General features: G+C 32.9%; 2 protein-coding genes across 4 annotated transcripts; one reads left to right on the top strand and one right to left on the bottom strand.

Moving 5' to 3' along the window:
• Positions 1-24,451: 24,451 nt before the first annotated feature.
• Positions 24,452-34,012, bottom strand: LOC139485617 (uncharacterized). The gene is made up of 3 exons (XM_071270234.1): positions 33,469-34,012; positions 27,996-28,136; positions 24,452-25,268 (listed from the first exon to the last, which is right to left on the bottom strand). The coding sequence occupies exons 1-3, from the start codon at positions 33,698-33,700 to the stop codon at positions 24,925-24,927; spliced, it is 717 nt and encodes a 238-aa protein (XP_071126335.1). The 5' UTR covers positions 33,701-34,012; the 3' UTR covers positions 24,452-24,924.
• Positions 34,013-38,970: 4,958 nt separating this feature from the next.
• Positions 38,971-56,424, top strand: LOC139485616 (proton channel OtopLc-like). Of its 3 annotated transcripts, XM_071270230.1 has the most exons (8): positions 38,971-39,107; positions 40,554-40,594; positions 41,861-42,116; positions 49,922-50,042; positions 50,616-50,964; positions 52,785-52,945; positions 53,742-53,889; positions 54,592-56,424. In XM_071270230.1, the coding sequence occupies exons 3-8, from the start codon at positions 41,899-41,901 to the stop codon at positions 55,476-55,478; spliced, it is 1,884 nt and encodes a 627-aa protein (XP_071126331.1). In that variant the 5' UTR covers positions 38,971-39,107; positions 40,554-40,594; positions 41,861-41,898; the 3' UTR covers positions 55,479-56,424. The 3 variants fall into 3 exon arrangements, with proteins under 3 accessions (XP_071126331.1, XP_071126333.1, XP_071126334.1); XM_071270232.1 differs by lacking the exons at positions 38,971-39,107; positions 40,554-40,594 and having other exon boundaries at positions 41,140-42,116; XM_071270233.1 differs by lacking the exons at positions 38,971-39,107; positions 40,554-40,594; positions 41,861-42,116 and adding an exon at positions 47,799-47,960.
• The last annotated feature ends 15,665 nt before the right edge of the window (positions 56,425-72,089 follow it).

Below are 72,089 nucleotides of genomic sequence, written 5' to 3'. Positions count from 1 at the left end.
GACTTATAAAAATGAAGTACATACACGTGAATCTTAAACTGCAATATTATTTTTAATTAACAAAAAATCTATAAAATCCGTCAATAGAGATATGGAAAATTGCGTCAAGAAAGGAAGGAACAGATCAATGACAGTTAGCTTTGTCCTCTTTAAAACAGGTGACGCTCCTCTACACAGGTAGCACTTCCTGCTAACAGTTTAAAAGGAGAGAAAAACAATATTTACTTAAATATTTCACCGGTGTATGTTTGACTCATCATATCAAATTTTAAAATTGTAAAATCCAACTGGAACTTGAATATAAAAGATTTTATATCGTGTACTTAATAATATTATGTATAGTTGCTGTCGGTAAAAAATGCTAATTTTGCATGATTTGTCAAATTTTTGCATCGTTCAGCTTATTGTTTATATATTTATACGGTACTAGTTTGGTGATCTGTCATACCATTAGCCACACTACTTGGCATAGTATTGTAAGGACTTGACAAGGATGTGATTCTATAATTTTTTTTGAATAGGTCCAGTAAGACCCCTTTTTGGCCCCAAAATATAGCAGTTTTACAAAATTGTTTAAATGTAAACTTTTAGTAATTACTAGAAAGTAGAATACTTCTGCTACATAAATATATGCTGATTTGACAATACAATGCACATATATATCGGGTACTAGCATATATCATAAAGGCATGCTAAATTACTAAAATCTCCACAATGTTAGCATTTTACTTAAATTTTGTACGGTTTCCGTCTTAAATGAAAGTGGCCGCATGTGTGTTCATTTTTAATATTGAAATATAAGTTGAATTTGATGATAATACATAACATATATATATATAAAGGTTGAGGATGAACACGGATACGGCCACTTTTATTTTTGACAAAAACCATCCAAAGAGTGACATTTTTGGCATATTTGATAGATTTTTCATATTTAAGCTTGAATCGGAGCGTTTTTAATGACTGAATCAGTTAAAATCTTTCACATGAACGAATTTCATCAACTTATTAAGTGTCCAAAATCTTTCGTCAGATGAACCTGAAATTTGAGGCCAAAATCGGCCCTTACCGGACCTAAACTTGTACGCATATTGGGATGTAATACGTAAGTTTAGGTTAACATTGTAAGACTTCTTGGCAATGGCCCTTACCTGATATAAATTTATGGAACATTGGCACTACATCGTACCTCTTTATACCTTGGGGTATGCCAATTTGACGGGAAAATCAGTTGATATTAAATTTATGAGACAACGATGATAGCATTAACAAATTCATTAAAGTTACAGAACGGATAGGAAGTCGCGTAGAACAATATCATGAATATTGAAAGGAAAGGCTAGATATTGAACCGTTGAAGATTAGTTTCTGTAATCAACCCAATGTTGCTGTCTATTTTTAAATTCTTCAAACTCATTCGACACACACACTTTTGTGACAAAACTCTTTTCTACTGACCTGCTATGATGTACATTACGATAATACCAACCAACCCTCCATTTGTTCCTTCTTTCTTGTATCTAAAAGTCATTATGATTGATATTAAACATAAGACTATTCCCAGGATAACTTCTACCTGGTATTCAAGCAAACCAATTTCTACAAATAAACATAATTGTTATGTTTATGATAATATAAAGATTATTGTATATTTATATAAATCGGGAGTGCCTTTGGCTGCATGTTGCATATTTTGTAACAGACACAGTAACACGATTCTTTTACTCGTTATAACATATACACTTGTCACCATCTTATGGTGTGTATATATCTCAACTTGTACGATTCGCTCGTGTATGTAACAATGTATTAGATTTTAGCGAGAGAAATCTATGTATTACTGAAAAATTATTACACCAGGGTTTTCGATATCACAAACTGGTCAAAACATTTACTAAATTTTATCACCGGTATAAGGAAATAATTCGTAAATATAACTCAACATGCAGACATCTTATACGTTCAGGTATTTCACATCCAAAATTTTATGGAAATATTCTTTATAAAGCACAAAAATGTCAGTATTCTCCTCAGAAACTAACAAAACCTTTAAATAGACTTATAAAAAGGGGATATAGTTACGATACTGTTGTCAGGTCATTAAAGATTGCATATTTTGGCTTTAACATTGATTCACTGATAGGGTCTTTGCATCGGAACTAAACACATTTATTTCTAAAAAAACAGTTGTTGGCATGACACGGGTTATGTTCTTCTCATATATTTTATGATAGTATGATACTAAACCCCTAACGGGAGGGATTGTACCTGATATTCATATGATGAAGACATAATCTTTCAATCAGTTCAATTGAGGTCTGGAGCTGGCATGTCAGTTAACTGCTAGTAGTCTGTTGTTATTTATGTATTATTGTCATTTTATTTATTTTCTTTTGTTACATCTTTTGACATCGGACTCGGACTTCTCTTGAACTGAATTTTAATGTGCGTATTGTTATTCTTTTACTTTTCTACATTGGCTAGAGGTATAGGGGGAGGGTTGAGATCTCATAAACATGTTTAACCCCGCCGCAATTTTGCGCCTGTCCCAAGTCAGGAGCCTCTGGCCTTTGTTAGTCTTGTATGATTTTAAATTTTAGTTTCTTGTGTATAATTCGGAGTTTAGTATGACGTCCATTATCACTGTACTATTATGCATATTTTAGGGGCCAGCTGAAGGACACCTACGGGTGCGGGAATTCTCGCTACATTGAAGACCCATTGGTTGCCTTCGGCTGTTGTTTGCTCTATGGTCGGGTGGTTGTCGCTTTGACATATTCACCATTTCCTTTCTCAATTTTACTTAAACAAGAATATGTCCATTGTACACGGATGCCTCACTCGGATTTCATTTTCTATGTCTATGGACCGTGCAAGTGGAGTCAAAACTCTAATTAATATTAGAGAGATCAAAGCATAGGGAACATGCGTTGAACTTAAACTTTATTTTAAACAACTTTGACCAAAACACGTTAGCCAAAAACTTTAACCTAAAGCGGGACATCTTTGTAACATATTACTACGAACGCTTGGACCCTTGTTGTTGATAAAGTTAAACACACTTCTCCATGCATATACGTAAAGAAGCATACTAGAAAGCAAATCGGTTTATCCTTTTCGAAGTAAGAGGAAAAGGAGTCTGTGCACTTTAAAAACGATCATAAATATGTTGATATAAGCATATAGAACTATATATGCCTCAAAAGAATGGAACGGACGAGTTCATATCAATGGGCAAGAAAATGATGTACATGGTTTACATCTAATGTAAATAGGTGAAAATTATTTTGACCTTAAATGTTGTTTATCCCTTGGAAAAAAAAAAAGTTCTATTTACTACTTGTAATTTACACACTCAGGGATTATCAAGTCATTTGACGACATAGACTTATCAATCCTGTAATTGGACCCATGATGGTATATGTATTTTGGGACTTATCAGACTCTACCAAGTCAGGAATATGACATTTGTTATTCATTCGTTTTATGTGTTTGATTTTTTGGTTTTTGCCATTTGCTCAGGAACTTTCGTGAAGATTTTAACTCTGAGTTCAGTATTTTTAATATTTTACGTTTGACAAACATTGCTTGTTCCCCTTGTGACTTAACGGTAATGTTATATTCCATAGAATAAATAAAAACACGAGAGACATTTGGTCACATGGACTTATTTTGTAGAACACACGAATGTGCCATTAATAAGTATCAAAGGTACCTGGATTATAATTTAGCACGCCAGACGCGCGTTTCGACTTTGTACATAAGACTCATCAGTTACGCTCATATCAAAATATTTATAAAGCCAAACAAGTTATAAAGTTGAGAGCATCGAGGATCCAAAATTACCAAAAGTTGTGCCAAATACGGCTAAGGTAATCTATGCCTGAGATAAGAAAATCCTTAGTTTAACCTTACCAGTTAACCTCACTCTACATGTGATTTGTTTTAATATATATATAACTGCTGGTAAATAAACATTAGAACCCTTCATCTAATAAGTGTTATTCCTGAGCATAGGAAATCAATCTACCACATGTACAAATGTAAGCCAAAAAACATCGCTAGGGATTTATTAACTTGCACGAGAGGGACGAAAGATAACAGAGGGACAGTTAAACTCATTGATCGAAAACAAACTTTAACGCCATGTACAATAATAAAAAGACAAACAGACAAACAATAGAACAGAAGACACAACATAGACAACTAAAGACTAAGCAACAAAAACTGGGGGTGATCTCAGGTACACCGGAAGGGTAAGCAGATCCTGCTCCAAATGAGACACCAGTCGTGTTACAAGTGAATATTTTTGACCTTAATGAATCCTTACTCATGTGACCTTCTTTTTAAATAAAGGCAACAGTAGTATACCGCTGTGCAAAACTCAAATCTATGGACAAAATCAAAATCGGGGTAACAAACTATAACCGAGGAAAACGCATTAAATATTAGAGGAGAACAGCGACACAACATTAAAATGTAACACACACAGCAACGGACTAAGCATTAGACAAAATCCGATGAGAATAACCAATATAAAATCAAAACCAAATACATGAATTTGGGATAGAAAAGTACCATGACACGTCTTATAGTAATGTGAATTCACACTCAAATATAGGAGAAAACAAACGACACAACGGAAACACAACGTAAAAATATTACACAAACAGAAACGAACTATTATATAACAGTGATTACTATGGGAGACAACGAAAAAGTGATCCTAAACATAAATATACAGGTGATTCTGACACGTCATATGTTTCAGCATACCGTCAGACCAGAACAAAGCGAAGGTCAGAACCTGAGTACAACAGACCTCATGAGAATCAACAGCGTGATTTCTCACCTTTAAGAAGTGTAAGGAGTATTCCATTACACCGTAGTCGTTCTAGTCCTACAAGGTCTAGAGGATCTAGTGACTCCCAGTCAGAATCCAATTCAGATGTTCTACAAGCAGTCAGGAAAGTAGAAAAAAGAAGAAAATAGAGAACAGACAATTTCTGTCCTCGATACCAACAACGCTCCGCTATAGTGGGAAAAGCAACTGGAAAGCCTTTCATACCAAGTTTTCTGGTTATGCAAAAATCGCTGAGTGGACAGATGAACAAAAAAGGGAACAGCTCTGCTGGTGTCTAGATGATGCAGCCAGTGATTATTACACCTTACTCCTGGTACTTACTTACTGGTATCATATCTAATATGAACAAGAGATTTGGTCATCAAGAACTGCCAAAAACCTCACAGGTTCAGTTCCAGACAAGTGCCCAAGGAGAAAAGGAGACCTTGGAGGAGTGGTCGGAAAGAGTGTCGACTCTCGCCACTAGAGCATATAGCAGGTACATTGAACAACTAATGACTGAACAGGTAATCATGAGAATTTGTCAGGGTTGTAATTATACAGTTGCTGGAGCAGAAGCTTGTATCTCTAAACCAAAGTCCATGGATGCAGCCTTGGATATGATTAGATGGTGTCAGCACACTAGAAAGGCAGTCAGTGCCATCCAGAAAACTAGCAAGAAGGAAGAGAAATCTCTTACAAAGAAGTCAGTTAACTCACCAGTAGTTCTTGGTGTAGGTAGCACCAAGTCCAGTATGAGAAGTATATAGAGAAAATGATGTCAACAGTAACTAGTTTGGTTCAGGAACAATCAGCCAAACATGGAACCAGTCAGAGTTTCAGGTCACCTAACCAAGACAACAGGTATTCTGATTATTCGCCTAGACGTGATAATAGCAGAGGTCGTGGGCGGAGGAATATTTCAGGTCACATGAGATATACTAGACGTGGTTATTATGATAATGAATTCTTTAATTGTCACTAGCAAGGTCACTATATTAAAGACTGTCCAGACCTTTATTTTCAAGATACAGTAAGTAGACAGTCAGTACAGAAAGAGCAAACATCTAAACAAGTATCTTTTGATGAGAATAACAAAGATAATTTTCATGAATCTGAAGGAGTAGTATTAGGTATCGGTACAGTGAGATCGTAAGGAGAAGTTAAACTCTTTAGAGTTGAAGTAAATATTGTAGGAAAGAAAGTACTTGCACTAGTTGATTCTGGTTCTGAAGTAACTATTCTAAAGGACACAATTTTTTACACTTTGGAGCCTGATCACTATGTTATCAGGGAGACCACCATGTATGGTGCTGGTACCAACATGACAATGCCATGCAGACTTACTAGTCCTATAAAATTCAAGATTGTAGATATGCAGTTCAATCAACAACTGTATGTAGCTCCAGTTTCATGTGATATGATACTGGGATGTGACTTTATCTTACATAATAAAGTTGTCATGAATGTTAGAAAATTAACAATAACTGTACAGAATAGAAACATGCCACTAATACTAGGAGGTGAAAATACGTCTCATTAACCAAATGTCAACAATGTTCATGGACCTAACACTTCAGATTCATCATCTGATGAGAAACCCAGTACAAAAGGGTCAACACAGAGGTTCCAAGCCACACAACTCAGCAGGCAAAATGCTGAATTTCATATTGAAACAGTCGTTCCTCAAGTAGAATCCAACATAGGCATGATGGCCTCGACATCTACACAGGAATCTGAGCCTGATCAATGTAGGGACAGTAGGAATCAGTGATGTGTTAACAAAGTCGACACAAAAGAAAACCTTGGGTTTTATACTTGTCCCAAAAGTAGGAAAAGAGAGGACATGTGTTCAAAGTCGAACAGACCGTAAATGTCCTGTAAAGAATTGCCCAGTAGTGGTCGATATAAGAGACGTAAAACAACATTGTTTTGAGGAACATCTTTCTGAAATCTTTCAGACCTATCATTCCAAAAGACTCATGGAAGATAGTAAATTTCACCAACATAGAGCGTATATAGTTATGCTCATAGCAAAATTGTTAACCGGGGAGGAAACAGTGACTGCCAAAGATTTGGTGAACTTCCTTAATGAGGAGTCTTTTGTTCCCCGTTCGACACATGTTACAGGGATACAGATGCAAATCCATCGTACAGTGTGTTAAGGGATGGGGTGGACAGACTTTTTCAGGTATAGTTTGAGACCGGTAAACAGTCCTGCTTGTTTACTCAACTGGAGAGTCCTAACTTCAGTTCTTCACTTTTTAACGCCTGAACAACAAGAAATGGTAGCCGAAGGATTTAACTACAATCCTAGAAATCCTCCAGAATCTGAGGAACTTGCTCAGATAAATGCCAATTTCTGGTCAGTGTTTGTAAACAAAACTCAAATTGAGTCAGCAATCCTTCAAAAAGAAGGGGAGGAGGACAATTTTGTGTCTGAACAGGAAAAACGCACCAGAGTAATGGACTAAAAAAAAGAAATTTACTTTGAGAGTGAAAGGTTGAGCGTTAATTATACGGACACATCTAGCAAACAGAGAAAATTACATTGACACAGATGCGCACCATACTCCGGAGAATGAAAATGCAATTCTTCTGGGACACCAAGTTTCACAACTAGCTGAATCCCAGGTAGAGCCTTCTTCGCAGCTCAAGTCGAGACGGAGCCTTCAAGTTCCTACAACTGTGGTTATACAGTATGGAGGTTTGCAGTGTATGACAAGGGTTAGTTCTATGGCAGAACTGTACAACGTAGTTACAGTACGTTTCCCTAAAAGTGGGAATGTTTCACTGATCTGTGAAGGAACAGTCTTAGATGATAGTGTATGTTTTGACCTGTTAGGTCACCATCCTCACATTGAGGCCTAGGTGAGGCGCCTTCAGTAGTAAAACTGTCATAACAGAACAGTTTTCCAAGTTTGGGATTTAACGATTTTAGTATTGTGTTGAGTGTGAACCATAGTTGTATTGTAGGTGATTTTTATTTTTTATTTTTTTTGCTTCACACACTCACATATAAAGTGTAAAAAAATGTTCAATAGTTACAACAGATATTAAAGTGGTGTCATGACCTTGATATTATGTAAATTGTAGTTAAACTAACTATTACAGTAGTAGAATAGTTTAAACTAACTATTGCAGAAGTAGAATAGTTTAATGTATCCATATATAGAGGCACTATATAGGTGGAATATTTGACAAGAGTCAAATTATTTATGGGATTATCGACCTATAGTATTTAGTCGTTTGTAAATCATGTATGAAGATATACATGTTAGTTAGTTACATTTGGAAATTCAGGGCGGTATTAATGAACTTGTCATGTGGACATTGAGATAGTTTTATATTTTGAAGTATGATTTTCATCAGTTCAAGTCTGAACAGTTGATACATACATGTATACATGCATGTGAACATTAAACAGAGTCAGGGATTTTAGACGTGTTGAGCACACAGTTTATCGTATTGTAGTGAGACCCGTGTCCAGGACTTTGTCAGTTGGAATAGCATATGGCTATGGTCGACTTGGAGTTCGGCTGTTATTTGTCCTGAAAAACCTGTTGAGGGTGGCACCCTGTGGCACCTCTGGTGTGTAAATTGTTGGGAGTTTGGTACTCTAAAATTAAGATAGCTGTTTAGAGCTGGATTTTTATGTTTATTTTTTAACATGGGTATATGTAATTATTATTTTTTCTGTATGGGAAAGATTAAGTTTGGTCAACTTTCCCCTTATCCTGGATTTAGAGGGGGTGGATATTTTAGATACCCTGTGTCAGGGTTAAGCAAATAAAAGACGCTGTCAGTATTCCACTGGCATAGCTTGTATCAACCCCTCGGGTAACCATAAAGGTCAGCGAGACAGGCCAAATAACACTTTAGTAAGGTCGTTTCGATTAAGATATCGAGTTCATGCACGAGTGATCTCAGGTAGTTACCAGTCATTCGAGCCATGTAAATAATATTATTAATTATATAATTTATCTTAAGATTTGTAGACCATTAGTATGGGGAAACAAGAACCAGCTGCTCAATATTGGTGTATTTATACGAACTTTCACACTATTATACTCGTATTTATAATATAATGTGCGCTTGTCTCTGTAAGTTGCGTCTCACATGTGAGAGTTTGTGGTTATTTGATGAATACTTTATGTTCGTTTGAGTTTACGAGTTTAAAAAAATGCATTTAAATGAAGGCAATAACTATAAATAGAAAAAAAAGTATTTTGAGTTATATAACGGAAAAACAAAAGACATTAAAAATTTGACCAAATGTCTCTCGTGATGCAAATAGGGACCGTTAAATTTTGCTTGTTGGTGCGAAATTCTCTGTACGAAAAATTATCTTTGCAACAATATTATGAGACCGTTGGTGGTAGGTGACAAGGTCAAATCAAGTGGCAGTCAAAGCTTCCTAATTCCTTGGAAGAATCTATTTAAAAGACCTTTCTCCCAGTACTATTGCTAAGTAACGTTTTATTGAATATGTTTAAAAAAAAAAAAAGACTAAGCTGTTTGCATGATTTGCAGATAAGCGTGGGCATTTGACTGTGTTTGGCATAAAGGGGCCTGTTGTATAAATTGATTATACTGAAATGCAGTCTATAGCGTTTGATATTTCATTGATAACATATGGCGTATCACAAACAAACAACTTGTAACGTCTCATTTCATTGGCCGAACGATTCAAATACAACAACATTTGTAGTTTGCACGTGAATTGACACAAGTGACTGACTATGGAATGTACTTTGTTACTACGAACGTAAAAACAAGGATTTTACAATGTATACTTTATAAATCTTTGGTCAAAAGAATTAAATAAATGTTTTATGTATTTCAAATTGTTGTGTCGAAATATTATACTGCAGCAACATAATTATCGTGTACATAATGTACCGCATTATGAAACATATAAGGATAAAATAAAATACATGCGCCGCTTTTATACATGATTAAGTAACCACTTTTAATTTCTTTCAATGTCGTAGTTACTTATAATAAGGATCTTATAATGCTGATCCATTATAATAATTACAAAAAGTTATGAAGGGTTGAATATTCCTCTTTTAGTGTTTTCATGCATAAACATGAATAAAACGAAGATACAGAAAGTTACACAGAAACTAAGCGTTTGGTTTAAGAATTTACGTATCATAAACGGAGCAAATTGTCCACGAAATATAGAAACAAAGAAAAACAATAATTGTATCATTTGTGCACGTGAATAATTACATTAGATGTATGTTTCATTATAATATTTTATTCTGATTGGCTAACTGCACATCACGTGTTATTCCGTAAGCAGTTGCATTGCTCAATACAACTTTTCATTCATGATAACACGTGCTCCAACAATAAAGTCCACAAGTGAATTAAATAATAAAATATATAAAATTCGTGTTTTCATAATCATAGCTAAAATATTTAATTATAAGTATTGAATGCTTCTTTTTGTAACTTTATAGGGTTGTAAAAGCGTTGACCTTGCGTACAATTTTAGAATGAAGCGCTTTCGCGCCTCATACAAAATGTACTTCGGTCAACGCTTTTACACCCCAAAAAAGAAGCATTCAATTCTTAAATGAAGACGTAGTATGCAATGTACTATCATGATCACCACGAATTCAGTGAAGGCATTTTGGTGTAAAAAGGATTGAAATGTTACATCGGCGAAGATTTTTTCTTTTGTATGTGTGGAACTAAAAAAAATAACTTATCGTAGTTTATAAGGAACAATATAAATGCACTGTTTTCGATTTAAATTGGCTAAAAACCTCTCCTTTAATTTAATACCATAAGGCCACACCAATTTGATTCCTTGTTCGACGGACCCGCCCGCACCTATTTTTTTCAAAACAGATTTTGTTTATTTTTTTTATATTCCCGCTTCCCGCATCCGGAAATGTAATCATGTCTATTTTCCGCACCGTTTTTTTTTTGGTAAATATTAGCCTATAAAAAGATATCAACATTTGTTTTTAAGGTGGCACGGTAGTATTTCTTGGCCCATAAGGGATAATGATAGCCTTTTTAGAATTTTCACCACTTTCTAACACTGCAAAATATTCTACATTCACAGTTAACTGAAGTACTTTCATTTTACTATTCAGAAATGAATTTGAATATGTATCATGACCGTTTACTTTTTTTTGATATTTTTAAAAACCTAAGGTCACTACTACTTTTAGGTATTTTATGGTTGAATACAAAATTTTAAAAAATTCTCAAAAATACATTTTCATCTGTACATGTATGTAAAATTATTTCATATTTTTCTACACCTGATTCATCCCTCAGTTTGGGAAAATATGTTCAGTTGATACTGTATTTTTTGTCCAATCACACTGTTTAGATACATTTACCTTAGTAGGGTACACAAAAGAGCAACCTAAATTCTGGAATGCAAATACTACCGTGCCACCTTAACCAAGACATAACAAACTTGAAACAAGTCATGACACCTATGATTCATAGACTTCTTACTTTGGAACATATTAATTACAATAAAGAATACTAGTCTGCACTCATTTCTTACAAAAACAAATGAAACATTACATCCCTACCCCATCTGGCAGATATTCACTTTTTTTTCATTTTACCATTTTTACTTAAGGAGTGAACAAAACCCAAATATATTATGTTTCAAATCAAAACAGAAGTCAAACATGGTGATTCAGGAGGAATTATTGGATTGCCAACTAGTTTATGGTTAATCTGACTAAAAGAAACAGTTCAAGCACCAAATCATGAAAACTGATATTAAAGTCCCATTCCACATTTTACAGCATGCCTTATATTACTTTAAACATTTCCAGATTATGAGGACAATACAAGAGTCTTTAGATTGCAGTTAACTATTATTCCAAAATCTGTTTGACAATACATGTACTAGAATACATCTCTAAGTTGACTGTTTGTCCATTCATGTATGCATTAAGTTAAATTATGTTCCTTACATAATCAATTTGCCTTTATTTTCTTTTCACTGTCAGAAAATGTTAACAACTAATGGTATTTGTCTAACCTGTATATAACGATTTTAAACATAAAAGCACCCCACCACACTATATATATGTGAGAATATTTATTTCAGCATGACACCTATTTATCCAAAGTGGGAATGCTTCGATATAAATTTATAACAGCGGAAATACCTGTAAAGAACAAAACATTGTATTATATGTCTCTGTTAGAATAAAGTACAAAGAACTTCTGAAGGATTTGCCTTCAACTGCAATTATATTGTATGTTGGCGAAACAAAACTATCCATAGCCGCTGCATGTTTATATACCTGCCCTGATTGATTCAGGTGCCTGTCGTTCAGCAGTTATCGTTTGTTGATGTTGTTCATTGGTATTTTCCCGTTTGGATATATAAATTGAATCGTTGGTTTTCCTGTTCGATTTGTGTACGCTTATAATTTTGGGGTCCTTTATAGCTTGCTGTTTGGTCTGTATCAAAGCCCTGTGTTATAGACCGTACTTTGATCTGTGTTTGTTATTATCAGGTTGAGAACAACCCTCCCTCAGACAAGGGGTCATTTTACTGACGGAGAAAAGAAAATAGAAATACCAAGGAATTTGTATAGTTCTTCTATAAAAAAAAACTTTGAAAACTTAGAATTTTGTACTAAAAAAGAGGAGAGTTACATCATATTTTAAACAACTTTTTCTCAAAGAGGGGTCCACTTATTTTGTGTTAATTTAACATGGTTAAAGTCCAGGAATATTACAAAATTCTTGGACATGTTTTGACCATTTAATACCAGATAAATATATAGTTCTTTGAGAAAATATGAGCCCTTTTGTACAAACAAATATATTATAACTTATATTGATCCCTCATAAAACATGTAAAAGGGATATTTATAACATTAAGGAGTTGTCCCTAAACTTATTATGACTTGGATGGAGAATTGTCTCATTGTCAGTCACACATACATAGACCAGATTTAATTATTTCTTGGTGAACAGGGAAAAAATACTTCAGAAATTCAAGAAATGTCAAAGTACAAGTGATAAATCAAGTTTTAATATTGTCAAAACCTACTATTTATGTTTACAAAAAAAAAATTATAATCGCTCGCCTTTACTTTTCAAGCTTCTCCTTAAAAATTTGCAAATTAAATATTTTTTTATTAAAATTTTCAAATCGCTCACTCGCCCCAAATTTTGGAGTCCAAAAATTCGTAGAACAAGAAATTAAATTGGTCTGGCCTAAGAAAGTGAAATAAGCACTGTTAAAGTCAACGTTTTGTTCAAATTGTGACTGTTAAAGTCGAGTTCATGAGTCCAACAAACCTCCCTTGGAAATTCCTGGCTACGGGCCTGGATATGCATAACATTGTTGAACTATCCGCCAAAGTGACGTGAAGTATGCATGTTTATTTAAAATGAAATACAAAATCATACATGTAAGATAAACGAAATATTAAGAAATTATTAACAAGTATGACTGAATGCATGTACTAGAAGGGGTCAACCTTTTTATCAATTACATTTAAAGAATAAACACGCTTTTGAAAACTGATCGTTTTTCTCTGTAACTATTTAGATATTTACAAATATACAATCTACGTTCGAATTATATCGAGAATAGCAAAACAGTTAAGTATAAAATTCATTAAGTATATCGCTGGAGTTTATAAAGTATATTTTTCTCTAAACAAAGTATGGTTGGTTACATGTTCTGAATTTACTTAGAATTTCGAGATTTTTTTCTCAAAATTAACTAAACCGAATTACAAAAAAAAATCACATTATTCTTAGTCGAATACCTAAAACTTGGGAAAGATATAAAAAGGCTGGATGAGCAACTTGGCAAAAAGGCCGAATTACGATTTATGTAAAAAAAAAAAAACAACAAAAAACGGACAAACTAATAAAACTTAAACGGCAGGACCAAATAGACTAAAATAATAGAATAAAAAGACAGGACAGAGAATACAACTTAGAAAAAAGAACTAACTGTTTCATCAAAGTCCACCCTCCCATTAAAATAAAATGGTAGATCTCTTAATCCAGAAACAACTGAGAGGAAACAGTTGAATTAAATATTTAGATGTGAAACCTTAAGATTTTAAAGTTTAAAATTTTACTAGTGCACAAAATTATAAATTCAATGAATTTTACATGCACATACATGTATCATTGAAAAGTTAGAATTGCTATGGGATAATCAAGAACACAATAATTATATTTATCAAAGTTGTACAAATATCGATGCTAGTTTGTTTTGTTTGGTAAGGAACATGTGTTTATGCTATTTATAGAAAGGTCCGTTTGATTGGGTATATAAAGTATGCGGGAAGAATTTCATGCACGGGTGGTTTTATAGTAGTTAAAGTCATTCGAGTCATTGCATTCAAGTGCTCTAGATGCTTTTTTTCCAAATAAATAATTATGAAAATTATTTATTTACAGGTTGATAGTCCAAGAAGAGTCGCAAATATTGATGTTGCAGTGCTAGTTAGAGACAAGACATTTTCATAATTCCCATTGATATAAAATGAATTTCCAGTACTTATTACCTGAATAAAAATGCACTTGACTTTTGCAAGTGGCTACTCCCATGTGAGAGTTTTGTATTATATTGATAAATGTTTTATGTTCGTTTGAGGTCACGAATTAGAACATAATGTACGTGAATACTACGATGGAGGTTATAACAACTTTGACCGGCTACGTGAAAACTGATCAGTCCATTCAACTTATAGTACGCGTGTTCTATTTTCGCAGGTGTGAGGGCGAAGGTTTGAATTGGCCAATGAAAATGATCGTTCCTTTACGAGTTAATCTAATAAAGTTTGTTTGATTGATTACGTCGCACTACCTTTCGCTAAGCTTGGCCACATATAAGTGTAATGATGGTGTTGGTGTGAAATTTTATACTTCAATCAAAAATGTGTATATATCATATCAGTCAGTACTGAAGATTTGTAATGAATACTTTCTGTTTTTCCTCATTACTTGACGTGTAAGACAAGGCGACAGTTTGTGTCCTACTGCGTTCAACAATTATATTATTAATTAGATGTATACAAATACACGGGTGTCATTCTGTTTATCGAGAGAAATGATCGTGAATGAATATCTAACGGCGGTCAAGTATTGAGAGACGATCGTAAAAGTTCTGGTAACGGATCGTGAAAGACATTTAATCGAGAAGACATATGAAAGGTCAGTAAATATTATAATTTAATTAATTACACAGACACATTTACGACAAAATATAACTGTCTGTCAAAATGGTTCAACCTTATGATCAGTATGTCAGAATATCCAGTTTCAAATGTATATAGTTATTACAAAACGACTAAAGGTAGATTGCTTCTCGACATTTCAATGACATAAAAAATGTAAACAAACACGATTTTTTCACAAATTTGACAAGATAGACTACTTTTATCAGAATAAGGGCATTGTATTTGAATTATTTAAACGGTTCTCATAGTTATTTTGTATAAATATAATCTGAAACTTGGTAAATAAAGAACTATTTACACAAAATTGATTTTTTGGATCGGGAAAGATCACGTACCGCATTTTTGAAGATCGTGAAAGGGATCGTGAAAGATCTGATGCTACGAAGACGTTCAAATTATTCTTCAATTATATGACAATTGATATTTGTTATTGGTATTGAGAAAGGCTAGATAGGTCAACATCCTCCATAGGTTTAAGCATTTCGAAGTATTAATATTTTCAGAAAATGAAAAGAAAAAGAAATAACAACTACGGCAATAAGAAAAAACAATGGCTGACAAAACGCCGAAAAAAACAATCCAGTGAAGTTGAGCCAATGGAAGAGGTTGAAGATGCAGATAACGTTACAGAAGCAACACACTAATATTGTGAAGATGATGTGGAAATTAATGAGATAGTTAAGTTATTACCAATTCCTACAATATCTTTTAATGTTGTTCAATCTAATGGCAAATAAGAAATTCTACTTTTTTAATATTTGCTTTTTATTGTTTTGTGACATTTTAAGGTTTTGGAGTACACCCACAACAATATAAATGCGGTATCCGTTTAAAGAAACCAAGCAGTTCTGGTACATTGGTAAAATTCTATTTCATGGACGTTTTCAAATGTTTATGACTGGATATAAAAACACTGGCCAATCATGTCATACAAGCAAAGGATTTTATGATCCCGACAACGCTCTCATCAATTTTGCCGTTCCCAGCCATATTCATATTGAGACTTTCAACACAGATCTGAATCTACCCGATATTAAAGGACCCTTACCTTAACCTTAATTCTCTCCGCGCCAGAAGTCGCATAAGGCCTCCACGCTGTTTTTCCACCCTTTTCTATCTTTTGCCGCTGTTCTGGCTACGTTCCAACTTGTCCATCCTTGTTGGTTCCTTTCTTTCCCTGTTGTTCTTCTCCATGTAGTTTTTGGCCTTCCTCTAATTCTTTTCCCTTCAGGTGCCCATTGTAGAGCTACATAGCTGTCTCTTTCACGTCTTAATGTATGTCCTATCCATGTCCACCGTCTCCTTCTGATTTCGCAACTGATGTTTCTGGTGTTAGCTATTTCATTTACTGTTTTGTTCGATGTTTTACTTTACCATCTTATTAAAGGACCCGGTAAATTTGATTTCATGGTAAAGAAAGTTGTTTCAACGAATCCATCCAATTCTTTTGCACTAACATTTGATGGGAAGAAATTGGCACCAGGTTTGACAACTGATTCTGGTGACGTCGATTTACTTGGATACGAAGAAATACCACTAAAAATTAAACAGGATCAATTTCAAACCATGTATAAACAGATAATGGATTTATAAATCTTACCTGTAATGTTGATTTGGTGCCGCGCAACTTCCGATGTCACTGTAGAACGTAGTGCAGTCGCCAAAAAAAGTAAATTGTATATTATCCACCAATGTATGTATATTGTATACTGCAAGTTGTTACACCCGACACTTGAAACTTTTGTTTAAACATGGATTTCAAAGAGGAGCTAAAATGAACTGCGACGCATAAAGACAATCCATATCATCGCTTTCTCGAGATATAAGCGGAGTAACAGGAAATTTTATTTGTACAAGTACAAATAGTTATCAAAGGTACCAGGATTATAATTTATTACGCCAGACGCACTTTTCGTCTACATAAGACTCATCAGTGACGCTCATATCAATATTTATTAAACCAAACAAGTAAATAGTGGAAGAGCATGGAGGATCCAAACAATTGGATAGTTTTGTAAACAGGAAATTTGTATCAAATGACCTCATTATTGATATTCATGATATTCATGTGTTGACATGAATATCAATAATGACCTGTGTTGACATGAATATCAATAATGAGGTCATTTGATACAAATTTCCTGTTTACAAAACTTTGAACAGGAAATTTGTATCAAATGACCTTGATACAAATTTCCTGTTTACAAAACTTTGAACCGAAGTGTTGACTACTGGGCTGGTGATACCATCGGGGACGAAACGTCCACCAGCAATGGCATCGAACCAGTGGTGTTAATAGTTGTCAAAGGTACTAGGATTATAATTTAGTACGCCAGACGCGCAAATACATTAAAATTATTATTTGGGCATTTGTGAACATGTTGTTTGTAAAATAGATGGATGATTGTATGATGAAGCTTTTTATTGTCATGTGAAGTACTGACTTATCACGAGTTATAGGATACCCACATTTTGTATATTGGATCCTATAAACTACATGACCGTCAGACAGGATTCACCTGACGCTGAATTTGCCTCATTTCATGGATGAAGATTCATTTTAGTGGTCAAGTCCGTATCGAGGATTCGTTAAGCTTTAGGATAACTGTCTGTTGTTGTGATTGTAAGGTGTACATTTTCGACTTGTGCAAGGTTTCAACTAACATTGAACTCATTATCATGCATCATTCAGTATTGTTTGTTTTAAGTTGGTTGGCCTTTTGAATATATACCTGTATGCTATAGCGACAAGGTGTTTCGTGTATGGTGTACATGTATGTCTGCATGTTTCATATATGACCATGATGACTTCAATTGTGTTTGATTTATTGAATGATAGTAAGATGTCTATGTCTGGCTGTCGGTCAGAGTTCATATACTTTTTACCTTATGTTCCGAATTAATTGGTCAAGCATAACTTTTACATGTATCAGTTTCTTAAGCGCATTTGACACTACTAGTAAAACCCTTATATTATAGACGTTCAACAAATATACTATCATAAGTAAAGCAATGAAGACATTACAGCATTTGCGCTTTGGTATTCTATAGTATGTACTTTATAGTTAAATCAATCCTTATCTGCGTTGATTATAAAGAACTTAAAAAGTTCTGTTGCACAAAATGTTGGTTATCGTTCAATCCCAAATTACACATGAAATGTGCTGTTTTTGCTATGATTTTTTGTTTGATGGATACCATTTTGGTTTAAACGTTGCATATCCATATTATTGGCTAACTAGAGTCGGTCTGCCTGAAGTGCACTAGACCGATTCACAGAGCTGAATCTTTCTCACTTATTTAGACACGTTATTACTTGTTGTTTTTTTAACTTTCGAGGTAAAGTGTTGAATAGAAAAAAAGATAATAGCTTTAATGTTCATCCTTATCAAAATAGTTACAGGCTTTAACCACTTGCAGATTTATCAAATGGTAAAAGAAATACTGATTTCTGATTACTAGTATTAAGTCTGGTCACGCATTTTCTTTCACGATCGAAATAATACGTTGCCTGATCTTTCACGATCAAGTTTGATGGAAATTCAACAAATTCAAGGTCTTCACAAACAAATTAACGCTTTTAATGGAAGACCATACTTTAATTTTACTGTACTATCAGATACACCAAAGATTAAATTTCAAATGTATCATGATATTTTTATAGGTACAAAAAGCGTGTTATTTGTAATTAATTTCATAGACACGCATAGCGTCTTTTGTGTTTTTTCAAAAAGTACTTCATATTTTCTTTATCTTCTTTCACAGTTATGTTGAGGAAGTTAAACCATTTTGACAGACATATTTTTTTGTTCGGATTTGTTCCGCGTTTTGAAAATTAAGCGATTTTTTCAAAGATTCTGAACTAGAATGTACATTAAATGTCTTTCACGATCCGTTATCAGAACTTTCACGATCGTCTCTCAATACTTGACCGCCGTTAGATATTCTTTCACGATCATTTCTCTCGATAAACCGAATGACACCCGTGAAATAGAATTTAGCTTTCGACGAAATTTGTAACTCTGCGGTTCTTGATACTTCACGTATTCAAATAATAAATCCCGCAGGTAAGCAGTGTTACTATTTGAGACACAATAGGGGCTTCACAACGCATAAGGCTAAATTAATAAACATTGCGTTAAATGACAGTTGAGTGACAATACAAACAAAACTAAAATTGTCACCACATTTATAAACAATCCCCACCTCTCTTGGTTATTGATAAAACAAAATACTGAAGTTAAGGACTTTCAATTTCTAGGAAATATTATGAACTATAATAGAGGAAATGTTATCAAAGCTTTTAAGAGATGTCTAAAAAGGGTATCAAAGTTTTATTCTTATTGAGAAGATATATGTCTAATTTAATTTTGTTCCCACTAATTCATCATGTAACTTATTTGACATACAACTCTGAAATTTAGTTTATTGATAATTTTCAAAAGTTTGGCGTCCTACGGATGTCAAATTTCATGTCTTTTAGTATTGGAATATTTACTTAGTATTGCGTTCAAATTTTTTGCTTATCTAAAAGACTACGTACCATAATTTCAAAAAGTAAAATCACAAAAATACTTTTAACGCCGAGAAAAATTCAAAACGGAAAGTCCTTAATCAAATGGCAAAATCAAAAGCTCGAACACATCAAACGAATAGACAACAACTGTTATAGTCTCGATTTGTTACAGGCATTTTCTTATGTAGAAAATGTTGGATTAAACTTGGTTTTGTAGCTAGCTAAACCTCTCAAATTTTATGACAGTCGTATAACATTCGAGTATATTAACAACGTTGTGTTATCATCTTTATCAATGTAAAAACAAACAGATATATAAACAAACATTTACCATGACACAATGACGGGAATTATAAGTACAGAATCACGTCACATGCAAGAAAGAAACACAAAAAAGCAGGTAAGCGATAACGAAAGACAAGATTACACAAATTCTCATCGATTAATAAAATACTGACGGGATGTACAAGTACAGAGCCACGTCATATGTAACAAAGAAACACCAAAAGCCATACAGAAAAAGCTCATGAACATAAATAAAAGACAAGAAAACAAAACATCACATAGAACAATGACAGGATGTGTAAGCACAGAGCCACGTCAAATGGATACCACCAAATAAAAAAAGAAATAGTAAAAAGATTACTAACACGCCATTAGGATAATTTACAACCGTCAGTACCCAGAATCTATATATAATACTTCAGGAAAATCGTGTATAAAATTATTTGTGAAGATACCGAATTTTTATTAACATGGTCTTGGTACCTTCCGATGATATTTTTAAAGTAAAGGACGATACGTTTTTTTACTTGTCCCTGGTTCATCAACTTTTTGCTCAGACACTGATGACGTTTTACAAAGTCTGGGTAATTGCTTCATGCTCTTGAATACCGAATAAATGTATATCCCATATTCAGGTAAAGTTGGTATATTGCTACTAAGTATAAGGTGGGGAAATTGATAATTTCAAAATTACAAATATCTTGTTTAAGGGAGGATAACCAGTACTTTGTGAAAAAATACTCTCAGCTGTTCATTTTCTCCTTGATAATATGTATTAACGTTTCGGCAACAAAGTTAATCGACAGATTGGAGGTATTCCTATGGAAACTGATTATAGCTCCTTTGATAGCAGACTTGTTTTTATACTGTTATGAATCACAATTCATGACCAAAGAAATCTCTAAACCCGTCTAAATTGCATTTAATTGATGAATTCAACAACACATACCGTTACATTGGGTTCGTGTTGTTTATTCTTTAGTTTTCAATGATGTGTCATGTGTACTATTGTTTGTCTTTTTCATTTTTAGCCATGGCGTTGTCAGTTTATTTTCGATTTATGAGTTTGACTGTTCCTCTGGTATCTTTCTTCCCTCTTTTTATTTTGATGATGTTTTTTCGTTACATAATCAAGAATTTTCTAAATATACTGCGAAATTTGCTTAAATGAACATACTTTAAATAAATCAAATGTAAACGCCAATAGCTGTTCTTTCCTAGATTTAGATATTTCAGTTGTACACTGTAACCACCACACTAAAATTATTTTCGTTCCTTATTGTTTATTTTCCTTTTTTTGTGATGGTGATTTTCCTTTGGTACCATTTTTTAAAGGTGTTGATATTTCATAATTCGTTCGTTATATGTCCGTATCTGTTGTGACCTTTTAGATTTCAACGAACGTAATCTATGTATTACTTGTAAATTATTAAGTCTGGAATTTCGTTACCACAATTTACCTAAAACTTTTATGATTTTTTCCATTAGTATGATTTGGTTTTAAAGTGTAGTTGTATCTATATTAACGGGATAGCACATACTCAAATTTACGGAGATGTGTTTACCGTGTCCGGAAATTTAGAATCGATCCTGGTAAACTTGCCGATTCTTTAACTAAACTTTATTCTAAAACGTTACAAATTCAACAGTTTTCAGATCAATGAATATCGTTATTATTGGTACTAATATTGATTGTGTGATCAGTAAATTAAAAGCAAACTAAATATTATTGTTATATACAATCTGTCGACTCCTGTATCATGGCTTTGCACAAGGTCAAGTTTTTCTTTGGCTGTTTAAGACGTCTTTACACTAAATGCATTGAATGTTAGATGTGTACTGATTGATAATGTAGTCTGAGAAGCATGGTTTTTTTTATTAGTTGATATTGGCTTTGCACTAGCTGGCAGTAACGGCGAGTCCTCTCGTAATTGCTGTATTTTTGTTGTTGGCTGTACATGAACCTGGTCACGTCCATTTTGTTATTTTGTTAAATCTATTTCTATTTGTATACATCTGATTCTTTAAGCCTTTCTCAACTCATTTTATAGTTCGTTATTATGTTGTAATGTTATTCCACTATCCTAGATAAGAGGAGGGTTGGATCTCGCTGAAATGTTTAACCCCGCCACATTCTGAATGTACGTGTCTGTTTCAAGCAAGGAGTCTGTAATTCAGTGGTTGTCGTTTGTTGTTTTGTGTTTTTGTTACATATTTTTTTAGCTGACTATGTGGTATGGGCTTTGCTCATTGTTTAAGGCCATACAGTGACCTTATCGGTTAATTTCTGTGTCATTTGGTATTATGCGGAGAGTTGTCTGATTGGCTATCACACGATATGTTCTTTTTAATATCTATTCTAAGAAAATGACATTATCAAATGTTTGATCTATACATTGACAACACAATATTTTACGTTTGGGGACGTGTTGAAAAAACAATCGGCATTCTCATTGGAACCCAACTGTGCTTACCAACTTGTTATCGTCCACACCTGTTTCGTTTACGATAAACAAAAATAGAACTTTAACTAAGTGGTGTCTATGTTTCAATTGATTGTCTTAGTAAACATCAGAAACGAAAACGTTCAATATTGCCCTGGATCGACATTTTACCATAAAATTAAGATGAGATGGTTTCTGTTCAACAACATTCTCGAACAAGGCGCCATTTGTTTGTACAGTAAGTTATTCGAACATAGTAACAGTTGTAAATAAACGTCGGTTTGGTTATTTGTGTATATATATGTCTGTGGTGTCTTTCTTCAATTGCGATATCATAATGTTTTTTTATATATATTTTGAGAATTTGTATTGCGTATTTCATCCACATCATTGGTGCATCATTTTATTCTTTAATTTCGACGCTACGTCATGTCATGTCGATGTTTAATCTGATGTCTCATGTAAGACTATTTACATACTATAAGCAAGTTTGATTGTAACGACTTTCTGATGTGTCGATTAAAGATATGTTGCAAAGAAAATGTCTTTCCCTTTCCAACATATCCTGATATTTCAGTGATAGTCAACATTTCCTGCCTTTCCTTCGGATCTGCCAAAGTTGCATAACTTTTTTGTATTCAATGTTAGATTGTTCTCGACCTTACTATGCATGAAATAATTGCTACTTGACTTGACGCGAGAAACAATCTATTGTAACATCATTAAACAAATTGTTATGATAATCTCAACCGTACATTATTGGTAATGATTTTAAAGTCATATAAAACCAGTGACTGGTTAAAAATAATGTTCATCCAATTACATATATTGAACCAATGCATGTATATATCATAAACTAAGTCTTCTGTACACGATTTTATTATTTTTTACGCAAACAAATCGTATAATCGTCATTTTTTTTTTGTCTGTCATGAAGTGAAAATATGGCAGCTACTTAATTGGCGTGATGTGAAGCCGTAGTTTGCCGATTGTCACCTTATAGTAAAGCCTCGGTAACACCTTCACGGATAGCTCGAACGGCTGCCTAACGGTTAACTTTTTTTCAATCCGTTGCATGTCCGTTTAGCGTACGTTTTATCCGTCGACGTCCGTTTTTTCCGGTGAAAAAATTTTGAGCATGTTCAAAACTTTGAACGGACGTCCAACGGATGAAATGTCCATTGAACGTCCGGTAGGCGTCCGTTTTGTATCCGTTACGTGTCCGTTATACATCCGTTGGAGTTCTGGCAGATAAATTCACTAACGGATAAAACGGATGATGAACAGACCTGAAACGGATAAATGCCAATAAAAAAATTCGCGTCAGAAATGCCAATTAGATTTTTAAGGTTCATGAATTCTTATTATAAATAATCGATCTTAGAATGAGGGCACGTCTTCACAATCAAACAGCTGTTATTCATGTCAGATATTGCCTTTTGATGGCATTTTGAAGAACAAACCAAAACCAGTTGCACAGAAACATTTTGAATATTTATGCGATTTACATGTATTATTATTGTCGCCTTTAATTTTTCCGTACATCTTGTTCATCCGTTTTATCCGGTCCATTAAGCGTACGTTTTATCCGTCGACGTCCGTTCTGTCTGGTGGAAAATTTTCAGCATGTTCAAAACTTTGAACGGACGTCCAACGGATGAAATGTCCGTTGAACGTCCGGTAGGCGTCCGTTTCGTTTCCGTTTTGTATCCGTTACGTTTCTGTTATACATCCGTTGGAAGTCTGGCAGTTAAATTAACCAACGGACTTCTACCGGACGTTTAACGGATAAAACGGACGTTGAACGAATGTAAAACGAACTTCTACCGGATGAATAACGGATAAAACCGATGATGAACGGATCTGAAACGGATAAATGTCAAATGAAAATTTCGCGTCAGAAATGCCAATTATTGGTATGTCAGATTTTTTAAGGTTCATGAAGTCTTACTATTAATAATCGATCTTAGAGTAAGGACATGTCTTCACAATCAAGCAACTCTTATTGACGCCAGACACTGCCCTTTGGCGGCATTTTGAAGAACAAAGTAAACTTCTTCTAAATGTGGACAAATTAAAGAGTTTTCTTCAGAAAAAAGTATATGTACATAAGTTTTATAAGGAAACTATCCATTTATTAATAAAAAACATATGCATCTTTTTTTATCTAAGGTTTCATATGGTTTAAAGAATATCGATTACTGTCAATCTCATTAAGATACAGATCCTGTGTGCAAGCTTTACTTACCATGCTTACTACTATCTGAAAACATTCCGTTCTACCTTTAGTTCATTAGATCTTTCGGGATCATCTGGTTTCGCCAAAATTATACTCATCTTTAAAATTTGAGGGTTGAAATTTCATTGGCTGAAGAAATAGTAACTTAAACACAAAGTACAATGGATTGTTGTCAGATCAATGGAAGCAAAGCTTGGCCATATGATCTGTATTTAAATCAGATTTGATCAAATATATGAGTTTGAATCAAAAGTATGTGGTGTAAAATGTACATTAACTTTTATAAAAACAATATTACAGTTTTGCTATAATTGTAAAGTAATCTATCATCGTTTTACGTTTCAATAACTTATTTCCATATTTAGTTGCCGCACAAATTATTAACATTAATAATCTTTACGAGGTAAGCCACTGTTATTACTGTAGTTGTATCCGTAGCCCTTGTTGTCCTGTGGTTGTCCATATGACGGCGGTCCTTGTGTATAAGGCTGTGTTTGTGGATAACCGGTCATTGGTACATCTGAAAACACCTGACCCCCTTGGGCTGGTCTTCTAGCAGCGTTGTGCTGGCAGTACATACAACTTGTGCATATCATTATGATCCCACAAAAGATAGCGCCAAGGCCACTCAAAATTAAAGAGTATGGAACGATCATTGTTTTGTCTGTGTAAGTTGAAATCAATATCACACCGGAAAGCCAACGTCCAACTGCTACAATTGTAGATATTCCTGAAAAAAAAAGAATTTGAAGATGCACTTACTGCAATTATACTAAGAATGATTATTTCGAAACGTCACATAAAAAATGTATGTCATAAACATGAAAATTAAGAGCTCTGTTCTGACGGTTTGTTTCATTTGCATTAAAAGAGTTGTGTCCCTTAGTTTCATAAAATTTATTTCACTTGAGAGAATTGATTTGAATTTAAGCATACTGACATTAACCTTGGACTATACAAGTCAGGTTCGAATTAGACATTAGAGATTTACAATTTAAGAGCAATGGTGTCTGCGGTTACTAGATTAGCTATATCTGCCTGTGGACACTCGTGCTTATCCTGAACGTTATCTTTGAAATATAGGAAATGTTAGGATTTGACAACATTAAACATCACAGATAGTATATCGACCAATGTATACTTATTTGCATCATGGTATATATATCAACTGCTTGAGTCAAATAAAATATATTGGATATGTAGGATTAATCTAAAGAAACCGAAAAAATGACTTTCCAAAATTGAAATGCCTTAATCTATTACATGTATATCTTGTCAGAGCAAGACACGTCGATTGTATTAGTACTTATTGTGGCATTGTCTTCACATTATCAACACCCCAACCGCCTTTCACCAATGAAACTGATTTAGTTTCCACTTAATAAAACATCGTGAGATAAAGAGGCGTTAAGAAATTGATTTTTTATTATTATAAATATAAAAAATATAATAGATGTCTAAATCAAATTTCACGCAATCCGCAAAATACTGCACAGACCGAAGATTCAAAATAGTCATATGCAGAGATACTAAAAGAAAATATAGTTAAACAGAGTAAGAATTACCAATATTATTTTTATTATTAATTTAAATTTTGCCGCTATAATATAGAGTGACCAGAAATGTTATGATGTTTAATGGCATCATATTTTCATAATCAGATTCATACGAAAAGAGCGGTTGAGATCTCAAAGAACATTTTTAATCCCGCCACATTTTTTGCGCCTATCCCAAGTCAGGAGCCACTGGTCTTTGTTAGTATTGTAAGATTTTTAATTTCAGTTTCTTGTGTATAATTTGGAGTGTGTATGAAGTCCAATATCACTGAACAAGTTTATATATTTGTTTAGCGGCAAGCTGAAGGATGCCATCGGGTACGGGAGTTTCTCGCTGCATTGAAGACCTATTGGTGACCTTCTGTTCTTGTCTGTTCTATGGTGGGGTTTTTGTCTCTTCGACACATTCCCTATTTTCATTCTCAATTTTATTCTTATTTCTAATGAAAACCGGTAAAAAGAGATCTGGAAAATTGTGCAAATAAGGAAGTAGTGACAACCACACAAGTGAAAAGATCAAGGATACTAGACGGGATTGTCCTCTTTCAATACAGTTTTAAATGTTACGTGGATAAACAGACACAGAAATGGTGTTTTTACCAAGTGCCGATTGTGAACTTAACCTATTTCATAGGTTGGTTTTCCGACCAACTGAAACGTTCTAAAGAAAATCCGTTTTACCTAAAAACAAAATCCAGTCAGGCTTGAAGGCCAAAATCTAAAAATTGTCAAATCATACTGGAAAATGCTATATCGATTTATTAAAATTTTGTCGGACAGTTTCACGTTTTAACATTAACACGGCATGCTATTTAATGCTATATACATGTTGGTACTGAAGAAATTTGATACAGATTCCTGCTAACATATATATATATTAAAAAAAAAAGAAAAGTGTGGTATGATTGCCAATGAGACAACTCTCCACAAGAGACTAAATGACTCAGAGTTAACTTCTATAGGTCACCATACGGCCTTCGACAATGAGCAAAGCCCATACCACATAGTCAGCTATAAAAGGCCCCGAAATGACAATGGATAAAACAATTCAAACGGCCAAATTTTATATGTTTGTTTGTAAAATTTTCTATAGTAGGACGTTGCTTACCAAATTAATGTGTTTATATCCGACAGACAGTGCATAACTTTTCTTCCTGCGGTATTCTTCTTTTGTAAACAATTTCCTAATACATTTTTTTTCAATAGATGATTAAAAAAATGTGACAACTCCGTCCAAATATAGTTTTGGAACGTGTTCTGGCGTTTAAAACTTGAATATCTATTATACCGTAAGATATATGATATTGTTATGACCTAAAAGTACGCACATATCCATTTGAAAGGGATACTATAAATTTTAAGTAAATATTCAAGACTTTTTGAAAATGGTCATTGCCTAAAACAATTCAGGTGAAATTGGCCCTACATATACTTCTTTGTGACTTTGGGGCAGCTAATTTGACCAAAAAATCAAAGCCATTACCATGATGTATAAATCATAAACAATATATTTAAGTTCCAAAACTAACTTGTTTTAGAAATACAGTAATACATGCAGGCCCGTAGACAGGAATTTCCAAAGGGGGGTTATTTGGCCTCAAAAACTCGACTTAAACAGTCACAATTCTAACAGAACGTTGACTTTAACAGTCATTATTTGTTTTCAAAGGTGGTTCGGACGGAACCCCCCCCCCCCTTTTTTTTTGGCTACGGGTATGTCATGGTAGGAAAATAAATCGCGAGGTACAATATCATAAATATTGAAAAGTAAGCCGACCATAAGCGTTCTTGATGTGTTGCATTAAATTTTCAGAAATCAACGCGGTATATTACTGTCTATTTTTAGATGCACATACCCATACTAACCCCCCTTTTCTGTGACAAAGCACTATACTACTGACCTGCTATGATGTACATTATGATACTAGCGACCAAAACACCATTTGTTCCTTCTTTCTTGTAGGTAAAAGTCAGTATGACTGATATTAAACATAAGACTATTCCCAGGATAGTTTCTATCTGGTATTCAAGGAACCCCAAACCTAAAATAAACAGAATTTATGTTTATGACAAAAGTATATTAGGATGATTGCAAAATAAAACACGAGTGCCTCTGACTGCTGCATGTTTCATTACAGGCATTGTAGCACGCAATTGTCCTCCTTCCCTCGAATGTGAATTACCGAATAATACTTATCCCTATATGTGTACTTGCATGAGAAACATGACGGGGGTCACATGTGGAGCAGGGTCTGCTAACCTTCCGTAGCATCTGAGATCACTTCAGGTTTATCGCGAGGTTCTTTTGACTCGGTCTTCATCTTTCTGTGTTATGTTTTGTATATTGTTTATAATGTTGTGGTCTTCTTTATTTTTCCATGGCGTTGTCAGTTTATTTTCGACTTCTCAGTTTGAATGTCCATTTTAGTATTTTTCAGTTTGAGTCTCATTTTTGAATAACTACGACTAGCATCAAATCTTCCCCGACTTGGTCCAAATTATCAGATAATTGCGCTATCATTGTGACATTTTGGTAGACACCCTTTCAACGCATCGATATGCGATACTAATCGATAAAAATATAATTGATTTCAAAGCATATTTTCTTTTTTATTTGGCATCTATCATCATACTGGATTCATTTCTCAGTTCTAAAATGCATAACACATTATTTTTCGCTGTTTTCCATAATCAACACCGGAATTCTTAACGGAAAAATGTTGGTTAAAAGTTTTGTGACGGGAGACCTTTAGTGATTCATAACCTTATTATTTTTTTGTTTAATGCTTTAAATGAGATAGCTGTTCGAATGAATGCTGTTCAAATGTTATAGATTTAGAGGCATGTTTCATTTTTTGACTTAATAAAAAGTTTTACACATGTTTAATCAATGCTGATAATTTCTCTATAGAACAAATTATTTTTAACGTTGTTGTGACCGTGTACTTTGGGCTAGGTTTTGGGTAATGATGTCGAAGTTTTCACGACATTCGCTCATTTACATTGGATTTTTTTTATTTGAAAGATTTTCCAAACTTGTTTTACAAAAGGATATGCGCTGTCATCAATTTGAGAACATATTCCTCTCGCTGTAAATGCATTCTGAACATTTGTGCCGTAAGGAAGTGATATTTTCCCTTGGTGTCTACAATCAAAATTGACTTCTTTCAAGGCCTACTCGGTCCGAAAATTGCGTTATTTATACACATATATCATCTTAAAGTCCTAACGTTCCTTTTCGAAATGGTATAGCATTATTATATCGCATATACCTATAAGTACCCAAAAATAGAAGGAACAGTCGAAGAACAATGTTAGTAATTTAGATTTTTCTCGTCATGCAGAATTAGGAAAACTGATTGACAAAACTGAATAAAATACGATAAGCCATCAGTAACTTAATTTCTGAAGTGCCTTAAATATTTTTTACACAAAGTAACACTTGATCGTTTCGGTATTTTTCATATATAAAGCCGATTTTAGTGTCAGGTACATGAAATAAGAAAACGTCACCAACATTACATACGTAGCGTCACGGAAAGTATAGTGTCCGGCTAGGATCGTGGTTTTTCGAGTGATTTGATCCTTTTTTTTTCGAGTGTAGTTCGGGCTTTTTCGAGTGATAAAACATGCGATAAGTTTAATTAACGAACATTTCGTAATTATAACAGTTTTTTACATTACTACCCATCTTATATAGAATATTATATATATTTTGATCAACAAAGAAGCTCGATTTCCTTGTATTTATTAAATAAATCTATGTTTGTTATTGTCCGGGTTTTTTCGAGAGCAACTGTGAATTCGTCCGGGTTTTAAGACAAATGGTCCGGGTTTTTTACAGAAAATTTGATAGTATTTTAGGCTTTAAGAATTGACTTTTTTCTAGTTTATAACTGTAAATAAGTGAAGGACAATATCATATATTCCAAATAAGTCATTAAAAACATATCAAAATAGATCTTTTTTTTCAATTTAATGCAAATATTCCATTTGGAAAGCGTATTACAACTACTTTCCAGTGTTCATTTTGAAATAACGTGATCCTTAATAAAATGGTGTCTCAATTTTATACATTAGAAACGATTCAATAAAACAAAAAACTTATCTATAATAATGACGGTTACATGAAATGTATTAAATTATAGTTCAAAGGCTACCCAAAACAGCACAAGTTACAAGTTGGGTGTATCTGTTTTCTGTCCGTCTCTAGTATCAATTATTAGACTCTTTTATCATATCGATTTTGATTTGTCAGTTAGTAAAACAGTTGAACCCTTAGGCTTGTTAAATAGTTCATTAAAACATTTTTGGAAGTTTTCTTCCAAGTCGACATTTTGCTGTTTAGTAATAGTCATCAACATGAGGTCCCAATACTTATATGGTCCGGAACACTCACATTAGATTGTTGACATCACGGATATATACTGTACATGCAATTTATAAGATGTGAGAAAAAAGAATACATACAAATGAACGATACTTGTTTCATGATAAAATGCAAGTGTTGATACATCATGTACCTTGAATGTACTTAATTTGAGCCTTTATTTATAGTTTTTAAACGTAAACACACAAGATTTTTAGCTATAAGAAATGTGTATAATCACTCGATAAAAAAGGACACACTCGAAAAAGCCCGGACTGCTATCGAAAAAACCCGGACATGAAAAACTGAATTTACTCTCAAAATGTCGTTTTCAATGCAATAACAATAGTTTTTGTAAAGTGTCTGTATGTCTAAGGAAATATAGATTCCATGTATGCATTTCCGTCGACATTTGCATCGGTATATATAAGAAAATGGCTTTATTCGGTATTTTGGAATAAAATCATTTTAAGGCTAAATCTAACTTTTTAAACGAAAAGCAATGTCAGAATGATACTATCTTTATACTTCAAATGCTAACATATCATGTTCAACCTTGTTTATCAAACTCGAGCTTCTATATCACGTCTTGTTTGAAAAGAAGTCTGTTTGTTTACATTTTTTATCATATTCACTCGAAAAAAAAAGTGGTCACACTCGAAAAAGCCCGATCAAATCACTCGAAAAACCACGATCCTAGCTGGACACTATACCTACCGTGATATACATGTTTATTCTCACAAACCAAATTACAAAGGTATAGAGATAACTATACATATTTCAATACAATTACATAAATAAATAATGTACGATAGTTAGATAGAACCATAGCATATTTATTTTATCGTATAAACTTCATATGCTAGATCAGACGAGACTAATGTCCTTTTAATTTTCAATGTTAAATGAATGTTATGTAATTTTCATTGTTAAAGGATTGTGATTTGGTGTTATAATCAATGAATACAATGAGTATTTTTCAATGTTTCATAATATTACGTCAATTGTATACATGTATACTGCGTTGTTAAAGGGCACTAGCTACGAGATATATAAAAAATATAAAGTAAGATTTTGTTTTGTTCAATCAATAATGAAAGTAAAATAGTGAAATAATAATTCGCTTTTAGCAGCCAAAATGGTTCAATTTTGTCAAATTAAGCGAAGAAACATTGATTGCATCAAATTGGTACATTATGACTGCTTTTGTACGGAAATATAAATGGCTGTACCATCTTGGTCTTTTTTATTAACCGGATTTTTGTGACAAAAATGTCGGTTATTGATTTGGGAATATACGGCGGGCGGGCGGGCGGGCGGGCGGGCGGGCGGGCGGGCGGGCGGGCGGCCGGGCGGCAATCAAATGTTGTCCGTGCATTAACTCATGAACCGTTCAATCAAAGCTTTTAAAATTCTAATATGTTGTTACTGACAACTAAATGAAGGTCAAGTTCAATAATGGCGATTTTGACTTTTACCGTTCAGGAGTTATGGTTCTTGAAAGATTGAAAAATGAAGTTTCCAGTCGTGTCCGTGCATTTACGCATGAACTGTTCTACTAAAGCTTCCCAAATTTTAATATGTTGTTACTGATGACAAAATAGAGGTCAAGTTCAAAAATGGCGATTTTGACTTTTACCGTTCAGGAGTTATGGTTCTTGAAAGATTGAAAATGGTGTTTCCAGTCGTGTCCATGCATTTTCTCATGAACCATTCAACCAAAGCTTTTGAAATTTTTATATGTTGTTACTGATGACAAAATGGAGGTCAAGTTTCATAATAACGATTTTGACTTTTACCGTTCAGGAGTTATGGTTCTTGAAAGATTGAAAAATGGAGTTTCCAGTCGTGTCCGTGCATTTACGCATGAACTGTTCTACCAAAGCTTCCCAAATTTTAATATGTTGTTACTGATGACAAAATAGAGGTCAAGTTCAATAAAGACGATTTTGACTTTTACCGTTCAGGAGTTATGGTTCTTGAAAGATTGAAAAATGGTGTTTCCAGTCGATTCCGTGCATTTTCTCATGAACCATTCAACCAAAGCTTTTGAAATTTTTATATGTTGTTACTGGTGGCAAAATAGAGGTCAAGTTCAATAATGATGATTTTGACTTTTACCGTTCAGGAGTTATGGTTCTTGAAAGATTGTAAAATGGCGTTTCCATTCACGTTGTTGCATTTACTCATGAACCATTCAATCTAAGCTTTTCAAATTTTTATATGTTGATACTGATGACAAAATGGAGGTTAAATTTGATGTTGACAATTTTCACTTTCACCATTCATCAGTAATGGTTCTTGTGATATTGCCAGGACACAAATAAATATTAATAAATCCGGTTTGCTGTCGTTGTGACAGCCTCTTGTTTAGTTTAATTTCCAAAACCTACAGTCAGATTTTGGTAATAAATGTTAACACTAGTAAATTTTAGGGTTACATTTAATCTGTTTGTTTTATAATTGACACTGAGACTGTTTAATTCAATTGATTTCGATTCAAATATTTATTGCCATATAAACTTCATCAATATTTTAGTTTTTAACAAATATAAAATAAGTATACACATTCAAGACCGTTACAGAATTGCACGTGTTTACAGTTTGAAATACAGGGAAAGACTGCCTTAGCAACAATTTACAAAATATCTTTTTCCTTCATTCAGAATTATTCGCTTAGTGTTCTGTATAAGCTATTATACGTTATTATAGTTCATTGTTATATAACAAATTAATAATCGAATAAGGGGAATTAACACTATAACTTCTGATTTAGCGATGAAGGGGATGTTTTTGTTTAAACTGGATTTATAGCCGGAAATGACAAAATGGTATTTCTAGTTATATTGGCTATAGTATATAACATTATATGTATCAACTATTGCACTTTACTAAAAATTGGGATGCCCAGTTTTCTGCTTAAGTGGCAGAACTTACTGTTGATGAGTATAAAAATATTGCTATTCACACTAATTTCACTTTAAACTCTGAATATAAGTACATACTAAAAAGGCCGAATCCACCAACATCTCCATATCCTATTGCTGTCGTAAAATCTTTCCCTACAACAACTAGATAAAATAATCCCATGTGGACTTCAACGCCGCCTGAAGTATCATGGCCCGCAATTCCACTTATGCTAGCATTGTCCGCCACAAACCATCCGGGAGAGAAGGCTCCAGCACATAATAAAACTAATGTAATTATTCCAAATATTGCCGGACACAGTTTTTCCATTTTTTTTTCTGTGTATTTATAATGAACTGATCACGTTGAAAGTGTATATGTTTGTGAATGCGTTTGTAAACAACAGGTATTTTAAAATGTCAAAAAAAAAAACCTTAATAGTTTCAGGCTTAACAAAATCTCTAATGTAACGGAACGGACTATTTCCTATCAATGGGGCAGGATTTTCCAACGGTTTACATTTATATATACACGTAAATAGGTTCAAGTTTCATTGACATTAAGTATTTGTTTATATCTGTGTGTAAACGTAAATCTAAGACTTCCGGGTGGATATAAAGCGGGATGGTAACGTGGACTCCTGTTATCCGATAGTTTTACCCGTATTTAAATGAGAGCATTTTGCTTAATGCGATGTACAAATACAAAATAGAAATGATAACATGTCATAGTAAATTACATTATATTTATAAATTAACTGTTTACACTAAAAACTTTTGAATTTTTGAAATACTAAGGCTTTTCTACCTCAGGAATAGATTACCTTAGCTGTATTTGGCAAAACTTTTAGGAATTTTGGTCCTCAATGCTCTTCAACTTCGTACTTTATTTGCCCCTTTTAACTTTTTGGGATTCGGGCGTTACTGATGAGTCTTAAGTAGACGAAACGCTAGTCTGGCGTATATACAAAATGTTATCCTGGTATATGTGGTGAGTTTTTTTTTTATTCAGATAGCTGTGGTCAATTCAATTCCTTTTGTCTGGTTATGCATCACGCTCTCTATATTTTATGAAGAGCTTTGATTTTTTTCCTTCTTTGCTGAATAGCGTATGGCGAACAATAGTTTTTAATATCTGTGTCTTTTGGTCTCTTGCAGAGAATAGTTTTATAGACAATCATACCACATCTTTTTTTTATTTTTAGTTAGGCTTTTGATGAAAACTTGGCCACAGAAGACTTCAGAGCAGAACATTATCACAATTTACTAAATAATAATAATTAATACCACATTGTACAAGGTATTGGTAGTATATTTATTTACAACATCATAACTCAATATATTTATTATACATTACATTTTATACTCCAGCAAGGGACGCATTATAGTATCAGTCGCTCCATATATTAGTCAGAAATTCAACTCAACACTTCATACATACACCAAATTTGCAGACAACAATTCACATAAAATTTTCAAAGTGAACTTGACGATGTTACTTGGAGTGGTTATGTGAATTCCCTTTTGAGTTTAATTTTTTTCTTCTTCATATTTTAGGAAACGACCATTTAACTTCCAGGGGGTATGTTTTTTTCTAATATAAAAATTATTCTGATCCCCAATTTGGTGATAAAAAAATATTCTGGTCAAGCAGATGAAAAATAATAATATTCTGAATGCAAATCCCCCTTTTTTAACCTTATAGTGTTAAATTTTGTAGTAAAAAATCTGATTGGTTGCGTCAAAGTTGCACAAAAAAAAAAAATCGGGCTAAGGAAAAAAAATACCCCTCCCCTTTTAAAGTTAAATGGTTGCTCCCTCACTTAGTCGACTTAGTCATCTGTTTACATACTGCAAAGGTATAAATTGGGAAGAGGTCTTGAATATATTCACTTGAAATATTGCACAATTGATGAAATTGGTAAATCTTGACAGTGAAAATTTTCCGTTTTTTTTTTTTATCCCATAGTTATTTTACTTTTAAAAACAGTCAAAATTTAAAGTTGTTTGTTCACTTGTCACGTACTACCTCTAGGATGATAGGCTTTCGGATCAAATAACTTACTAACGTCATACTGATGTTTACATTGTTAAAGAATGCAAACTATAATACGATTGTCACAATATATTGACAATAAACTATTTTCATATTACCGACTTTATACTACGGAGAATATAAAAGAGGAACGAAAGATACCAGAGGGACAGTCAAACTCATAAATCGAAAATAAACTGACAACGCCTTGGCTAGACATGAAAAAGACAAACAATAATACACAAGTCATGACACAACATAGAAAACTAAAGAATAAACAACGAGAATCCCATATAACTGTTCGATAGATTATAGTGACTCTATGGTTGGACATTTTGGTACTAGTTCTAGTAAAAGCAACAAATAAAAATAAAACCTAGTTTGCCTTCAGTGCAATTTCGGGTTACAAATAACTGTTTCCAAAGATTTTGTCGAGTATATAAACAAGGTCCTGTGAACTCATTTTAAGTTGTAAGTAAATCGGCCAATGAACTGAAAACGTTTTAAGTGCATACTAGTACTTTAAACTGCGTTATTTAAAATACAAATAATAAAACTGTACTATGTGGTCGCTGGTCGTTACGGATGATTTCATTGGATTGAGGAAGGATTTTATAAACAATTTACATGTATTGTTCATAGTTAAAGGTTCAAGTTTAGTCATAATGAACTTAATTTTTGGTTATTCCTTTAATAAAAAAGAAATTGGAATTCCCCTTGTGATTTGACGTTAATGTTGTGTTTTATGGAGTACAAACACAAACGGTATAGAGACATTTGAAAACATTCACTTTCCATACCAGATAGTTGGACCCGTTCTGGTTTGGATGTCTATTGACTGTTTGCAATATTTGAATTAAAATGACTTGTTGAAAAGAGGATGATTGGGTCAAATTACTACAAACTGTTGTTGGGATTGATTAGCAGATTAAACAATTTGGCTTTATATGGAGAGAGATAAATTTTTACATGTCACACATTTTGGTCTATTGTGGAGAGTTGTCTCATTGGCAATCATACCACATCTTCATTGTATAACTTCTTATATATTCACATATAAAGAGATAAAAATCACAAAACAAGTTCCACAAATTAGGCTTATGGTATATTTCTCTTCACTCTCGATCTATATACTGACATCTTGGGTAATAAATATTATTTAAAAACTGTATTAAAAGCAACATTTTTTCGCGGGTATTTTATTTCGGTTTTATCCCTTTCTATCCCATTTCGCGGCGACTTAGTTTAGCGATTCTCAAAATATTTGATTCAAATAAAAAAAGGAAAATTCCAAGTTTTACATATTCGCGACAATTTATTTTGGAGTTATTTTTTTTTTCATTCCCGAAAGTCACGAGAACAAATTGCTCGCAAAAAAGGTTGGTTTACAGTTGCCGTTCTCAAAACTGATATGAATGACATGATAAAAATACGCTGTATGTTACAGTTAGTTAACGGAATTGAAAGTTTGAGTACAGATATGAGTCTACCTATTTTTACCAAAAAAATAACGTCCGACACAGCATGAACTCTGTTGGGAATAGCCGAGATCTGACCTCACAGTTACACTTTATCGATATGACTTTGCCAAAGTTCATTTGTCGAATCGACCGATTAGCATCTTGGTCTGCTTGTTGTTTGTATAATTCTTATATGATTTGCATATCTATACAAATACAATGTGGTTGGTCATAGAACCGCTAAAATTTCCCACTTTCGTTTACAACTGAATGACCGATGTTGCCAAAACTACTTTGGAAACTTTTTTTTCTAGAGGTTATTGATGTCACGGTGAATTCCACCGCTAAATTACAAATCAACAAAATTGTCCTTTTGACATGTATTCAGTTTATACATCAATAATCTCTTGAAAAAAATGTATAAGTTCCTGTAAGAAACCGTCTATGAGACAAGAGTTAACTCGCTTTAACCTGTTGTCAGTGTTACCATGCAGGTAAGAATACATTTTAACCCAAAGCGTTTACTGAGAACGGGGTGCCTGCTTTGCTGTATAGGATGTATAAATACGTAGTCACACCCGGTCATTTAGGAAATTTTCAATCCACTGCCCGTGTTGGAAAAAGTATAATCTTAAAGACCTTTACACCAGAACATTGAAGGTTATGTAGGGGACCTATTGAAACTAAAAAGGTCTCCCGCTGTCTAACATACCAAATGGAATGTGGAGAACGTCTATCATTCAATCAAATCCACACATTTTTATTGGAAAAATGTAATAGTCGTAGGTGTTAATGTATCCGTGTCCTGTAAATAAACTCATCATAGATACCATGACTAAATTTTGTATATGCGCCAGACGCGCGTAAATGCATGAAATATTTGCCACCGAACGTTTAGTAAACTCCTATACCATCAGTCATGTAATGCACTACAATATTTTGTAAAAGATAGTAGCTTGATCCTTATGTATCAAACAGGTAGATTATGTATCTAACAGGTAGATTATGTATCAAACAGGTAAATTATGTATCAAACAGGTAGATTATGTATGGATAAATGGAATGAAACAGCAACCATAGGATACCAAAAAACAAAAAGAGAATATATCTACATGTGGCCCAAAGAAAAGAACAAAAAAGACTGACAACAGTAAATAAAACTAAACAAAGTAATCTTAAAACTGTGCAACACGAACCCCTTCAAAAACCTCGGGTGACCTCCGGGTAAGCAGATCCTAATCCAAATGTGGCACCTTCGTGTTGCTGATATATATAAGTACAAACGGTGATCGTCACATTCGTAGAAAAAATAGGCGGGAATGTGGTAAGTAAGTTATCTAGATGCATGGTTTTTTTTATAAGTTGTTATTGGCTTTTTACTAGCTGTCGGTAATTGCGAGTACTCTCAGATCTGTACTTATTGTCTTTTTGTTGTTGGGATGTACAAGTATACCTAGCCATGATGTCCACTCTGTGTTTTAAGGTCTTTCCCCCTACGTGACAAAAGTAAATATGAAATAAATATGTATTTACTGTAGTCTAAAAAGGGGACGAAATATACCAGAGGGAGAGTCAAACTTATAGATTGAAAATAAACTGACAACGCCATAGCTAAACATAAAAAGACAAACAGACAAATTATAGTTAGAAGACACAACATAGAAAACCAAAGACTAAGCAACACGAACCCCCTCCAAAAACTGGGTGTGATCTCAAGTGCTCCGGAAGAGTTAGCAGATCCTGCTCCACATGTGGCACCAGTCATGTTGCTTATGTTGTTACATATCCGGTAAATAGTATAATTCTGTAGGTTAGTATCTTTGAACTGTATAATGTCTTCATATTCATTGTCGATTTTATTCGGTGTTTAAAAAATAACAGCTATTATTAAATAGATAATGATATTGTATTGTATTACTCTTTGCTATTCTTTAAAGCAAATCAAAACAAACAAATTTATTAATAGCATCCACGTGCCATACAGATTAAGTTATATAGCATTTTATTACTATATTTTCATCATTTGGAATAAATTACAAGCGTGTTTAAAGTGCTATCATCTAAATAGAAATCTGGCTTTGAGTCGTCAGGATACGAGTCATCACCACAGACAAGAGTTAATAGCTTTAAGAACCAATCTGATACCTTACCAGTAAACAAAGAATCCTCTGTTTTATCAAGTTGTAGAAAAACCATTAAATTTAACAGATAGGATTTTTAGTGAAGACTTTGCACATCGTAGGGTAAGTTGATTTTTTTAGTGTTAAAATATTTGATTACGTTTAATTTTGTTTTAACTTTTACATATTTAAATTAGCGTTACAACCTTGTAAGCAGAATTCTAAAAATACAAAAATGACATGCAACGGGTGTTCCCTCATTGTATACACCATTACTATCACAATTGTTTTTGTTTTGTTTATGTTTGAAACCTGTATTAGTCCTAATATTGTTGATTAATACGTGCATGGTCAACGTTTATGATATTAAATGCAATGCTAAATTGCAGAGGTGCTGAATTTGTTTACATCTTCTTATATATTCGAAATTATCATTAAGCTGTAAATGTGAGAGAAAACAAATGTTGAAGATGAAAAGTTTAGATCTCACAACAGATGTGATGCCAAGGCGGGAAATACATGTAACCAACCCTGTGTTGAATTCGCGACATACCTCCTTAATTGATCATAAAACCATATGTTGTTAACTTAAATGTCTATATAATTATCATCATGAACCGTGTAAAGCGATGGTTCTGATACAATGCAACCGATATTACAAAAAGTTAATCTTTTGTTTATTAGTATCAAACTGAATATGTAGCATCTTGCATCAATATTTTAATTTTCGAAGCTGTTTTGGCGCCATGTTGTTTTATCTGGAGATAGCAAATAGCTGTTAGCTGGTTGTAAAATAAATCGGTTCAAATGGTGCAAACAGCGTGTGAGATGCGGCAAGATTATCACAAGCTTTACACTCTTTTGAAAAAATACACGTAAAAAAGGTTTACTCGTCAGGTGCGGGTCACTTGGAAACTTAAGGAATCTTTATGAACATCTGCTGGTTAATCGCTTCGAATATCTTTCTTTTAAAAATATCATTAGCGATGAAAAATTTTCAGAAGATTATCATCTTTCGCTGCATGACAAAACTACGAATGGCTGATTAGGGTGAGAGGAAACGAGCATAAAAATAATTGGCTGTTAAAATCTGTTATGTGTAGACCATCGTGTCCGAGCATCATCACCTGTTCCCAGGGGAAATCTTTGAAAACGTTCACTTTAAACTAAAGTGCAAAAGTTGTCATTGTTTTATACTACTATCCTCGTCTCTGTTTTGTTCAATACATTCATGAATTTTGATGACAGGTTCTCACTTGTGCTTATCGGGTTCAGTTTGTTGAAACACGAGTTTTTAATACAAAACATAATTGGAGGGCGTGGATTTCATTTAGAAAGCATTCGCTTATAAGTTATAGAAATCCATCTTTTGTAGGGTCGACGATGAGCTTTAAAACAAGGAACGCAGTCAATAATCTACTTTCTAAATTAGACTTTACAAAAAAGACAATGGTCATGCATAACAGCTACTAAGCAGATTCTCTTCACTAATAAGACAGTGGCTTAACCACCAGAAGATCAACTAATTTTAAAGACATCTCCTTAACTCCAAAACCTTTATCTTTTCAGGTATATATACTGATATCGATAATAAATAGTTTAAAATGGCGGTAAGTTTAGTTTAAAAAAAGTTCACATTGCTGTTTTAAAAAGTGTTTTGTGATTGGACTTAGCTTATTTACCGACTCTAGTATACAAAACAATTAAAAATGCATCAGTATAGGTCATTTTCATAATTATTATGCACATACACAAATGAATTGATATACACATTACAAATGGCTGCAAGATTACCGGGAAACAATTTGACCATGACGGGTTTTTACACATTTGATGCGGTCAGTGTTTAATCAGCAATTCTGTATAGCATGACTTCGATTTCAGTTCTGATAATGATATATCTTCTACCATTAATTGAGATAAGCGTGGTGAGTGGCTTTGTTTTGGAATTATACCAACTTCAAATTCAAAATTTAACTGGTAAGAATATGTCTGCAACAACAAAATTTTGAGTAGGTCCTCGGTAGGTCATTTCAAAATATGTAATGTTCATTGCGTTTGGCATGCATTGTAGAAAATGTTGTTCCGAATGTAGAACAACAAAGTGTTTAAGTGCAAAACAAGTATTGTCCTACGAGTATAAAAATGAACCATTCTTTTCAATCTGTTGAGCTTTCGCCAATATTTGAATATTTCAAAGATGCTTCAAAACTTGTAAAAAATAGAACAGTGGTTATATACGATCTATACTTATCTTCGTCTGAACGGAAATCTAGTGTAAAACAGTTGATTGTGTGCCAGATTTTAAAAACAAATGATAGCTATTTATTTTAAAATAAAAAACGTCTAAAAGATAATAGCAAAATCAGTGAAATTATAAAATAATAATAATTCAGACAAATGTTAGAATTAAGATAAATTATCAAAGATTTATGAATATTAAGCAATTTATTTTAAGCTTACTATGTAACTTTTGGCTTATTACTGTAATGTAAGAAGTCACGTGTGAAAATTGCTATCTATCAGATTCATAAGGAATACACATCTTGATCATCAGTATCCTTGAAGATATCTATTAGTCGATCAGTACATCATTACCGACAGTTGTGGTAATCCGCAAAGTCCTAAAACAGATCTGTGTGAAAACAACCTGATAAAAACTTTATGTTTAAAATTTATAAATTGCTGGTGATGGTTTTATTGCATATTTTTCTTAAGGATATTTAGAACAGATGTTTCACGGCAAAAGATTTTTCTTGACGGATCTTAGAACATATGGGAAGAAGTAAAACCATCGTAAATCCATGTCCTTTCATCTGTCTTTCATTAATTATCAGAAAGTGAGATTTACGAGTTTTGTATTTTTGTTTCAATAGCTGGCCATTAGAAGCGATAATTGTAATTCCGGCAAGAGATGCGGCGTTCAGGGGTTTACATTGTAAATGAACCAAAGCAAGAAGATTCTGAAGCTCTTACTGCAGGAAACGGAAGTCCGGATCACGTGTTTTTAAATAAAATGGAAGAGGGAGACGATGTCCAAAATGTACTTACTGAAGAGGAAACACTACCTGTAGAAGCTTCCACTCCTAAAAAGAAGAAAGAGAAAAAGAGGAGATTACCTTCTGTATACAGGTATGCATGAGCAAAATGGTTACTAGATATAGGAAGATGTGGCATTAGTCCCAATGAGACTAGTATATATAGACAGCTCCTAACGTTTCTTTGTATTAATGCATCCTGGCCTTCAAATAATTATAGGTTTGAGCATTCGATCCTTAGGTAAAAAGAAGGTAAACAAACTGGTAAATCCAAGAGAGCGCTTCGGACGCATAAAATGTATTAATCGATTTAAATTCGTTCGGACAAAACTTTCGGTAAATCATATAGATATCAGAGAAAATTCTATGACAATTGACTCATTTTTCAACTCTCAAGATCTTGATGTTTTATAGAAAAAAACAGTTAGCTTTATTTTTTAAATTGAATAGTAATATTCATGTTAAATGATTTAACTGTCGAATCAAAACTTAACTTCTACAATATATATTCAAAATGACAAATTAATGAAACTATTATTGCTAATAACATATACGTAATATTCTGAATAATAATATCTAGTATGTTTACATACGTGTTTACATAATTAAAGTATCTGATGGTGCTGATGATATCCAATTAACTCGCAATTAACGATGTAGATTGGTATTGTACACATAAGAAAAATACTTATCGAATAGATAATACACGCAACACGCTTCAGTACTGTCTATTTTGGTTATTTTGACTGCTCTTTTATGAATAATTGCAAAAGAAAGACATACTTTATGGCTTTTATATTGAAATTAAAGCATTTATTATCTTTCTACGACATTTTTTATCATTCTCAATGAATCTTATTTTTCTCACGGTGCAGTGTACGATTATGATAGGGTAAAACGGGGGTTTTCGTTTGTGCATGGCATCGAAACTTTAAAAGAATTATAAAAAAAATCCCCAGTTAGCAGAGCATAGCTCCCATACGTTGACAATGCGGTATTGGTATTGCTCATTGTGAAAGGCTGTACGGTGACCTAGCATTGTTAACTTCTCTGTTAGTTGATCCCTGTTGTAATATTGTCTCATTGATAATCGTACCACATCTTCTGACTGTTTATATGAGAAAATCATTGACTGCTTACATCTATATAGAATGGTGGACGCAGAAAGCGACTGCAATGCATTGTCTCTATATTTGTTCTGGCCTCAGTGTTTAAGAATTATATAACTTGTGAAATTGTTAGACCATGATACCGACATGCTTGTTTACAGGTGTTATGTGTTCCTTACTCGATACCGTAGGTTGTAGATTTTATCTCAATTATATAATGGATATGCAACATTCAAAGTATGTCAAAAGTTACATTTCAATTGTATACAATCATCAAGGCTTTTTATCTATTTTTTTCAAGACAGTTTCTTTGTGTTTGCAGTTTAAATGGAAAAACTACAAATGCATTCTATTCTTAATTACATACTCATCTCATGTTCATATATAAACTGAGAAGTACTCTTTTTAAAGGGAAAATATTAAAATGACATTTATTCGAGTATAAAATATTCAATATAGAAAAGAAGATGTGGTGTGACTGCCAATGAGACAACTATCCGTCATAGTTCAAATGACGTGAATATAAGTTAAAATAGCCACCGTACGACCTTCAACAATGAGTAAAACATATATCGTATAGTTAGCTAGTACGCTTGTGACATTATGGCGAAATAAAAATGTATATGGGATGGTGGTGTGAGTTTTGTGAAAACATTATGTGCGGGTATTTTCTCGCGGTCTGTCATACATACATATCCTATGTAGGAATGTTTACATTCCATGCAGGAACATGTGCTACTAGTATTCAACAACGATTTGTTATAATATGCCCAATAACATTTATAATGAACCATAGCAAAGAATGGAATGTGCATGAAGAAGAATTTAATAATACTGCAGTATACATGCTACATGTAAAACATTTCAAGCATTGTGTTAGTTCAATGTATTGTATAAAGTTTCTTATCTTCATAGAGATTATTCTTCTAACCATGAATTAAGAAGCATTCCGTTAGTCTGTCCTTTGATAAAATAAAATATCTAGTTTAATAAGCCCAATGAACATGATGAATAATATCTGTATCTAAATAAGGCCTTTTAATTGTTATCAATAGTGGGAAATCACGAGCAAAATTTATTTAGGCCAAGTAAGAAGGTATATTAGTTAAACTTCCATGATTTATCGTAAAATTTTAGTTACTAAATTGGTAGGTAGGCAGTTAATAAAAATACCACCGGATACTCTAAAGTCTGTATTTGAAAATCTTCATAAAAGTGTGATTGAAAGAGTAAGAAATCCTCCACACACATTTTTCTTGGGGGTCAAATCGAAGTCCGTACGTGTTAATTAGGAATACCACGAAATAATGACCAGTCTGTACTTTATGACGACATGCAGTTGGCTCCTCTATAAATATACAATACTATGGTAGTATCGTTAGCTCTCTCATTTGTATATAATAAATCTGGAATGTCTAAGTTTGTTGATATTTAACTTATCTTTGATTGAAACAAACTGGTCTGATACTGTTATATTTATTCAAAGAAAAATGCCAGGAATTCCATGTTAACAGAATTATTTACTGTCTGTCCAGGGAATTTGGGAGATAGCTTGATATTTCATTCTGACACTATAGAACATTGTCCGATTAATCTGTATAATACAAAGTTACAAGATACCAAAACTAATTTGATTCAGCATATGAGAGTATTTGGATAATGTCTCAACTGTGGTGCTTGAAGTATACGTGAATGTTTAAAGATATAGACTAAAACTTAGACTTGCTGCATGTACCTTCTTAATTTTTTTTCTTTTTTTTTTCTTTCAATTTTGCCCCTTTAATAATTTTACTGTTATAACTAGGAGATTAAAATTATACTGACATCTGCAGGAGGAGGGCAATCAGTAGACTGGCACTTATCAGTAAACATATAAATTAGTAAGAAAGAAATAATAGAAAGAGAATTGTAGAAAGTCTTACTAAAACTATAAAGCCCGGTTGTGACATTCAAATTAACTTCGTCAACTTTTTCTTTGACCCGATAGACTTATTCCAAGGCATCTCTTGTCAATACCAAATAATTTTCATAAAAAACTTGGTCGATAAAAAACTACTGTGATTGGATGATTTCCGTCAAGTTCATCCATGTGTGTAGAAAAATTGGAGGAGATTCGATTCCATCCAAGTCTGTGTTTTAATCAATTTTCTAATGCCTTAAAACTAATAAAAAAATAAGACATGAAGACCAGCTTAGGAGCACATGTGCAATGGAATTAATTTAGCTGGTAATTACATTAACAGTTCCAATATTACAGTAGATGCGCATTCGACAATTAAAGCCTTTTTGATTATGATTGAAGTCAAAATATTCAAAAATCCAAAACTGTATACTAACGTCTGAGAGCTTATAAATCTAAAAAGAACCAAACTCATTGCCAAACCTGGACTGTCCCACACTTCTTTACATATAGGTGTTGATCATGTTGGAGTTATTTAATTTCCCAATACCAGAGTGTTTGTCAGTATATATTTACATTTACAGAATTATATCTTCGTGTATGCACATAAGATCATTATAACTAATAGCCGAATTATCTGCGCTTAAAAAAGAATATTCTTGTTAAGTTTTGGTCTGAATTTCATGATTGCACGACTGTTCAGCTTAGTTTATCATGGTTCATTAGCAAAATGTATTTCAATTTATACTAAAATTCACAGTTTTTTACAGCATTGTGTATTATACATATTTGGCTCCTAAAATTATATCACGACTATTTTATAATCACCGAAATTTAACTACCTAAAAATAGCTTAACTGCAGTTTTAAAAGATTTCAGCATATAGAATTTTAATCGAAAGGAGTAGGTTCAGTAAGACCCCTTTTTGGCCCCAAAATATAGCAGTTTTACAAAATTGTTAAAATGTAAACCTTTAGTTATTCATTGGACAGTAGAATGCTTCTGCTACATAAATATGGGCTGTTTTTGACAATACAATGCACATATATCCGGTACTAGCACCATTAAGTCATGCTAAATTACTGAAATCCTCATAATTCTAGCATTTTAGTTAAATTTTAGACGGTTTTCGTGTAAAACGAAAGTGGCCGCATTCGTGTTCATCCTTTATATTGAAATGTAAGTTGTATTTTATGATAATACATAACATATATAAAGGTTGAGGATAAACACGGATGCGGCCACTTTCATTTTTACCAAAAACCATCTGAAAAGTGACATTTTTCGGCATATTAGGTAGATTTTTCATATTTGAGCTTGAATCGGATCGTTTTTAATGACTAAATAATTATGTTAAAATCTTTCACATAAACTAATTAATTCAAATAAAATAAATACTTAAGTGTTTAAAAAGTGGTCAAAATCTTTCGTCAGATGAACCTGAAATTTGAGGCCAAAATCGGTCCTTACCGGACCTACTCCTTTTAATGTGGATTTTGCTATTCTGGTCATACGAAAGAAACTGGTATAATCTTAATTGTCAATTTCTAGTTTGGAGGAAGAATGTAGTTGAGACTGCTAATTTTCATTTTATCCATATTTTTGGTTTAGGGCCAACACGAAGACCGTCTAAGCTAGTGTGCGGGATTTTATCGCTGTGTTAAAGACCCATTGGTGGCCTCCGGTTGTTTTTTACTCTTTGGTCGGGTTGTTGTCTCTTTGACTCATTCCCTATTTCCATTTTCTAATTTATTTCTTTGTGCTTCTTGGTTTGACTTCCTTTTCCCTAAACCATTTCATATTTCTTCTGGTCTGATATTCTAACTTATAAATCGAAGACAAAATGAAAGCACCATGTCAAAAACGAAAAACGAAAAATTAAAAACAACAGTCTCCAATACAACACATAAAAGCTAAAAACTAAACAATACGAATCACTACAAACACAAGAATGTTGTTTTGTGAACAAAAAGAGAAATCATCCTTCTCTACATGTTGCGCCTGTCGTAAGGCTCTGAAATACAAGGATACAATAGGTTACCTCAAGGTGTGTTTTATATATTTGAGGTGGACGTACATTTTCATACTTTTATCCTTTCTTTGTTCCTTTGGTTTGACTTACTTTTTGCAAAACATTTTGTCTTTCCTCTGTTTATATGTGTTGTTAAAAGATACAAGTAATCTGAACCATGTAGACGGAGAAACCACGGTAAACAATTAAATGAAAATAAACAGACATGCATTTTTATATTTTACATGATGATGTTAAAAGAAACATTTATTATCAATTTTGAGAACAAGAACATTCCATTATATACTGTAAATGATTTTTAAAAAGAATGTGTTAATTGTCTATTGCAAGTAATAGGTATTGTCTCGTCGACATGATGTAAGAAGTCATATATCTAATTCTTTTTCGATTGATGATGGCGTTGTTTTTTCAGTGTCATAATTGACTTTTATTTGGAGGTTCTCTCATGAATTCTATTTCCCACAAGAGTAATTATATCAAAATGAATTATTCTACAAACCAGTGGGGATCTTTTCAGATGACTTGTTTCGAGATAGCTTGCAAGAGTTGACGCGTCTCCAATTAAGGGTACCGTGCCAATGTGTTATGCATGTTTGCTATCCCGTTTTGACCCCCACGATGAGGCAATGATTTTTTATGATGGATTTTTGATGTAGGTACGGTAAACGATTTTATAGAGTACTTCTGTTTTCTCTCTTGAGATTTGTAGATGATCTTCTTTGTAAAGTTGTATTGCGGTTAAGTATTTAACTATTGTGGGATGTGGAACATCTTCTAAAAGCATCGCGAAGTAGGTGAAAATTAATTACACGTGAAGATTTATTGGTTTTCATTACTTTATATTCAAGTAATAATCGTTGAAATGGACGTGAATAAACACTGGGAAGCAATTGCAAAGTAAGTCTTATAATAATATAGGTAGATTTACATAATATGTTTCTTCTTTACAACATCGTCGTCGTATTTAGTTTTACAGCTTTAAAAAGAATGGTCGTAAAGTACATAACTGTCCATAAAACTAAAGTGACGGAAGATATCAAATATGATATTCTGACATATAAATCGAAGACAAACTGACAACGCCATGTCAAAAAAGTCAAATGACAAACAAAGTCTACAATACAACGACATAAAAGCTAAAAAAAAAAATGAACAACACGAATCACTTCAAAAACAAGTGTTTTGTATAAGGCGAACCAGAGGAATAAGCGCCCTTCTGCACAGATTGCGTTTGACGTAGTGCTCTGATATACAAGCGAATAATAAGTATTGTAAAAGAAAAGTATTTATTATTGCTATACTGTATCTTGACGGTAGTTTGAATATCATGAACGACTTGTATAGTGGGGCGGCTTAGTACCGAAATTTGACGCAATCATGCAAATGGTGATATATATATGTTACAGGCATTTTCTAAATTTAGGCATTTTGTAAAATGACTAAATATTCAGGCAATTTGTAAAATGCCTAACCTAGGCTTTCAACACGGAGCCTTGGCTCAAACCGAACAACAAGCTATAAAGGGCCCCAAAATTACTAGTGTAAAACCATTCAAACGGGAAAATCAACGGTCTAATGCTTTTTTAGACAAGAACAAATAATCCATATGGGTTAGTTCTGTAGGGGATTGACCCGAATAAAGGACAGACGCTTGCAATTGCAATGAAGGTATTTTGGATATGGACAGAAAATTCCACCAGCAGAACAGCCATAAATAAAAATAAAGAAAATGAAAAATTCTTAACGTGAAAACAGTATTGCACTTTACTAACATATGACAATATTTAATATCCCCAAATAATGAGAATTTTAATGTTATACACCCACATCTAAACAGATTTCCCTGTGCAATATGGGTTTTGCCATACAAGGCTGTGTTTTGATGTGATGCAAAGATATGGTTGGTTGTGTCGTCGGATACAGTTTTCAATCAAGATAGCCTATTGGAAATTGTGACTAGGTTTACATTTATTTGTGAAAAAGATTACAAAATTTTTTTTAAAAATGTTGAAAATTTACTATAAAGAGCAATATCTCCATAAGGTGTCAATTGACAATTGCTTATTGCGAATGTGTGATGATTCAAGTTTCTCCATATATGGTTGAAGTACTAAAACCAGATTTTACAGCAAACAATTATGCATTTACAAAAGGTCAGGATAAATATTGTGTATAAACAGTTCTGTCATCAAACATTTTGAGAAATGATAAATAATTGTCGAGTTTTTTGGAATAATTCAGTAAAATATGTTCTTGATTTTTTAAACTCTTCTTTTTTCATTCAATAATTATCATAAATAACACCGTTCTGGAGTTCAAAGCTTTCATTTGTTTTTATTTTTGATATTTCTTTCTTTAAAATAATTTCAGGCATTTTGTAAAATGCCTTGCAACTTTTCCAGGTATTTTGTAAAATGCCTAGAAAAATTAGTCATTATGTAAAATGACTGAATTTTGCAGGCATTTTATAGATTGCCTAAAATTTTCAGGCATTTTACAAAATGCCTAAATTTAGAAAATGCCTGTAACATATATATATATAGAAGCATAGGATTTGGCACAGACGTTCTTTAGGGTGTACTTTATATATTGTAACGGTATCAAACCTAAAGTCAAGGTCAAACGATCCCTAGCCCTGGAAACTCGATATGTATACATCGATAATTGAAATTATGTCTTTAATACACATAAAAGGAGAAAATTATAACTTTAGACATGCATGTATAGTGTTTTGTGTTAATTTTGTACTATGTTCTTGTGATAACATTTCTGTGGTTTCATTTCAAATTTATGCAAAGTAATGGTATTTATATTATACATGTTACAGGTGTGATGATATCAAAAATCTTCTTTTTTAGATCAGCACTTATCAAGCTTGTATGTGGAGTGTACGCCTTAATCATTATTGTGCTAGGACTTGTGTTTTCAATTGCTTCATCGTTAACAGCAGAAGAAAGGGTTCATAAATATTACCTTGAGGTAAGATTTAAGCAGCTTAGTACTTTGTATCAATGTAATGTGTGTATGGCACTACAGACGGGAATAACATTTGTAGTAGAACAATAATTTTTTAAGAAAAATAAATGTATATTGTAGGTAAAAGCTAGACAGCGTGTAAACATATCATTGAATATTTAGTGTTCTTTTATAAATCAATCTTAATTGTCCCTGTCTTTTGTCCTACTTCAAAAATAAGTTGGGAGAGATTAAACTCGTGTATGTTATGGAATATCCCTTTCACATTTGATAACGGAAAAGTTGCCTGCGCAACACTACGGGTGCCACATGTGGATCAGGATCTGCTTACCCTTCCGGAGCACCTGAGATCACCCCCAGTTTTTGTTGGGGTTCTTAGTGCTCAGTCGTTAGTTTTTTATGTTGTGTTTTGTACATACTATTGTTTGTCTGTTGGGGGTTGTGTTTCGTTCTTTTTTTAACCATGGAGTTGTCAGTTCGTTTTCGTTTTGTGAATTTGAAATCATGTCCCTCTGGTATCTTTTCTATGCAATGCTTCTGACAAATATTTTATATTATTGTTTCTATATTTATCAGGTCTTCCTAGTGTACTTGTATGTTTTGTCCCTTGGAATAGTTATATATTTCCAACTGTTTCTGTTGAGTGGTGTTAAAGTAAAAACAAATTACTTCGAACCTAACATACGGGTAACAGTCAAACAAGATGGCAGTGCTAATGTGCATAAGTCGCCGACTGCTTCGCCTTACCCAGGACGAATTACAGAAAATAACCATGAAGACAAACCGTCGCTTACAGAAGACGTTGAAAGAAATGGGGACCAGTTGTCTGTGGGAAGTTATCACAGCCATTTCGAGATGCCACCAGTTGGAGGTGTTGCTCATGTCGGCGAAGGAATTAATTTCTATCTTCGCCTTGGTGCTTTAGGTAAAATTTGATAAATTAACATCTTAATTCCGTATCTTTTTGGGCATTTTATGCTTGATATCAAATTCCAACGTTATTGCAGTTGGTCGAAAGTAATGCACTGTGACATTTCATTCCATATTCATTTCCTTGCAACGTTCAAATGTATGACATTTTGCAATTTTCTCTTATTTCAATATCTTCAGTTATATATACACTATTTGTTCTCTCATGCAGCTCTTTAACTTAGTTCATTATTTGGCCTTTTTAACTATGTTTGATTCGAGCGTCACTGATAAGTCTTTTGTAGACGAATATGGCAAGCCGTTCTCGTCAAAACTATGTTTAAACCCTTTTTTCGAAAAAAATACACACTGAGATTTAAAAACCTAAAATAACACACTGAGAAATCGAAATTACACACTGAGATTTAAAAAAATAAAAAACACACACTGAGAATTCAAAATTACACACTGAGATTTTAAAAAGACACACTGAGATGAAATAAATTGAAAAACACACACTGAGAATTGTTAATTACACACTGAGATTTCAAAAATACACACTGAGATTAATATGCAAATTACCAAGGATTACTATACAAATCCTTGAAATTACTAATGAATATTCACGAGATGAATAATTCAACAGATTAATATCTTGATCTGAAGAACTCTTGTCATTATAATGAAATGCGATTCCTTTAACCAACATTCGTAATAAATTTCAAGACTTAACATCGCTCATATTCATAAGTTTGTTGCCTATAATTCAGATCATTACTACCAGTAATTAAACATGTGTCCCTTTTCAAAAGTCTTCTAACTGTTTCCCTGATTTCGCCAGTTAATCTTTTATATTTTTGTTACGTTTATATGCTATAATAGACACTTGAGTAAAAATTTCACTGCATTCATTTGCAGATTGCTCCAATGTTTTCTTATAATTTTGATAAAGTTTTTCACCATTTGGTTATATTTTGTAATAAGAGTAAGTTGGTATCTTTCTTGTTCTTGTATTTCTAAAGTTTTTTTTTATTAATAATTTGGAACCAAATCGAAGGACTAACGAGTTCTGTCCCCTTGTTGTTTTAAGCTTGTAATAGATTTAGATTAAGTATGCTAATTAGATATGTGCGCATAAAAAGTGCGCACAAATCTCAGTGTGTAATTTTAAATTCTCATTGTGTAATTTCAAATTCTCAGTGTGTGTTTTTAGTTTATTTATTCTCAGTGTGTCTTTTTGAAATCTCAGTGTGTAATTTTCAATTCTCAGTGTGTAATTTTCAATTCTCAGTGTGCGTTTTTCATTTTTGTAATCTCAGTGTGTCTTTATGAAATCTCAGTGTGTAATTTTTAATTCTCAGTGTGTAATTTTCACTCCTCAGTGTGTAATTTTCAATTCTCAGTGTGCGTTTTGAAGTTTTTAAATCTCAGTGTGCTTTGTTGTAATTCTCAGCGTGTAAATTTTACGAAAAATGGTTTAAACATAGTTTTGACGAGAACGGCTTGCCATAGACGAAACGGGCATCTAGCGCAAATACAAAATGTCAATCCTAGTATACATGATGAGTTTATTTCCTTTATATTTCAGCGTTTGCTTTCGGAAGTGTAACCTTGGATGGTCTGAACATTGACATCTATTTTATATTTCAGCGTTTGCTTTCGGAAGTGTGACCTTGAATGGTGTGAACATTGCCACCCATTTTATATTTCAGCGTTTGCTTTCGGAAGCGTAACCTTGGATGGTCTGAACATTGCCACCTATTTTATATTTCAGCGTTTGCTTTCGGAAGTGTGACCTTGGATGGTCTTAACATTGCCACCTATTTTATATTTCAGCGTTTGCCTTTGGAAGTGTAACCTTGGATGGTCTTAACATTGCCACCTATTTTGAAACCCAGATGACAGAAACCTGCGAAAGCCAAATTTTTATCTTGGTGTACGCACTCCACCTGTTATTTACGTTCGTTCAGACATTTTTCTTGTTCAAGAACCACAAGGTATAAATATAATTGGGAAATTTGAACTGTTTGCAACTACCGTACGGGGGTGTTTATCGACCTTGGCTACCAATGAGGGTCTCGAACATCGGTTTAATAGACCTATTTGATTATAGCCATATCGCTTTATGGTTCATTGATTTATACCATATAAATAAAACCATGAAATAATCAAGCATTTATAGGACAGAATAAAACAATGGCTTTAATAAATAATAATTATATAAGATATTTTTTTATTCAATGAAATAGAGATCAAACGAAACGAACAATCTGAATACATCTTTTAAAAGTAAACAAATATTTATACACACCATTTTGTACATGATCCAACCATCAGTCTAATCACATATAAAAGATATCTGCAGGTTGAAGTATAAGGAGTTAAAAACAATACATGCATAAGAGTCCACGAGTTCACATTTCAGATTTACGATAAAACATGTAACAAAAGCTCTACCTATTGTTTTTTTACAAATTTAACTGGTAGTCTTCAGAAAACAGAAGATTCATAACAAGTATATATGCCATGAAGAAAAAGACAGCAACCAGAAATACATCCAAATATCTATGATCCATCAGTGTATGGAATTTAGCAATGAGTGACACATCGTCTGCCACTATATAACGAAACGAATAGATTAGTACGTTTGCCATGTCTTTTGTTTGTGCTTTGAACCATAGAAAACAAGTATTTTCGGATCGTATTCTTTTCAGTCATGTTCACTTTTTTTGGTAGTCTTTTAATGATAGGATTAGTAATTATTTTACTTTAGTTCCTGTTTTCTTATTTCAGCTTGTTATTGACAAGAGTAAACCAATTGTACGGTTTGGAATGATGCACCTAATGGCAACCAACATATGTGTTGTCATTGTTACTATCATTACGGAAACTGCCGAAGACTACCGATTCGATTCATTTGCTGCTCTGAATATAACTTCAGGTATTTGTCACAAGTCTCTTCTGATTAGTCAATTAAATTCTAAAGCCATTAAAACACAGTAATACTATGTCTTGCATATTTTCAAATATAAGGAAAAGCATGGAATACAAAATTCTTTTAGTTATATTGTTTTACACAAGCAGCACATTTTAGAGCTGGACATTTTTTCTGTTCAAGAAGCATCTTGCATTTTTCTGCCATGTACACTTTTGAACTACAATACATTTTATTTCCATACACCGGTTTTAAATGAGACCAACGTATCAGCATGGAACTGCATTTGTTTTGACATTGTCGGCGAAAAGGTTGGCTCAATTTACACTAGATTTGTTTCGTTTAAAAAATATCTTTCAATATGTACTTATATTCACAATATCAAAGCTACATTTGTGTACTTTGGTGGTTCTCAGAATAGTTGGTTTATGATTGATATGATGTCAATCGTATCAACCCTCCAACATGGCACCAAACTGAAAAATTACCGAATAGTATTGTCATTATTTTGACCCTTTCGATGAAACAAATAAGGCTATACCTCCCAACGATAAATCCAAATAAGTAATGAAAAATGAGAAGATATGGTATGACTGCCAACGAGACAATACTACACGAAGCATAATCTTGTTTGTTTCATTTTGTTATTTCTATGACTGTATGGTTAAAACTGTTAACATAACATACATTTTAACGTTTTTCTTGTAGGTCTCGTAAAGAGTTGCTACGAGGAAGTCACACTTGCCAGATCAGCCTCTCCATATTTGTTTCCTTGTACTATTATTTACAGTATAATTGCTGCTGGAATAATTTACCGTTTGTATCAGTATATTGGAAAACGAGTCAAACAAAGATGGCCGAGTCACACATCCTTGACTAGCTCCGTTCCTGCTGGTGCTACATCAATCGATTGTGAAAAAGCAAACAAGGGATTATTTCTTGGTATGCTAATCGCAGTTGTAACCCTAATTGCGATCGCCACGTTCTTTGTTTTCGAAAGTAGAATAAAGGACACGAGTACTGCCATTAAAATCCTTTTCACTACCGAAATAGTTCTCATGGTGATAACAAGTATTGGGATTATCTGGGGATATGTCCGTCTGGCCAAACTCAAATTTCTACAGAACATGTTCTTCTCTGTTGATTCAGTCCTTTTATTGGTGGCACTATCCGGGTCGTTCATTTACCTGTTCTTCACGTTGATTTCGGTATGTTCGATTACACAGTCGTTCGATTCTGTTGTTATTATCAACCTGGTAACAATAATACTATCGGTGTGTCAGATTACTGTTCAAACAGTTTTTATTCTTGATGGATTATGTCGCTGCTCAAAGAATGATGACCAGTGCGCAGCAAAACCTGGACGCGCTGTTGTGACATTTTTATTAATATGCAATCTGGCGCTCTGGTGTGTTAGCATGTTTGAAGTGAAGAAGACAAAAGTATTATGGTTCCATGATGAATTTTATGGAAAATTAGCATGGAATATCATTACACATCACTGCGTACCTACTCTAATTTTCTTCCGTTTCCATTCAGCTATCTGCCTCTCCAAAATCTGGTACAATGCTTATCAGAAGGAAAAGGCATCTTAGTTTAGCAGGTGGGAACGGCAACATTATACATAAATGGCATATAGCATTTTAATAATGCCAAGAGGCAGCATTATGATATTTCTTTACTGAACATTTTACTGGAGAAAAACGGGCAAATTAGAACTTTGGATATAAAACATTTTACACACTACTATCAATGCACGGACTTCTTTATTGACATTTGTTATTTTACATTTTATGATTATGAATACATTTCTTTGAACTTTCATTTGTACAGTATCAGTATTCAAGAAAAGAGACGATTTATCAATTTATTTTGACTTGAGACATTATTTCTCTTGCAATTGGTGCATGGATCTTTTTGATGGATTTACACGAAAGCAAACTGTGCCTTGTTTTCTTTATCTAAGAAAACTTGAGGAAACAACACATGTTTTTCGTATTGGTGCATGTATCTTTCGATGAATTTTTAAAATGAAAGTAAACTCCGTCTTGTTTACTTTATCCATCTGGGAAAACTATATATATTAACTATTAACTGTAGATTTTGTATATATAGTGGACGTTGTTTTCATTATTTATTCGTATGTATACTGGCAAAAACTATCATGTGTGAAAGACGGAAAGGACAGAAGACATTTATATGATTGCAGTCATTTCTGTGGAATGAAAACATTCGTTAAAATGAGTTTTAATTGCTTTATAATAGAGTTCGATTTCATAACTAAATTATGCAAATTGAGAATGAGTGTTAACAAAGTTCCTAAATGATTAAATGTTTAATGAGCATGATGAGAACGCTTGTCGTTTGGATACCACCAACTTGTGTATGAATGTACTCTGTGCATTTACCTCAAATCATGTCAACTTTATAATAGTTTAGTTCCATTATAAATATGAATACCGGTATTAATTGTATTTTTATGTAGTTCATAATTTGTATTTTTATAACAATAGCTTAGAATAAATTATCCATGTAGACACATTAATGTTTTTACATTTAGAAACAGTGAAAAATTTAAACAAGAACACAATGTGTTCATTCATGATCATTAGCCACGTGAAGACTATAATGAAAACTATCTTATATAGTGAAGTCTCTTGAAATCTTATCAAATAGGGCAGAATTTTGTGTGAAAAAAGGTTGAAATGTTAAAATTGAGAATGGAAATGGGGAATGTGTCAAAGAGACAACAACTGACCATAGAACAGACAATTGATACTTTTGTCATCATTATGTACTCCACAAATCGTTTAGAGACGGCAATTTGATTTTCTGCGGGAAAGAGGGCATAACATTTTGGATTACAGTCTAAATAGGAAATTAATAATCCTGTTCCAGACCAAAAAAAATCGTTCCGACAGGCTATAAATGTGTTTAAATCGAAAATGATAAGAATGCCAAGCTACAGGTGAAATTAATATCCATCCGTTCGTGAAAAGATTCTCTTTTTCCAGTTAACTCCCTGGAAAAGAAAATCAAATTGTCTTCCCCTTCTCTGTATTGTCATCTTTAAGAAAAAATATACATTGAATTCCATTCGTCGATTCGTCAATTTTGCAAGCGTATTTTAACATTCTTAAAGCGATAATCAGGATTTGGAATTTGAAAAGGTGTTTTTTCTCTCTCTCCATAAAACCTGCAATGTTTCCTGCACGTGTTCGGTTTGACCTCACATCTGTAAGAGGTACTACACAAAGGTTTGGTGTAATTACAATTTACATTGTGGTGTCATCCTATGTTATATTAAATTAGTTTTGTCAGCTTAGATGCATCAGTAATAATGATAACTTACACTAAGGAGTAATTAAACACAGTTCCTCGCGCTGTTGTAAGGTTAAGAGAGCACATTCAATTATCTATAGAAAATATCTGTTAAATTAACTGCTTAATGGAGGCAAAACCTGATTGATATATGATCGTGATTTGCTCATTTTGAATAATTTTTCATAGCTTTATGGCACTTGAAAGACATTAAGAGCTAGCAAGAATTTCAGCAATGGTGATAGCTTTAAAGATTCATAAATTTCTTATCTACAAAACGTGGCAGCTGTACACATCTTCAAAGTTATATTCCCTTGTCGGTCATCAAGGAAATGCCTGTAACAAAAACTGATAAAAACAGGCAAATTTAGAGGAAGAAATATTATCTGGACAAGATAAGAGAGCAACTTTATCAAAAACTTCATGTTAATTATGTTAGCCATAAACTATATTTTCGACATAAAATTATTTATCAATATCATATTTAGCTTTTTATCTGTGTGTATCTATGCCAACAGAGACTGACTACAGCATCAGTTTACAAGATTTTAATAAAAGATCCGACATGGTCGCGTGCTATGATTAATTAGATGATAAAGCTTCTGTTTTGCAAACACAAAATTCTCTATTTCTGAGTTGAACTAACAAACTTTGCAAGATGATACGATATATGACAATCTTTCACCTTTCTTTAAAACTGAACAGATTAACCTGCTTTTATTTTACCTCAAGAGTAGCACAATTCAAAGATATCTTTGGACCCCAATCAGAAAACTTTAAATTGATATATATATTTTTAAATACAGCTCTTAATTAAATGATGAGGAACCAATAAAGAGAAGAAAGATATATCATCCAATGGTTATAATTTCCCTATAAACATTATAATCAGTAAAGAGAGACGTTTCCCTTATTTGCTCTGAATGACGTTCTGGTGTAAAGTATGAGCCCTTGAGCTAGAGAAGCTATTGAGCAGATAAATCACATAGCATCGTTGTTCTCTTATTCTCGCATAGAGTATCAACCATGTAGTGTTTATACCTGCATATTCTACATTCTGTCCAAATGGGAATTATGTTTACTAGAAAAATGTGCATGGTGGTAAAAGGTTATGTATGATGCAGTTACAGATGTTAATTATTTCTATTATGAGGAATAAATCAACCCGAACCTTTGCTCGTAATAAGTATAATTAAGAGAGGGTAATTAACCTACATATATTATGACAACAACATACATTGATGCCTAATTATAAACCAAGTTATTAACACTTCAACAGAAAGTGCAGACGATTGTTTACTATAGTCTCAAAGGATGAAACATGATAATTCCAGACTTAGTACATAACGCCAGCAACACATTTTATAATCTTAAACGAATAAAAAAAAGCATGTCGGATATTTGCTAAATGAAACAACATTATTAAACCAAAAACGACATGTGGTGTTTTGAAATTCGTAATAACCATTTTCCACAAGTCCTCGATACGCCAGTAATAAGTGTAACATATTTTAGTCAATTGCTACATAATAATGGGAGAAGAAAAAAAAACAATCTCAAATTTGATGACAATATGATAAGAACTGAAGGAGCGATTTTGAAAGAGCTTAGTATACGAATATACAGACATGAAAGCTTTATGTAGATTTAGTATAGGTATAAATAATGAAACAACAAAACATTAAGCTATACAGTTTTGTTTACTGAGTACATATAAACATATGATTTTTAAGAAAAACACACACAAGCAAGCAGTCTATAAAAAAGGAGTAAGCACACATAAAGAGCTTCCGTTTATATCTTTGAAATATTCCAAATAAAAATAAAAATACCCAAGTTACACAATAAAAAAACGAGGTAAAATATCGTTTCATCTCGGCCTCTATTCAACGCTTTTAACTAGTTCCGTAACTAATATCAAACGGCGGAACTTAACTATAATTAAATTTTGTAATCAAATATATGAAAATAGTGGAAATTAACTATTTTCTGGAGTGTAAAAAAAATCATTGGATGTTTTAGATAAAACAAGTGCTTTGGTTGTACTTTTAATTCTGTAAACTGTTTGATTTTTCAACTCTTCACGATACACTTCCAAACTGAGGAAAAAACGTCTAAATTGCATTTAATAGATAAATTCAACAAAACTTACCGTTATCTTGATGATATTCTTTTCGTTAGATAATCAAGAATTTTTCTAGAAGAAACTTACTCTAAATATATCAAATATAAAGGGTAATAACTGTTCTTTCCTAGATTAAGATATTTCAGATTTACACGGGAAACTCGACACTAGCATTAACCTAAGTTTTCTTTTCTTTTTTTGAACTGCGTTGTTCCTTTTGCACCATCTTACGGTGTTTATATATCTTAACTCTTCGCTAAGTGTCTGTTGTAACGTTTTGGATTTCAACGAACGTTACCTATAAGTCAGGGATTTCGGTACTATAAATTACTTATAAAATCTTTACTAACTTCTTCCATAGATATAAAGATTTGGTTTGCAAGTTTGGTTGTACCAGAGAAAAGTTATTTCAAACGAAATTACGATATTTCAAAAGACAAAACTTTAATATAACACTTGGTTAAAATAAATGAGAAAATTGACAATGGGAATGGGGAATGTGTTAAAGCGACCACAACCAGACCATAGAGCAGACAGTAGACGAAGGCCACCAATGGGTTTTCAATGGAGCGAGAAACTCCCGCACCCAGAGGCGTCCCTCAGCTGCCCCCCTAAACAAATATGTATACTAGTTCAGTGAAAATAGACGTCATTCTAAACTCCGAATTACACACAAGAAACTAAAATTAAAAATCATACAAAACTAACAAAGGCCAGAAGCTCCTGACTTGGGACAGGCACAAAATTGCAGCGGGGTTAAACATGTTCTTTGAGATCTCAACCCTCCCCTTTACCTCTAGCCAATGTAGAAAAACAAACGTACAACAATACGCACAGTAAAACTCAGTTTAAGAGAAGTCTGAGTCCGATGTCAGAATATGAAACAAAAGAAAATAAACAAAATGACAATAATACATAAATAACAACAGACTACTAGCAGTTACTGACATGCCCACTCTAGACCTCAATTAAACTGATTGAAATATTGTGTCTTCATCATATGAATACTAGACACAATCCCTCCTAAGAGGTTTAGTATTATACCATCATGAAATATATGAGAAAAACATAACCCGTGTCATGCCAACAACTGGATGCATGTATTCAGTTGTACGACATACATTAGACCCAGAGTATATTGTTGGACAACTTTTTACTTTCTTCCTTTGATTTTAATTCCTCTTCGTTGTATAAACCAATACTAACAGACAGCAGTTACATAAGAGAAGCTTACAAGATTTCAATACACTCAGAAAACGAAGGAGGTATATATTATTACTAATGATAAGAAGTTTCAAAACAGAAAATAAACAAGTAATAAAACTAAAACTTCTTCCAATGCACAATGGGAGAAGTTAAATAGTCATTAGCCTTATTTGGTGTGCGCTTGAGGACAAGATGGGTCGATATTACTTTTGGTCCTGACCCATTCCCGTTTTGTTTACTAGTAATTCTACCGAATTACAAGTCCATCTGTAATGTATACTTCATTCTTGTATTTATTGTTCTCTGCCAATACTTGATCACAAAAAACGCCCCATTCAATCTCATGAAAATAGATGTTTATTTGACATTTGGAAGATGCTTAGTCTGTATGCATCTGCATCGGGCCAATATAAACACAAATACATATTTCTTAAGAATAAATGCACTTTTCCTTGTAGACCGTTTTCAAACATTTTCTGCAAACAATGCAGATATCGTATATCATATATATGCTCTTTACATGTTTCGGTTCTTATTATTGGATTTCAAATATTCGATTTTGAGCGTTCCAATCCTAATGAAGATAAACACAGAAAAGGTAATAAGGTATTCATTATTATTATAACTCCTGTGATACTTTAGTCGGGTATCTGCTTTTAAGTGACTTTTTAATATGTAATCAGGTACCCATATGCTATGTGTCAACTGCATTGTTGTGCTCTTGTTCTTGTTGCTTTTGTATTGTTAAATATGTGCTGGTAGTCAACAACTTGCTCCTTTCATTTTGTTCTGACCTTGAAAATGAAGACAGTTGCATTTTTCCTATGACTAATTGAAATATTATTCAATTCTGCCTATTAGTTTATTTGAAAATTTTGCTATTGACAAGGTTTTACACATCACAAACGAATATATGGAGGCGGACATTAATCCTTATCCATGATATTTGAGAATTCTTCTATAAACAGCCAGCTGTGTGTGCGAAGCGAGGGTTCTTTCATTTCAGTATACCTTAACGTTGGCCCCTTGTCCTGTTTTCTTAACTGTTTGGTTCTTATTCTTTACTTTAAGATGTAAGCACCTTATTAGATCTCCTTTTTATACACACCCTCTTCATTATATTTGTCCACAGGGCCAATTTATCTCTTTTCTGTAAACCCTATCCAACCCCTCTTTGATTTGATTGGGAAAAAAATTCTGACAAACAGCCAAATCTATACAATGAACAAAAGTTGTTGAATAACACAAATCACTATTACAAATATTATAATGAATTGTGACTTTGATATGATAGTACACCATTATAACGCTGCATGTTTAATTCATTTCATTACATAATATCTATCATTATCGACATCAGAAGGGATTACATCACGCATTGGGGAAAAAATGACAGCAGCAACAATTACATTTATATAGAATTGTTGCATTCACAGAAACGTATAACAACCAATAATCTCATAGATCTGACTATGTTTTATTAATATACATTACAACACAAAAACAAACCAGTTACTATAATGCATAAGAAACTTCAAAGTACATTTTTATCGCAAATTGAATGCAAAACTCTTTCAAATACGAAATTCTTTGGTTTTTTCTACTAAACTTCTTCTAAATGACGAAGCTGGTCGATATCTTTTTGTACCACAGTTTACATCTGTCTATATAATCCATCCAGGCACTATACAAAGAAGATGCACTTGATCAATCTCGAGTTACATACCTGTAATATAGCGTGTGTATCATTTCAAAAGTGTCTTGAGATCGAGGCTTACCTACAAAGAATATTAATGTGGATGAAGCAAACTTCTAAGCACCAAGCAAGGACTGTACCCTGAATTTCAACCAGACTTGTTTTTGACCCATACTTTTGAACTTAACCTGGCTAGGTATTGCCGAGAACCCTTAAACGCAGTCTCATTTTATTCTGGGTTGTACTCTTTTTTTTCTGCATATATTTGAATTGTATGATATTTGAACAGAGCTTATAAACTCAGCAATCCGCTGACAAGGTTTAGACCTGAATCTTGTACTTAGTCGGACTAGGAATATTAGTATGCCCATTTATGAGAGCATTCCTCTATTTTCATGAATATTTGTCTTGAAAATGCATGAAATATTTGCAACTGGATGTTTAAAAAGCAACAATAAATTCATCAACCGTAAGCAATGATAAAAAATGAACGAAGACAGATGTATATGATTCAAAGAGCTGAACTACTGATTAACTCCTTATTGATATCTCTCGTACTTCTGTTTTGCTTCAATGTTTTTAGAAACAATTAAGTCGTCATTAGACATGTTAGAGCAAAGCAAGTATTCTATTGCGTTGGCACTGGTTTAAAAATCTCTAATTGATAAACTCTTCATAATTGTTTTGTGCTGCAAAGTATGGAAAGAAATGAAATGATTGAGAAGGACAATATCTTGGATGGCCAAGTGAGTGAACCAGACAAATTCCTAAACTTGTATGATACAAATTGTTTAGGGTTTTTTAATGCTTGCTCACAGATGCACTTCATCTTGATCAGCAAATGTCAATGAACTTTTAAAAAATGAAATGATTAATAAATACATGTAAAAAAATCTTGCATGACCAAATGGGACATATATACTATTCAGTCTTTAAGATACAAATTTAAAAGACAAAGACTTCTTCAAAGCTCAGGGGCACGTCATTCTTGTAAAGAGGGAATAAGCAGTAGAGTAATCAAGAACTATGCATTACATTGTGTTCGGCGAAGATATCCCACTTTTAAAGAATGATTAAGAAATACCAATATCTTGCATGGTCTACTATTAACCAGTCTGTATGAAAAATATGTAAAAGTCTCCACCTACTTTCAACACTAACTCAAAGATGCATAACATTTTGATCAGCAACGATATCATTTATAAAGTACCTTTTAAACAAACCTTTGAAGTATCATCAATAATCATTCATATCCTCTTTTAAACGTTGTTTTATTAATTATTGCATCAATTATACATCAAACTGATCTTCCCTTTTAGACTGATACTATAATTATAACATTGAAGGGTCTAATTATCATGATTTCTACTAAAATTAGAACATAAAAGTTGTGCATTAACAAATACAACAAGAGCTATTGTATATGGAGTATTTTGAAAAAGTAAATCAAAATATCTATAAACACTACTGATGATGCTTACAAAAAACAGTAACATTCAAATAGGTAGAGTCACATAATAAGTATTTTTTTTAATCATTGGTTGTTTCAAAAAATTACTTAACAAAAATTTATTTACTAAATCTTCTCAACTGTTGAGCTCAATATTTACCCAAGGAATAATGAAGCTGAAATGATGAAAAACATAACAAGATTAGAAAAAGCTGAAATTTGTTAATATTTCTTCTCTAATATGTTATTGACATGCAATACTGTTGATAAAATATTCTTTTACAACAATACTTCAAACACACTCATTTCTTATAACCACATGTATACATAAATATCTTATAATCTAGAAAATTATGGAATGTATTTTATAAAAAAAATTAAATGTAAATAATAAATTTATAGAAAGCAGTGATTAAACTGTTGAATAGCGACTCTTTTTTAGAAATAGAGCTCAATAATGTATCAGTAGTATGTATTTTGTGTATGAATGAGCTTAAAATACACCATATATACGGAACAAACACACATAGGATGATTTATTGTCAACATTAAAATTTTACAAGAATTATATTTTCTTTAATATTTCCCTGTCACATACAAGATGCATGAAAATACTTAGTACGAATTAACAATATTAATGTGAATGGCACGCCTATCCTTCAACTTGGAAATCTTACCCAATTACAACAGTTTTATCATTAAAGTCATGATTATAACAACCTGTCAAAATATGAAGGTTTACAATACGTAAACTAAATGATAACTTTCAAGAAAAATACTCAAATTTATGTATTTTAACTTCACAATCTATAAATGTCCCAACATAAGCATTTAAAATGTATACACAAATTCTCTAACATTGTGTTGATGAGCACATTTCAATTAAGTTCTAGTTTAATTGCAGAATAAAGACTTTTGAAAGAACAAAACTCCAAAACATTTCATTTATTTCAGCTGTGTTGGGATACAGGATTGTTGAATTATGGTAAATTGTCACACCTCTCCTCAAATGATTCCTTTAAGTGTAAATATAAACAGTCACACTTGAGCCATCAATGTATGCGTATGTCTTTTATGCCTAAGATCTACTTAAAATCATTACCCTCAGCTATTAATGTCACATGAGGTTAATGATTTTAAGACCAACATGATTTTATATTGAAACATACAGAAATATCTTCTCATTAGTAGAATAATATATACTGTTGGCTCCGGTACCACTTAAATGAAAACAGTACACAGTCACACAGTCACAGTCATTACAGCTATGGTCGTTGATGCTACTTTTGAGCTACACATGTCGGAAAAAACATTAAAGATTCTGCTCGCAAAAACGCTTGAGACCATTTTTAGGAATCAATATTAGAATGTGTTTTCATTGTAAAACAGTTGGGGCTATTTCAACAAGGTGTATCAAAACGTAAATTCTATTCATAAATCCCCATAGTAGATTCATGCTAATAATAAGCTCAATATGGCAGGGCCATTAAACTAAATCAGTCAATTGAACTGGATACCAATTAAAATCATAATAAAATTATTCACTGACCACTTAAGTACAGCTCTTTGTAAGAACCAGGCAGAGTGCGATACATGATGGTTTCAGATTTTATCTATAATTGGCCTAGTAGAAGCAGTTAATGAATATTGCTCAAAAAAAAATTTAAGTGCGAAAATATGAGTGGTTGTCATGGTAACGGACACTCTATTTTTTGGTCGTTAAGCTTGGTAAAATCTTTCAAAAAACAGCTAAATCACCACAATTCAGAGCCTGCTTATGAATAGAATCATGCATTTTTCATTAATGTTCAAATCTAACATTGATAGAACTTGGTTTAAGCTTCATTTTAGTGAAGATTGCATGTCAACCAAATTTGTACTTTTTTTGAAAATTTTTGTGAAAAAATGCATATTTTCAACATTTCTGAAATTGGGATTTTTTCGAAATTAACAAATTTTCTCTGGTGTTTTTCAAAAAAGTGCAAATGTGTACAGAATAGTTAGCACTGTAGTTATGAAGTTTGGATACTACTTTACCAAATTGAATAGATAATGCGTGGGATTTTCTTCAGTTTTATCACCATAGCAACCGTTTTTTTTCCTTGGAAACGGAGTTTTATTTGCAGAATATTGCAGTTTAAGAGCTTAAATGTCTTGGATTTTTTCATTACCGATAAAAAAATACATAAAAACTTTAAATTACTATCATCAAGTGTTGTTGACTTCAATTGTTACCACAGAAACACATATTAACCATAGCAACATCCACTCTGAAACTGCATAAATAGAAATTTATGTAAAAAAATACATAAATAGAGGGTGTTTATTTTCAAATTGGAACATGACTGCATGCTTTGCTTCACTCACAGTCTTGTCTGTTTTTTTTCCTTCAGATTTTTCAATAAATGTAATATATAATGTAATATTGGGGTTAGAAGGTAGAAAAGGGGGGTAGGTTCATTTTTTAAAAGATATCATACATGAAGATTTTTGAAAAGATAACGTTTGGTCGGCGAGCCTGATTATAAATAGAATCATTTTTTTTTCTCTCAGAAATTTCTTATATAACATCGATATAACTTGGTTTAAATTTAGCTTCAGAGCTAAGTTAAGGTACATTGTAGTTGTCATGCTTTGGGATTTTTGTCAGATTTTGGGAAACCTCAAGTTTTATTCATTTGAATGTCTTAAGAATAAATTTGTAAGGGTTCTGCGGAACCCAGTGTCTTGCCTACTTTTGCTGTAAATCGCAGGCTCAACAGAAATGAGGGGAAAAATCGGTAAAAATATTCCTCTTGATACTATCTTTTGATTGTAAGAAGCTTCTGTCCAAGTTTGGTAAAAATCCAGGATAGTTTATGAATCTAATAAATGTTTTAAAAACTTTTACTGCAGACTGTATGTCATGTTAACTGGAAGAAAATCTAAGTCCATTTAAAAGTAAAATACGGAAAAAATGGATTTTATCTTTTTACAAAATTTACTTCTTGATACTATCTTATGATCATAAATAAGCTTCTGTCCAAGTTTGGTACAAACCCAGCATGCCCAGAATAGTTTGAGAAAGTTATTAAAATTCTAAAAACTTTAACCACAGAGTAAATGTAATGTTTCCCCGCAGAAAAAAATAAGTCCATTTATAAGTAAAATACGGAAAAAAATAGAATTTTATTTTTACAAAATTTACTTCTGGATACTATCTTATGATCATTGGTATCTTGTAGAGAGTTGTCTTATTAACAATTTTACCACATCTTAAGATCAAATGGTCACTTTTAGAAATTTCTTTATAGTTAACCAACAACATTCAAACTTGATCTCTGTTTTGTGGTAATAAGCATTGTGTATACATGTTTCATAAGATTTGATTGAGGCAAACTATAATTGCAAAATAGAAACCAACTTTGTGACGACTAATGTACTGACAGACATGGATTAAACCTACTACAACGCCCCCTCCCCCTCCCAAATTGCGGCGCGCCCATAAAAGTGTTTATTTTAGTTTTTGCCATTGTACCTTGAATCGATCAAATGTGTGCACAACGCGTGGGACATCGGAAATTTATTCTTTTTTTTACACATGGGACACTAAAGTCTTGTATTCATGAATGATTACAACTTAATTGTTGGGATTAGAAAACATTGATAATTACAAAGAAAAATAGCATTAGTATGTACTGCGCTGTTTCTAGTGTTGCATTTAATTAAATAAGACCATGTGTGGAATTTGTCTTCAAATTATTTCTGTTATTAATCTTGTATTTATGCAAATATTCTCAGCTTAGTGGTTTCATCCAAATCTCGGGATTAATGCAGTCTTTTATAAAGGTTACAGAGACAGATACAGAAAATAGGGGCGTAATTCATGTAAAAGTTAAAAAAAAAACGTTGAGAATAGCAAAATATTGTTTTTGAAATTTGAACCTAAAACAATTAAGATGTTCCGCAGGGAGCAGCTTTATACGACCGCAGAGTTCGAACCCTGAACATTGGGGCAAGTATGGACACAACATTCAAGCTTGATACAGCTCTGAATTAGGATTGTGATTAAAAAGTTGACACAACAAAGGTTACTGACACATAATGAATGTGGTCTCAGAACTTAAACTTAAAAGCTTTAAATTTTAAATTGGACATTACCTATTATGGTCCAATATCCAAAATCAAAATACATGGTTAGATTCAGCATATCAAAGAACCCCAAGAATTCAATTTTTCATGAAATCAAATAAAGTTCAATTTTGGACCCTTTAGACCTCAATGTGGACCAATTTGATAACCGGTCCCAAACATCAAAAATCTAAATACATGATTAGATTAAGCATATATATATCAAAGAACCCCAAATATACAATTTTGTTGAAATCAAACAAAGTTTAATTTTGAACCCCAATTTGGACCAACTTGAAAACTGGGCCTATAATCAAAAATCTAAGTACATGTTTAGATTCAGCATATCAAAGAACCACAAGGATTCATTTTTTGTTGATATCAAACAAAGTTAAATTTTGGACCACAATTTGGACAAACTTGAAAACTGGGCCCATAATGAAAAATCTAAGTACATGTTTAGATTCAGCATAATTATCAAAGAACCCCAAGGATTCAATTTTGAACAGATATATCATGTTAAGGGGTATTTGCGAAAAATACCAGTCGAGAGAATGTTAAATTTCACGAGCCGTAAGGCGAGGGAAATTCATTCTCAAGACTGGTATTTCTCGCAATACCCCTCAATAACATGATATATCTGTTCAAAATTGAATCCTTGGGGTTCTTTGATAATTATGCTGAATCTAAACATGTACTTAGATTTTTCATTATGGGCCCAGTTTTCAAGTTTGTCCAAATTGTGGTCCAAAATTTAACTTTGTTTGATATCAACAAAAAAGGTTACTGACACATAATGAAAAGTTTAATTTTGGACTCTTTGGGCCCCTTATTCCTAACCCGTTTGGACCAAAACTCCCAAAATCAATCCCAACCTTCCTTTTATAGTCATAAACCTTGTGTTTAAATTTCATAGATTTCTATTTACTTATACTGAAGTTACGGTGCAAAAACCAAGAAAAATGCTTATTTGGGCTCCTCTTTGGCCCCTTATTCCTAAACTGTTGGGACCTCAACTCCCAAAATCAATCCCAACCTTCCTTTGTGGTCATAAACCTTGTGTTTAAGTTTTATTGATTTCTATTCACTTATACTAATATTATTATGCGAAAACCAAGAATAATGCTTATTTGGGCCCTTTTTTGGCTCCTTATTCCTAAACTGTTGGAACCAAAACTCCCTTAATCAATCCCAACCTTCCTTTTGTGGTCACAAACCTTGTGTAAAAAATTCATAGATTTCTATTTACTTAAACTAAAGTTATAGTGCAAAAACCAAGAAAATGCTTATTTGGGCCCTTTTTGGCCCCTAATTCCTAAACTGTTGTGACCAACACTCCAAAAATCAATCCCAACCTTCCTTTTGACATACACACACACACACAAAACAAGATTTAATGTTATCGGAATCTTGAACTTATGAGATGTATGTAGAACGACGCATATACAGGAATAATTCATAATTGATACAATTATTTTGTTTGATAATTTTGATATGATAATCTTGCCGGCAATAGCATTATTATTTTACCGGGATTAGCACAATTTCAACTTAGCAGATGCATTCTATTTGTCTATCTCGGAGATCCTGAATTTTAATTGCGGGATAGTAGTACAACAAAGGAGTTATTAATGATTGGACTTCTGATATTAGCGATCAACAATTGACTATTATTATTTTTTTTAAGTCACCACCAACTTAAAATGTGTCTATCCGTCCGTCCATCACACTTAAGTTTCAGTTTAGAAATGCTTTGACCAAATGAATCTATTATTGGTTTGTTAATATTATGTTACAGGTCAATTTTGTGATTTATGCTGGAATAACATCTTAGACGGGTGGGTGCCATAAGAAATTAAGATTTTTTTTACAATTGTTAGGGCCATATCTATCTTGCCTTGCCATAAGCCAGGTTGGCCCATTTATTGTAAACCCATGAAGTTCATCATCTGCTAAATTCCAAAAATTGATAATCAGATGATGAACTCGGAACAAAGTCCGACCAAATGCAATTATCTTTTTAAGTATCTACTTGTATGCAACATTTTAAAAAATCAACATACCCCTCTACCCCTCCCCCCTTCCAACCCCAATGTTACATTATATATATATTACATTTATTGAACAATCTGAAGGGAAAAAAAACCAGACAAGACTGTGAGTGAAGCAAAGAATGAAGTCATATTCCAATTTGAAAATAAACACCCTCCATTTATGTATTTTTTTACATAAATTTCTATTTTTGTAGTTTTTAGGTGAATGTTGCTATGGATAATATGTGTTTCCATGGTAACAATTGAAGTCAACAACACTTGACGATAGTAATTTAAAGTTTGAAGTGGCGTTTTATGTATTTTCTTATTGGTTATAAAACAATTCAGGACATTTAAGCTCTAAAACTGCAATATTCTGCAAATAAAAACTCTGTTTCCAAGGAAAAAATCGGTTGCTATGGTGATAAAATTAAAAAAAATCCCACGCATTTTTCTATTTAATTTGGTAAAGTAGTATCCAAACTTCATTACTACAGTGCTAACTATTCTGTACACATTTGCACTTTTTTTAAAAACACCTGAGAAAATTTGTTAATTACGAAAAAATCCCAATATCAGAAATGTTGAAAATATGCATTTTTTCGCAAAAATTTTCAAAAAAATTACAAATTTGGTTGACATGCAATCTTCACTAAAATGAAGCTGAAACCAAGTTGTATAAATGTTACATATGAACATTAATGAAAAATGCATGATTCTATTCATAATCAGGCTCTAAAATGTGGTGATTTAGCTGATTTTTTAATGATTTTACAATGCTTAACAACCCAAAAATAGTGTGTCCGTTACCATGGCAACCACTCATATTTTCACACTCAAAATTGTTTTTTGAGCTTTATTCATTTATTGCTTCTATTAGTCCAATTATAGATAAAATCTGAAACCCCCCATATATCACATGTATATGGCACTCTGCCTGGTTCTTATAAAGAGCTGTACTTAAAAGTATAAATATAAATCTTTCAGTCATCCTGAAATTTATTTTTGTAAAAAAAAACTTTCCCCAATACAAAACACATGCATCATTTAAACCTTCCAAGCTACATTTCTGGAATGCAGTAACAATCCCTGAAAAAAGAACCTATTGTAGGTGCTTTCATGTTAAGGGTCCTTTTTTACTCTCTGTGTTTGAAAGCATTATTTAAGTCTAGATATAAATAAATCTCAAATCTCAGTGTGACTCTTCTTGATCCTTTTTTCTTCTCTTTCTCTTTCTTTGTCAATTTAGATTTGCCTTTTGACTTTGCCGATTCCAAAACTTCTTTCATTGCCTGAAAATATATAACATATAGATATACATTTATTTTTTCAGAATGTAATATTAAATTGAGAATGAAAATGGGGAATATACCAAAGAGACAACAACCAGAACGATAAAGGCAACAGTAGTATATCGCTGTTCGAAATTCATAAATCGATAGAGAAAAAACTAATCCGAGTAACAAACTAAAACTGAGGGAAACGCATCAAATATAAGAGAACTACGACACAACAGAAACACAACTTAAAAATGTAACACACACAGAAATGAACTATAATATAACAATGACCATTTCCCTGACTTGGTACAGGGCATTTAAAGATAAAAAATGGTGGGTTGAACCTTGTTTTGTGGTATGCCAAACCTCCCGCTTTAATGGCAATGTTATTTATATCATTAAAATGAAAACATTATTTGACAGGACTACAATACAAATAAATTGGAGAAAATATAGGACAGAGAAACAAACGATCATTAGCCAACAAAAGGTACTTTGTTAAAAATTTAATACGCCAGACGTGCCCCACGTCCACACAAGACTAACCAGCGACGCCAAAAGAGTGGAAAAAAGGCAAAGGCCATCAATGGGACTTCATTACAGCGAGAAAATCCTGCACCCGAAGGATTTTTTCAGCTGACCCCTTAACAAAAATGTTGACTAGTTCGGTGATAATGAAAAACATATTTTTGATAATTAGTTTAAAACCGAGTTTAAAACATGATTTAATCTAGTTATTGCTCATTATTTCTGCATGTGTGTGTAATATAAAAGATCAAACTTTTCAGCAACCAGGATGTAGAACTTCTCAAGAACTAACATCATTTTACATAATGCATTTTCCGGTGTAACTTATATATCAAGAAAGGATGACTTGAAGTTGCAGAGAATAATTTGGCACAAATGTATTTCGGACCGACAGACTTATAGACTGAGTACTACTGTTTTATTCCTAAGAACGACAGTTATGATTGTTTTAAACCTT

Source organism: Mytilus edulis, chromosome 8, assembly GCF_963676685.1.
Source record: "Mytilus edulis chromosome 8, xbMytEdul2.2, whole genome shotgun sequence".
In the NCBI taxonomy this organism is placed as follows: Eukaryota; Metazoa; Mollusca; class Bivalvia; order Mytilida; family Mytilidae; genus Mytilus; species Mytilus edulis.
This window is presented reverse-complemented; position numbering and strand designations above follow the sequence as displayed.

Coding starts and splice junctions, on each gene's coding strand:
- LOC139485617 (XM_071270234.1), bottom strand. CDS start 33,700: ATGGAAAAACTGTGTCCGGCAATATTTGGAATAATTACATTAGTTTTA. Junction 28,137..33,468: donor TGGTGGATTCGGCCTTTTTA/GTATGTACTTAT, acceptor TGTTTATTTTAG/GTTTGGGGTTCCTTGAATAC. Junction 25,269..27,995: donor CATAATGTACATCATAGCAG/GTCAGTAGTATA, acceptor TTTTTTTTTCAG/GAATATCTACAATTGTAGCA.
- LOC139485616 (XM_071270230.1), top strand. CDS start 41,899: ATGCGGCGTTCAGGGGTTTACATTGTAAATGAACCAAAGCAAGAAGAT. Junction 50,043..50,615: donor TTCATAAATATTACCTTGAG/GTAAGATTTAAG, acceptor TATATTTATCAG/GTCTTCCTAGTGTACTTGTA. Junction 50,965..52,784: donor TCTTCGCCTTGGTGCTTTAG/GTAAAATTTGAT, acceptor TTTATATTTCAG/CGTTTGCCTTTGGAAGTGTA.